Source organism: Perognathus longimembris, chromosome 6, assembly GCF_023159225.1.
Source record: "Perognathus longimembris pacificus isolate PPM17 chromosome 6, ASM2315922v1, whole genome shotgun sequence".
Lineage (NCBI taxonomy): Eukaryota > Metazoa > Chordata > Mammalia > Rodentia > Heteromyidae > Perognathus > Perognathus longimembris.
This window is the reverse complement of record NC_063166.1, coordinates 83,312,103-83,382,061: the sequence shown is the minus strand read 5'-3', so window position 1 is coordinate 83,382,061 and position 69,959 is coordinate 83,312,103. Positions and strand designations below refer to the sequence as shown.

Sequence of the window (69,959 nt, the reverse complement as noted above, 5' to 3'; positions counted from 1 at the left end):
TTCAATAATTGGTTGTGAATTTTTCTTTAAATGTGTGTGGAACTAATCCATGACACCACCAAGGGCCTTTTCATTGCTATTTTGACCTCTTAATGTGGTATTTTTCTCTTTGTGTTTTCTATTTTTCTTAACCAACATGGGTAGCTTGATGGTGATGTACAAAGGGGTTACGATTCCTTAAATCAGGTCATGCGTACAATGCTTCTTGGTCAGTGTCATCTCTTCCTTTGTTCTCCTCCATTTCCCCCCTCCTGTCCCTACCCACAAGTTACATAGTTCATTTTTACATAATATACGTTGAATATAATGACTGCGTTTGCTCATTCCTCCTCCAAAACATGTTCAAGCTGGGTAGCTTTCGTGTTCCCGGGAATTTCTCTATTTCTTCTAGGTTATTCAATTTGTTGGCATATGAGTGTTTACTGTCAGCTTTTGGGTCATTTCCCTTCCTTCTTTCCTCCCTCCCTCCCTCCCTCCCTTCTTTCTTTTCCTTCTTCCTTCCCTTCCTCCCTCCCTCCCTCCTTCCCCCCTCTTTCTTTCTCCTTTCCTCTTGTGATGAGGAATGGCTGGATACTAGAGATTGAACTCAGGGAGTCTTGCTAATTCAGCAAATTCTCTACCAGATCTGTTGTATTTCTGTAGAAATTGTAATATCTTCTCTTTTATTTACCTACGTAATTTTTTTTCTTAGTCATCTTAAAAGTTGAGTGATTCTACTCCTATTCTTATTAAAAAATTTTAAATACAAATTCAACCTCTAATAAAATAGATTAAAAAATTATTTCTTTAGTCTCTATTACATGTCTTTCTGCTCTGATCTTTACTCTTCTTTCCCTCCTACTACCTTTGGGCTTAGTTCCTTCTTTTTCCCATTTCCTTGAGATGTAACATTAGGTTATTTGTAATCTTTCTTTTTAAAAATATGGGCAATTACAGTTATAAAATTCATTCCTGGGGCTGGGGATATGGCCTAGTGGCAAGAGTGCCTGCCTCATATACATGAGGCCCTAGGTTCGATTCCCCAGCACCACATATACAGAAAATGGCCAGAAGTGGCAATGTGGCTCAAGTGGCAGAGTGCTAGCCTTGATCAAAAAAAGAAACCAGGGACAGTGCTCAGGCCCTGAGTTCAAGCCCCAGGACTGCCCCCCCCCCAAAAAAATTCATTCCTTCATTGTTTTTCTTCACTTCTTAGAACTTCTGTGTCTCACAAGATTTGCTATATTGTGCTTCCATTTTCATTAGTCTCAAGGTATTTTTAAATTTCTTCTCTGGCTCATTGATTGTTTAGGGGCAGGCTGTTTAATTTCCACATATTTGTCCATTTTCTAAAATGCCTTCTTTTATCGATTTTCACATTTGTGTCATTATGACTGGAAAACATGTTTGATTTTATTGTGAATCTTCTTAAACTTGTTCAGATCATTTGGTGGCCCAGCATGATCTATCTGGAGAAAGTCATGGGTATGATTGAGAAGAATGTGTTTTGGGGTCCTATTGGATGGGATGTTTGGTGTTTGTCCATTATGTGGGCACTAAGTATTAATATGAATAAACAGTAATAGACTGGAACACATCAAGAATAATAGCATGACAGTAAATAGTCTGAAATTAGTAATGATACCAAGAATACTAATAGAAACAAAATGGGTCACAGTTGAAGGGTGCTCAGGGATCAATATCTTCTATTGAACCCAAGGAAACAGAGAAGAATCAAGTAATGATCCTTTTTTTCCTACATCAAATGTAGATTTTCATACCCAACTAGGAGATGAGAGGGGCCTTCTTAAGGCCATGGGAAAGGAATGCCAACATTAGATGTGACTATTTTTTCAGTGGTCAGATGATGAGTGGACGAAGATTTCACTAACCCTGTGTGTGTCGTGAGCAGCCATTCACGTTACAGGGTTGGAAGCACATAGTACCATGGACACAGTCATCTGGTCAACAAAAGCCAGCTTATGCCTGATGGAGATTCTAGGTTCACTGGCCAGTTGTCACAAAAGGACAGACAAATATGTTAAGCAATACCTCAGGCATTTAATCAGCAAAATATAGCCTGAGACATAAACACCCTAGGCCCTTTACCAACTTCTGTTGAAGTAGAGGAGTGCTTTCATCTGTCCCAGCTTCAGTAACAATATGCCACAGGGTGGATGAGCGATGACCCACAGAAATGCGTGGCCAGAGGCTGCAAGGCCAAGGTCAAGGTGCGGCTGGAGGCGAAAGCCACTGATTCACAGACAGACCCTTCCAGTGGCCCTCACGAAGTGGGAGGGGTGGGGAAGCCTCTGGGACTCTTTCCTAAGGCTGCTAAGCTCATTCATCCTCAAGACCTTGGGAATGAGGATTTTCACGGAGGAGTTTGTGGGTGGGATGGGGACCTAAACACTCCGATCCTAACAGGGTTCGGTTGTTGAATTGCAAACTTCAAAGACCTTATTGAAGGTAGATTAGTCCAAAGGAGAATTACCTGTCTCCCATAATGGGTGGTCAGGAAGCTCTCGACGTACCTAACTGAAGCCAGTCCTCCCGCCCAGGAGTCTGCAGCTGCCTCCTGCCGCTCGCTCTGCTACCCCTTTGCCTCCCGTTCAATTTCCACTCAGCCGTGCCTGCAGTGGACTTCAAAGCCTTCAAAGGCTGCAGTCCTCCGGTATGAACCACCACATTTTGTTTAGCCAATATGCAACGAATATTTTCCCACTTTGAACGATTTCAATATTTCATATGATTCTGTGATGAACGTTCTTGCAAATATGGCCAGTAGCACGGAATTCCAGACATGGAAATACTGACTCAAGGTTTATGGAGTCCGCCCCCACCTCCCCCCTCTAGTCCATGCTGGTTTTCTGTTTTCTCCAGGGCAAGAAAGGCCCCCTCATGTCAAAGACGCCCTTGTTCTCCATGTGTCTCAGGTCCAGGGCACCCTTATCCTCTGCTTACCCGGGCGGTGAACTCTCACTTGAGTGCCTGTAAGTGTGCATCACGCCCACACCCGGGGAGCGCTCAGCAGCCCCCTGAGGGCTAGCACCCCCACAGTCAGCGGCAGCAGGCTGGTCACCTGCCCTCAGACGGGGCCCACGAAGCTTCCTCTCTCCCCTCAGACCTCTGACGTAGCGCTTCCTCTCACTTCAGGAAGCTGTGTGATCGCCTCCTCTTCCTTCCATGTCTGGCATTTTTTAAAATCTCTCCTCAACCCTCTGGCTCCATCTCCCACCTCTCCCACCATCTACGGAGGACGACGGGAACTAGAGACATCACACACGTGCCAAGGACCCCTCCTGGGCGGCGCCCCGCAGGCCTCCCTCCCTCCCTGCTGTGCCCCACGGGAAATCCCTCTCACAGCTCTGCTTAGAGACTCCTTGCCTCCGGGTCGCCCCAACGCTTCAGCTTTCATCTGCAGTCCAACGCCTCCATTCCCTTCACCCTAGACACATACTCAAGTTGGTGCGAGCTTAAGAAAGCAGAGCGAGTTCAAAGACGACCTTCATACCACGGTGCTCCTGGTCATTTGACCACTCCAAAGAATGAGAGGTGTCCAAAGCACAGACAGGCAGAGCAGAATGGCGGTCACCGCGCTGGGCGGAGGGAGGGACGGGGCGTTCTTGTTTTGTGAGTGCGTGGTTTCTGTTTTACAGGATGAATGTTTTGGAGATCGGGTGTGTAGCGGTGAATGTGGTTAACATAATTGCGATGGCAACTTTTATTTTCTATATGTTTTATCATCGTTGTGAGACAGAGGCAGAACAAGGGGAAAAGAAGAGATTATGAGAAAGAGGGGAGAGGGGAAAGGAAGGGGAGATGGAGTTTCAGGGCTGCTGTACAGTTATAGGCCAGCCTTGTAAGTCAGGAAGCCTTGCAGCTCCCATTCTATGTGCACCAGAAAAGCCAAGGTGCCAACAATTCAGGGAGGAAACCCAGCTTCTCTCTGGGGAGAGAAGGTTCTGGAGAAAAGGAGCCTCTGAGCACACCGCAGTGACATCTGAGATGGCTCATCTTCCGCTTTTATTTTCCTAATCCTCACACCTCATTTCTTGCCAGCCTGCCTTTTTCTTTTAAACTACTCCTGTTAAAATCACCAGTGATTTCTCTGTAGGTAAATCAAATCAACTTGTTTTCTTCTTTTTGATGTATGTCTTCTCGAGCAGTGCGTACACATAATCAAGCAGGTGACACAGAGTAATGGACCCCCATCTCTCAACTTCAAGAATTCTGAATGTTTGCGCGTCGGTTTTATTCGTCCTTCTGCCCCTGCAGAATAACTTTTGTTCAAATCCTCGTCCTTCTGGGCCCAGCGGTGCTGGTTTCCCTGGCATAGCTCTCTCGCTGTCCATGGGGACTTAGGGTGTTGGGGGGCCTCAGGGCCTGGCTTTGGCCTTCTTCTCAGCCCAGAGCCTCACTTCTGTCCCTCACTGAAGTCAGGTGACTCCTGGGGGTCGAGACCACTTGACCTTTCTTTTATCTGGCTTCTTTCGGAGCCTTCACTGCTGAAATAAAGGCCACGATTCCTAGTCTTTGCAACTAAGGGTGGAAGCGGTAGCCATTGGGAAGTGAGAGGGGATGACTCTGAGCGGAGCCAGGTGGAGGACCAGGGCCTCCCCGAGCCCCGCCCGTCCTCCAGGACTGGAATGCCGTCAGCCTGACAGCCAGGTGGATCCTGAAGACAAGAGCAGTGCTTCCATGGCAGCAAGGCGCCTTCCCCGGCCTGGCCACCCCGAGCAAGGCTGCCCTGCCTCCGGGGACGTCCTGGTGAAGGACAAATGAGGTAACCCACGGGGCTCAGTCAGTTTATCCCAACAGGCCAAACTTGCATTCTATCCTAGGTGACCAATCCCAGACGGACTTTTCTCCACCTCTTGACGTACTGGAAACCGGAGTTCTTCCCCCCATGCTATGTCACAGTTTCATGTGCTTGGCGGTGTAGGAAAGGATAGAGCGGCTCCCAAGCAATGGCCTGTTAGATAAGATGGAATCGCCTCGCAGCTGCACACGTTGCTTCTCTGCCAGCGTGTCCCCAGACCTCCTCCCCCAGGCCGGACTGGCATTTCTTCTAGTCCATTCCCTTTGCTTCCATTTTAATGAGTCTTCTTTCTAAGTAGTACATTAAAAACAAAAATTATATAGATGGATATATACATGCAGTAACATGACGTTTAAATCGGGTTAAACATACCTATTTAGGCATTTTTCACCCTCTTTAGTGAAGCCTTTCCATATTCTTCCTTCTAGCTTTTTTGAAAGGTTCAGTCCTTTATTGCTGTCTGTAGCCAGCCTGCTGAGCGTGGCGCCCCAGAGCTGGCGCTGCTCCCCGACTCACCCTCTCAGCAGCCCTCCCCTCCCCGTCCGCCCCCGTGGCCAGGGGTGGCCTGGCCCACCACCTCCCCTTGCCTAGGAGAAGGGAGCCGGCCCGGCAGCACTTCAGAGCAGGGAACACCTGGACACTGCCAGAGAGCGCTGAGCCAGGGATCGTGCCAAGAGCTGGACCCCATCACCTGTGAAACCGTGCCAAGAGCTGGACCCCATCACCTGTGAAACTGCTGCGCCTCACGTCTCCACCATTATGAAGAGAGGGATTCTTGAGGACAAAGTCATGTAACATAAATTGCATGTCATTTCAGCTGCAGTACGTAGCTTACATGAACTAACCCACAAGTATTTATCATATATGAGGTAGAATATATAAATAGAAATGTGGAGTGGTATAAATTATGCCATTATAATGCATAACACAGAATATATTTTACAATATTAAAATGTGTAAAACAGTCAATTTAATGCATATTTTACTTTTAATTATACATTTAAAAATATAAAGATTTTATAAAGGTATGTTTTAAAATAATATAAAATTTTTAAATACATAAAATATTGAATTCTTTTTTTTTTTTTTGCTAGTACCAAGGTTTAAACTCTGGACCTTGAACATTTTTCATCCTGTTTTCTCAGCTTCTTGAGCTCTTGGATTACTTTCTTTAATCCATCTGAACTACTTTTCAGAGGATTGTCAGTTTCTTTATTATATATGTATATATTTAGATTTAGATTTAGATATCCTTAAGTAGTCGTACAACTGGGTTTCAATTCAACATGTCCATTTCTAAGTCCAATGTATCAATGGCATCTTTTCCATCATTCTCCCTCCATCTCTTCCAATCCCACCATCCCCTCAAGTTGCCTACTTTCATCCAACTGAAATATATATATATATATTTTTTTTTTAAAGCATAGAGCTTTACTCCTAAGATCTGAAGTAAGATAAGAATGTCTACCTTCACGACTTGTCCTCAACTTCATACCGGGAGTCCTAGCCTGAGAAGCTGGCAATGCATGAAAGGCGTCGGCCTAGGGAAGGAGGAGGACAAACTCTCTGCAGAGAACATAATGTTCCGAGGAGAACCCTTCAAGACTTTCCCCAAGGCCTGTTAGAGCAAATAGACAGCTTCAGGTTTCAGGACACAAAATCAACATGCAAAAACCCATGTCATTTCTACAAACGAGCCCCCTGAAAAAGAGAGCAAGAAAACAACCTCATTTACAGCAGCTCCAAAAAATAAAATAACTAGAAATAAATATATAGAGGAGGTGAAAGATCTCTGTACTGACAGGTACAAACCAACGATTAAAGAAAGTAAAGCCGATGCAATAAATACAAAGATACTTTGTGTTTACAGGTTGGTCAAATGAATAATATTAAAGCGATGTCCAGATTCTTTGCAGTCCTTATGAAAAGAACCCGGGCCGTAGGTACAGAAATAGAAGACGCAATCCTGTCATTCCCAGGAACCACAGAAGACATCAAACCATCTACACAAGGTTGAGGTCGAGGAGCAAAGCTGGGGGCAGCTCACTGCCTGATTTCATTGAGTTAAGGTAAACCAAAACAGCACGGTCCTGGCAGAAAAGCAGACACCTCGATTAATGGCAAAAACAGAAGGCCCAGACACAAATCTACACACCTTACAGATAACTCATTTGACAAATCTCCCAGAAATACAGCGTGGGGGACAACCTGGAAACCTGTGGACAAGGCTGGGTCCCCCGCTTCTCACATAGGCAGGATCAAGTCAAAACCGCGGGGCTTCATGGGGGATATGCAGCCCAACACCGGGCAAGGATGGTTTGTTCTTTAGATATGAACTCCAAGGCATGAACGAAAGCAAAAAATAAGGAAATGGAACTACAGGAAACTAAAAATCTTTGCATCTCTATCAAAATAAATCAATGCACTAGAATGTAGCACACCATCACATGAATCATAGCAACAGTAGTACCATGTCTCTCCTCATGCGCGTATAATTATAAAACATGAACTGAAATACAAATGTGGGAATGGAATGCCAGTAATCTGTAGCTTACGCGGAGCTCCACGGCTGCCATGAAGTAACGCAACACGGAGCACAAGAAACTCTTACGGGCTCTATCTGTGGCCATGTGTTCCTGGTAGTCTCAAGTCAAAAGCACCGACTGGACGGTCGAGGCGAGTGGCTGGACACTCTGACAGAGGTTGGCACAGACGGGGCCCACGTTCAGGGTCACTGCCATGGCAGAGTGCGAGGGGCGGGGCACCTCACCGCGCCTGCCAGAGCCCGTTCCATCAGCGTGCCCTCCCACTACTCAAGACAGACACTGCAGCGCCACTGCGATCCTAAGACGGGGCTGGAGAGGTGGCCTAGCGGTAGAGCGCTCGCCTCGCCTACATGAAGCCCTGGGTTCGATGCCCCAGCACCACGTGAGCAGAAAAAGCCGGAAGTGGCGCTGTGGCTCAAGTGGCAGAGCGTGAGCCTTGAGCAAAAAGAAGCCAGGGGCAGTGCTCAGGCCCCGAGTTCAAGCCCCAGGACTGGCAAATAATAAATAAATAAATCTTAAGACAGTGCTCAATGTGAATGTGAAGAAAAATGTGTATTTTGTTTCTTGAGGTGGGTTCTCATGATGTGGCCCAGGTTGGCCTCAAACTTGTGATCCTCTTGCCTCAGCTTGCAAAGTGCTAGAATTACATGTATGCGCCACCATGCCCGGCAAATGTTGAGTTTTTTATTATAGGAGGTTATTATGGGGGTTTTTCCTAAGCGACCCCATCATGTTATCCGGAACACAATGACATTATTTCTACTTTCCTGTATCTTTAATTCCACTTAAAAAAATCTAATTGTACTAGCCAGCAATTTCTGAACAAGATCAACAGTGATGGAAATAGTAGCTTTTTGTTTTGTCCCTGGCACCAGGAATATTCAGAGTATTTCTGAGCGCTATATGGACACACGTATGCGAAGTGACATTCGGAGAGAACTCTTTCATTAATTTGCTAAGGGCTTTACACGGGCAGGGACCAGGCGCCCCGAGGGGCCTTGGCCCCCTCGCCAAGCTGCCGCGTGACTTCTGGTTTGGCCTATTGGGTCACGGACAGACCCATCGGCAGGTGGCAGGTTGGGCGAGTCGCAGTTGCCCCTCCCACTTGGGTCATGATTCTATTGCACCCTCTCGTTCATTTCTTCCTTGGTGGGTGTCAGGGGCAGACCCAAATGTGAGCTGCATTTTAGGAAGAAGGAACGAGCAGGAAGGAAAACCAAGTTGTTGAACAGCTTTAACAAATCCAGTTCTTCCAGGAAATGCAATAGAAAAGTCGAGAACATTGACAGAAACTGACCCTCAGACCAGGGATGGATTTAATCTCTGACTGTGAAGATTCGCGTGTTTCCGCTGATGCACTAAGTTAGCTCTCAGAAAGCTCCTCTGTGCTCCGTGTGCTGAGTGAATAAACTCTGTCTGACCATCAGAGTCCTCACTGCAATAAATAAATAAATAAATCAGAGGTACGACGGTTCAGCACAACCCTTTCTATACAGAAATACAAGACGCGGAGGTTCGCTCTGGACGTGTACGATGTCTTTGTGGACCCTGGTTTTCTTGAGACTTGAGCATTGTGTACCCATCACGCATTGCCCCAGCACACCCCGGGAACTTCGATGGCTCCCCTCCACTACTACTATTTAATGCAATAGAATCTTGAAGGCAAATAATGAGCTACTATTACAACTTCAGTTTATTACTGTAACTATTATAAGGATATTTGGACCTCTATGGAAAGATAATGGAAGTGTTTACAGTTCTAGATAGAAGCAATTACAGAATTCCATATGGGGTAATTTTTCAATTGGTTGTACAGTGAGCTATAATTTTACGGGTAAAGGTTTAATGATTTATTATCATGTACTGTTGCTTTGAATTGAACCTGTAGTACCTGCTGATGTGGAGATTTTCAGTTAGTAATTAAGGCCAGGCCTTTTCTCTTTTGTAACATCCAGTCATTTCTGCGTTTGACATTTGTTCTTAGAGACAAACAGGGGTCCCAATGCAGTGACTCTCTTCTTCAAGAAGAGGAGGAAGCATCGAGCTTTCCTCCCACATTGCACGTTAGCAGTCTAGTTGTCTCTCCTTCACCTTCCACCTTTTTTCTTTAGTGGCCTCTCTTTCATCCATTGTGGCTTTTTGCTGTTGTGCTGGACCTGGGGCTTGAACCTGAGGGCTTGGGCACTATCTCTGAATTTTCTTCCTCAAGGCTAGTGCTCTACCACTTGAGCCACAGCTCCACATCTGGCTTTTATTTTAGTAGTAGTTTATTGGAGATAAAAGTCTCATGGACTTTTCTGTCCCAGCTGGCTTTGAACCACAGTCCTCAGATCTCAGCCTTCGGAGTAGCTAGGATGACAGGTGTGAGCCCAAGCCCCCAGCTGATAATTGGGTTTTTAAGGTAATACATTAATGTTCTGGTACAAAACAAGTTTCCATCTGAAGTTAAGGAGTGAAAGTTTAGCAGGAAATTAGCCAACGGTAACTAGAGGCAAGTTTCCTCAGACTCTGGAGGGTCACATCTTCTCCATCTGAAGTGACATCGGGAAAATATTCTCATTCTGCACCCTGCCACCAAAGGCTACTTGACAGTTGGGACGAAAAGGCCTTAAAACCAAAGGGAAATGTCCAATGGGCACAGACTTACCAAATGCAGTATAATTTCTTATAGCGTTTCAGTGCTTGCTAAGCACTATCAAGTTAAACAACCCCGAAGACCAGAGCTTCCCATTCCCTCGTTGGCCACTCGCTGCAATTTCCGCAAAGCCTGATCACTAGGTCTGTAAAACTCTACAGTGCCTGCCGGAGAATCAGAGCCTAAGTGATGAGATTGTCGTCGGTTGTGGGGATTGAACTCAGGGCCGCTGTCCTTAGTTCCTCTGCTCAAGGCTAGCGCGCTACCACTTTGAGTCACAGCTCCACTTCCAGTTTTCTGGGGGATCATTGGAGAGAAGAGTCTAAGGAGACTTTCAAGTGTGATCCTCAGGTCTCAGCCTCTTGAGTAGCAAGGATGACAGGCGTACACTAGCACTGGCTCACAAGAGCATTTTCTTTTTTTTTTGGCCAGTCCTGGGGCTTGGACTCAGGGCCTGAGCACTGTCCCTGGCTTCTTTTTGCTCAAGGCTAGCACTCTGCCACCTGAGCCACAGCGCCACTTCTGCCTTTTTCTGCTTATGTGGTGCTGAGGAATCGAACCCAGGGCTTCGTGCATGCCAGGCAAGCGCTCTACCGCTAGGCCACATTCCCAGCCCCCCACAGGAGCATTTTTAACCTTTGCTCCAGAGCTGCTTGGTGATCCCAGCCCTGAATATCATTTCCCATTTCTCCAAGTCCTTCTTCTTTAATGGTGGCTTTCTATTTCTCTTGAGGCACTCCAACCTTGGGAGCAGGGTAACAGCATTTCCTTTAATCATTTATCTCTTCTTGGACCAAGAGTAGAAGTAACTCTTGTCTCTGATCTGTGGATCCTTAGTTTAGGCAGCTTATGTTAATTATTCTCAAACTTGAACTTAATCTGTGGAGCAGCATGGTTCCTGAAGGTGAGGAACTCCATAGAAGATGGAGTGGGGCTGGGAAGGTGGCCTAGCGGTAGAGTGCTCGCCTAGCACGCATGAAGCCCTGGGTTCAGTTCCTCAGTACCACATACACAGAAAAAGCTGGAAGTGGCGCTGTGGCTCAAGTGGCAGAGCGCTAGCCTTGAGCAAAAGAAGCTCAGGGAGAAGCCCAGGCCTGAGTTCAAGCCCCAGGACTGGCCAAAAAAAAAAAAAAAAAGGAGAAGGAGGAGGGGGGAGGAGGAGGAGGAGGAGGAGGAGGAGGAGGAGGAGGAGGGGGAGGAGGAGGAGGAGGGGGAGGAGTCATCTTAGACACCTTTCTAAGGCTCATGTAGACAGCAGTGCCTGCACTCTAGGTGGTCACAACTGCGTTGGTCCTCATTTGTGCTGTCCCCACCTCCACCCATGCCTCACGCCCTCCTAGGGATTCATGAGCCCCAATTTAGGAAAGGGAAGACTGCGATATGCAAGATCTCTAAGCAGTACGCTGCCACCGAGTCCTTCATGCTTCCTACAGCTTGTGACCTGACACTGCCCCCACGCCCCGTCCCAGGCCTTCCCCTCTGCCCACCCTCCGTCTCCCTGGCCACTCGTGTCCACAGAGGTGTGCTCTCCATTGGATCTGCGGGGGATGCCCCTTACCACCTGGGCTTGCTGCACGCAGGTCCGGGGACCCTCAGGCCACCTCGAGGATGTCTGTGGGCGCCACGGTACTCTCAAGTCTCTCTCTAGAACAAGGGAGGATTTCTGCCCCGTTTGCTGATGTCACTCCTACCACCTAGCACAGCACTTGGTAAAAATGTTTGTCTTTAAAATATGGGGAAATTACTCATAACACCTATCTATGCCAAGGAAATGCCAGAGCACTGTGTCTGTAAAAGGCTAGCCCAGAAATCGACACCCATAGCCCCCCTGGCTTCATCGTACCAAACCCTGGGGCAGTGCAAGCCTCACAGGCTAAGGATGACTCCGGCAGAGCAAGAGCACGTCTTGCCCCAGTCACCAGCATCTTATTTAGCTCTGGCCTGTAGGAAGTACTGAGCTAAGTTGTGGCAGGAAGATGAACCTCCTGCACGGTGTATTGTCCGCATTCAAGCATTGTCCCAGCTCACTTCCTGTCTTGCGGTTCTGAGTGTCTCCAAGTCCAGCGTCCTGGGTTAGAGTTTCAACTGTGCCTCTGGAGCCTCGTCTTCCAGGTGTGCCTCCCACCTGTGCCCACCAAGGCTCTGCAAACCCGTCTGCCTTCGCTTTCCTCCTCCGTGAAATGGGGGCTGGGGAAAGCTCAGTGACTCCCGCACTCACGCAGGACAGGCAGGTGGAGACTCAGTGACTAGCACTTCTTGTGGTTCCTGCCATCTTGGTTGTGGATTATGGACGTGATTGTGCTCCATTTCTCTTTGAGATTATCAATATGAACAGTAGAAGTTTAAGCCGGGTGCCAGTGGCCACAGCCTGTAATCCTAGCTACTTGGGAGCCCGAGATCTGAGGATCATGGTTCAAAGCCAGCTTCGACAGGAAAAAAGTCCATGAGTTTATCTCCCGTTAACCAGCAAAGCCACAGTGGATCTGTGGTTTAAGTGGTAGAATACCAGCCTTGAGTAACAAAGCTCAGAGACAGTGCCAAACCCTTGAGTTCAAGCCTCAGGACACACACACACACACACACACACACACACACACACACACACACACACACACACGATAATCTTGAAAACTAATTTTTTTCTTTCCTTTAAGTTTTTTTTTTTCAGTCCTGTGGATTGAATTCAAGGGCTCATGCTTGCTAGGGAAATACTCTACCACTTGAATCATGCCCCCAGCCCTTTTGTTTTGTTTTGTTTTATTTTTTACCAGTCCTGGGCTTGAACTCAGGGCCTGAGCACTGTCCCTGGCTTCTTTCTGGTCAAGGCTAGCACTCTGCCACTTGAGCCACAGCGCCGCTTCTGGCTTTTTCCATGTATGTGGTGCTGAGGAATCGAACCCAGGGCTTCGTGCATGCGAGGCAAGCACTCTACCACTCAGCCACCTGCCCAGTCCCAACCCTTTTGTTTTTGAGATAATGTTCTTGCTAACTGCCTGGGCTGACCTCAAACACATGATACTCCAGCTTCTGCTTGCCGAGACGCTGGGGTTACAAGCGCGCACCACCCCGCTCAGTTCTTGGTTCTGTTTCTTTTGGGGGAAGCAAGGGGCAGTACTGAGATTTAAACTCACGGCTCTCTGCTTGCCAGGCAGGTGCCCTACCCTTTGAGCCACGTCTCCATACCTGTTTGCTTTTGTCATCTTTCACATATGCTCTCACATTTATGCCCAGGCCAGCCTGGACCGTGAGCGTCCAATGTGTGCTCCCTGTGTAGTTGAGGGGGCAGGCACCCAGCACTGCACCCAGCTTTTTATTGATTGAAATGAGGTCTCACTGTATTTATGCCAGCACCCTACCGTCCAGCTCCCAAGCCTACCGCTGTTGGATTGTTTAGGAACATCATGCCACTTCATTGCAGTGGGCACATCTAAAAGATAGGGCACTGAAAAATACCGTGAGGCCTGGATCACACATTTTGAAAGTTGACTTTTGGGGGGGTTGTCAAACATCTCTGTTTTGCAATTGGTTTGTAAAAAATCAGAGTTCCAAATGTGCACCTACTGTGGAGATGCAATTAGCAAAACCCAGAATTTAAAAATCTCCAGAGGACAAATAGTTTTGCTTATTTTTTCCTTGTCCTCTGTCTCTGTCTCTCTTTCCCTCCCTCTCTGTCTCTGTCTCTCTCTGTCTCTCTGTCTCTGTCTCTCTCTGTCTCTCTCTCCTTCCCTCTCTGACTCCGTCTCTGTGTCTCTGTGTCTCTGTGTCTCTGTCTCTCTCTGTCTCTCTCTCTCGTGCCAGTCCTGGGGCTTGAACGCTGGTCCTGGCCATCCCTTAGCTTTCTTATTCAGGTGGGCACTCTACCATTTCCAGATTTGGGGGTAGTTACGTGGGGATGAGAGTCCCACTCACCTTCAAATGTCCAGATCTCAGCTTTCTGAGCCGCTAGCGTTGCAGCGGGAGCCACAGCAACCCAGCGACACAGAGTCTCCTGAACAAGTGGATGGTGAGGCAAAGACCACGCGCTCAGCTGGGCCTGAGCGGCTGCGGGGCTGCAGTCCACACTCCTCATCTGCTACGGCCTGCACCTTTCCCAGGCCGTTTTGCTCGATGAACTTTTAACTTGTCTGCTAAAATCTCTCCTTTCTCAGCGATTATTTTCCTGTGGATTTTTTGGAGGGGGGCGGTAACATTTTATTCGATTATCAAGAAGAAAAGATAATGTTACCTGTGCCTTTCTTTCCAATTCTCAGGCTGCTAATTGCTTGCTTTTGGTTTTTGAGTTGGCTTACCCAGCCGATACAACTAAAACACACACTACAGTAACAGTGTATAATAATTTCACATCATGCAAGGCATTCTTGTCTTTCTCATTTCTTATTTCTGACATTTGTAGAAAAGCTTTTGAGGTTAGTTCTTAATTAAAAACTTTAACTTTGTAGATTTCATATTTCATTATAAATGGACACATGTTATCTACAGAATACATTTATTACGTATAGTAATGCTATTAGGAAATCATCCATTAATTACTATTTTATTGGAATTATAAAATGTAAATCTCACATTTTAGCAACTATCACTATATTTACAAATGCCAAGCCAACCTTGAATTCCTACAATAAATCTTACTTGAATATGATGTGCTCTACTTTCTTTTGTTTCGTTTGTTTCCTTGTTTAGCTAAGTCCTCCCTGAGAAGCCTAGGCTGGTATTGAACTCCGGATCATCTTCACCTCAGCCTCTAAAGTGCTAGGACTCTAGGCATGTACTACCATGCCCAACTTGAAATATTATTCGCTACATACCATATTAGATTCCATTTGCTTACATTTTATGATACTTGCATTGGCATTCCTGAGGAGCTTCCTTTGGATTCAATCTTGAGCATATTTTGGAGTCAATGTTATACTTCATAAAAGTAATCTTAGTGTCTCATTTTATTAAACTCTGGCAAGATTTAAATAGGACTGGGATTCATTTGACCTTTCAGGGCTTAGTAGAATTCCCCTGTAAAACCATCTGGGCCTGGTGCCTTTTAAACTTTTTCTTTATTTAAAAAAAATGTAAAAATCTAATACAGATACTAAAAAGCAGATAAATCATAGGTGTATAGGTCAGTGCAAGTGATCAGCCTTTAGAACAAGAACAGAAGCTTCTTGACACCTCATTGATAACTCTCACTTTTCTTCTGGTCCAACACTTGTCTGGAGCCTATTTGTCATGGAGCTCTCTGACCATGATCTATTTTTCCCCAAATAATTGATTTGCTCAGATTTATGTCCTGCTGTAGTTAACCTTGGAAAGCAACATTTTTCTGGACAATAATCTTTCTCTTTTAAATTGTCTTTTAAATTGTTTATATAGAATTGTGCAAATTCTTCTTTTAGAACTTGCAAGTTTATTGTTTTTGTTTTTACATGTTGCCATCTCTAATCCCAGTACTGTCTGTATTGGATGTTTCCTGAGGCTCCACCAGCAGTGCACATAGCGTGACCTCAGAAGTCCCTCTATGGGATGAGTGTTACGGAATGCACAGTGGGATCTCAGAAGTGTTCCTGAGAGTCTGTCTGTCTAGTTAACTGGGTGGCATTTGAGCCATCTAGGTGTGTATGTGCATTTTACACGGCAGGGAGTGAACGGAAGGACATCTAAGAATGATACAAAAGAGTACTTTGGCTGGGTTGTGTGCTTCCTCTTCCTTCTGTTCTTGGCTATAACACAGCAGTGAGAGAGAAGCGTGTGTGTGTGTGTGTGTGTGTGTGTGTGTGTGAGAGAGAGAGAGAGAGAGAGAGAGAGAGAGAGAGAGAGAGAGAGAGAGAGAAGGCCTCTGCCCTTCTGTTACCAGAATCTCTGGGCAGTGAAAATCGAACTTCTGCCTGTTATTTGCAGCTGAATGCATTCCTAATCCATATACTAAATAAGATCGGAAAGCCCAGAAAATGAATTGTTCACATTATACAAATGTTTAAATGCAAAAAAAAAATTATCCTAGAGACTCAAAGTTCTGTTCCAAAATAGGAACATGGGTAATAATAACTTGCACTAGCTGCTTATTGCAATGCCTTTTGTATAACCCTCATTAACCATATACCTTGGGATCAAAGTATATTAATGCACATATGGAAATAGCAGTGAAACCTAGTCATATGATTAATAAAGTAAAAAATATAGGTTAATAAAGAAAAACAAAAGTATTCTTTGCATAAGTTATAATAAACAGAATTTACCTTTCTTGAGTTTCAGCTCATGTCAACACAGTAGGATAGGGCATGTTGTAAATGATGGTACATCCCTGCAGAGCTCTGAACAGTTGACTAAGAGGCTGGAGGTGTGGCTCAAGTCATAGAGCACTTGCCTTAAAAGCAGGAAAGCCTGAGTTCAAAACCCTATGCTGCCAAAAAAAAAAAAAAAATGAGATCATTTATATCAGAACAGTGTCTGGCCCACAGTGAAGTGCTTCTTTAGAAACATTCATGAATCTGTTTTAATAATGAGCACCTCTAATAGTGATCTTCACCACTAGTACTTGGATGGCTTGCTCTTTTGCTTTCACTTAAAATTGAAAACTGTGCCACTCAGGAGGGCTTCCTTCCCAAACATCTCCCAATCCTCACCGCCCCTCTCCTGCGCATTGATTGCCTCTGAGGCCTTGCTTCCCCGGTCAGTCCCGGGTTATTTATATGATGAGTTGACTCTCCCTTGCTAGAAGAAACCCTCCTGAGGCCTGCACTCCTAATGGCTGGCAAGGCCGCAGATCTGTCCAATGACAAGATGGCTTAAGCCATGGCCCAGAAACCACGTATAAGAAAATGCTGTTAACATCGCAAGCCTACGCAGATGGGGCCCTTGCTTTGGGGATAATTGTGTCCAAATTTGAGTAAAAATATAGGCTCCGAGGGCCCTCCTGGCTTACCGTTATGTCTCATTCTCCAGAAGGCCAATGAATAGTCACTAGTAATACGTGGCTTGCACCTTAACGAACAAATTGTTACCTGCAGAAAAACAGTGTTTTGCTTTGCATTTAAATAGAGATTTACAATTTCCACTTTCACACTTAAAAAAATAATGGGCCTTATAGTCAAAGATTTAGAATTCTTGCTTTCTGAGGTTTCTGTAATTCAGACTTCAAAATAGCTCCTTAAAGTTATGTTTGGTTCTGGGGCAAAGGGAAAATGGAAACAAAAATGTGTAAGTTAGCTGGGTTGGACTCAGACACACTGAATGACCACGGGGTCAATGTGACAAAGCCCGGGCCCTTGGGGGGAGGGGGGCAGAAGCCTGCCTAAGGCTGAGCTCTGAGGGGGGAGGCTCCCGCCCTCCTCCCGGATATGGAATCCCATGATGCCTTGCAGGATTTCCCTTTGGGGTCACAGGTCCTGGCCTCCTGACAACTGGCATCACGGTGAAACTTTTCCTGCCTTCCTGCCTCTTCGAAGACAGCAGCGTTCCGCAGTGGGCAAGCAGCCGGAGGCTTGGGCCCTCTGGGTTGGAAGGAGCCGGCCTTCTCTGCCGGTAGCCATGTTTCCTGGGTCCTCTCTAGGTTTCTGTTACTCCTGGGTGAAACGGCAACAACAGCTGACCCTGTCTCGCTGGGCAGAAAATGAGACACAGGAGGGGAGGTGCCTGCTGCCTGTCAATGTTTTGCCCTTCTTCCAGAAGTTACCCCACTATCTCTACCCGTTTGAGCCACCAAGTGGGCCTACAGACATGGTTGCCTTGGTGTAACTGCCCCATGGTCTGGGAGTTGGTGTTTCTTCATTTGACAAGATATTTGGCTGCGTCTTTGGCAGTCTTATATGTTTTACTCAGAGTTGGTTCCAGAATTATTGTGTACTAGGGGCCAACAGCCACCAAGGAAGATGAGGGTTCAAACTCAGCTTTCTGGTCAACATGGCCTCTAGGTACCGAGCCCTGACCTTGTAATGGCAAGTGATTGGCGCAGGCCAGTTTTTACTTCGTTGTCTTTATTTGGAGGCCATGAAGGATTGTGGGAATCTGTGGGCTGGCCTTCTGGGTGTTTGCCCAGTAAGGCCCCATTTTTACTATTATTGTGTGTTAATGGTATGTGTGTTTGGGGAGGGGGGTTGCTTTGGAGGATCATGGGACTTTGTGGGCTGGCCCTCTGGCCATTTGCATAGCAAGACTCTCCTTGTTGGGATTATATGTTTGTTGGGGTGGATGTGGAGGTGTTGTGGTCTTTGTGGGCTGGCCTCTGGCCATTTGTATAACAATGTCTCATTTTTACTTAGATTAGGTGTATTGGGGGATTTTGATAGGGCTAAGGGTCTTTGGAGGCTGGCCTTCTGGCTATTTGCATAGCAAGGGCTGATTTTTACTGAGACTTCTGTTTGTTGTGGGACTTTCAGAGGATTGTGGGACTGTGGGCTGGCCTGGCTCTGCATAGCAAGGCCACATTTTATTAGGATTGTGTGTTCATTGGGCAGACTATGGGAGGATTGTGGGACTTGGGCTGGCTTGATCGCTATTTGCATAGCAAGACTCTGCTTTCACTGGGATTACATGTGTGCTAGGGAGGTGCTGAGGGGGCTATTGGTCTTGGTGCGCTTGCTGGCCTCCCGGATACCGTAAGGCCCCATTTGCACTGAGATTTGTGTTTACCGGGAGGCCTTCTGGATATTTTCATGGCGAGCCCCAATTTTCTGGGGATTGTTTATTGAGGTATTGGGAGCTTGTGGGCCTTTGTGGGCCATTTGTATACCAAGAATCCTTTATCCCGACTGCATGTCTATTGGTGGGGAGGGTCTTTGGGAGAGTCCTGATATCAGGTCCAAGCCATAGTCCAGTGTGGTCTCTATGGGGCCCAAGCGTGTCCATACCACCCTGCACCCAATGATGAAACTGTATTTGTATCTCTTTGAGAGGTGTGCTGTATCTTCTGGGACATTAGCTGCCTCGCATACTCCATATTTTATACTCTTCCCGTTTTTATGCAGTCCCCCACCTTCGGCCCCCTTGGTTGTGCTTGACAGCAACACTTCATGTTGGTGTGTGGCCTGCCTAATGGAGGGTGGACTTGAAACCGTTTCTTCTCCCCCTCCCCCTCCCCATGGCCATCGCCCCACCCGTTTTTAGTCCATATCCTCTAGCAAACATCTAACACCATGTTGAGCAGGCAGGTACGCAGGAACGCCTGTGACCATGTAGTAAGTACAGGTTGGTAGAATCTTTGGCTAAAACAGGGCAACAATGACTGAAAGGTAGCACTACCTTGGTGCACTGTGGTTGTCAAAGGGGCGGGGAAAACAGGTGATGTTTCCTAAGTGATTACATCGACAGAAACCTACAGCGGTGAGACTTTGTGCCACAGATACCCGAGGAGGGGCGGTCTCCAGGGAGGGGGCCTCCCAAGTCACCGTGAAGGACCAGGACCGACCCTGCCCGTGGACGGGGTGCACCAGCTCGGAGCCGCACATAATGCACAGAGTCTCGTTCTTTGCTCACGTTTAATTTTTATTTTGATTTTTTGAATGCTGCACAACACAATATTTATTTCATTTGTTTCATTTATTTCTTTATTTCTGTTTGCTGCTGTTATTTTACTTACTGAAAGAGAGAGGGAACTTTTGTGGCCTTTTTCTTTTTCTTTTTTATCTGTAGGCCGCCTTAAGCTTTCTAAATTTGGAACATCTAAGCAAGCTGAGGGGAAAAGGGGGTTTCGCGGAATCACTGGGGGGAGAAGGAAAGGTCGCTGGGTTAGTCATGCCCTATGGTGGGTGACTAACTGCGTGTACAATTACGTTTCACTCTTAATGAATTGTGCTTAAGGCTTTCATTAAATTTGGGGTTCCCTTCTTAGAGCAGCTCGTACTGGCGGAGGTGCATGCGCTGGATGATGTCGCGGCAGTCGTTGAACACGCGGCGGATGTTCTCGGTGTCCACAGCGCAGGTGAAGTGAGGATAGCAGTAGTGGCGCCCATCTCCACTGGCAGTGCTGATTCTCTGTGGGCGGACAGGAGCGTCAGGTCAGAGACCGCCGGACCCCCGGGCCCCCCACGGCCAGCCCACCGGGGACCAGAGAGCGAGCGGGACTGGTGAAGGACTAGACAGGCAGCTCGATCCTGGCACTCAGAATGGAGGACCAGCTCTACTCACCAGGAACTCATCTCGGATGAAGTACTTGGCCCGGGTCACGCGTGGGTCCTCTCCGGGCTCGGGAGTCGCTGCAAAGAATGCAAGTATTTTATTCACTGAGACGATTAACAAAGTTCCAGCGGGTCTAGATGCCGATATCACTGTAGCCCCTTGCGTTCTCAGAACTCTGGATTTCTCCTTATGAAAAGGTAGGAAACCGAGCTTGCCTGGCTTCCCCTGAGGATCTTTTCTGGTGTGGCATTGATGGGAGGGGCAGGAGCTTTCAGCCCAACCATTTGCAAAAGGCCCATCGGGCTGAGGAGCCCCTCCCCCCCGCCCCCCAAGCAAGCACTACGTACCATCCTCGGGAGTGGTGTAGCGCGCGAACTCTGGAAAGTAGTCCTCAATCTTGGATTTGCCAGCGAGGACTTTCTCAGCAAGCAGATCTTGCTTGTTGAGGAAGAGAATCACAGAGATGGTGCGCAGCCATCTGACGAGAGAGGAAGAATGGGAGGCGGGTTCAGCGCGGGGAGAGCGCGCGGGCCCCGCCCCGGGGGCGGGCACATCGCACACCTGTTGTTCCAGATGCTCTTGAAGAGGTTCAGAGCCTCCTGCAGGCGGTTGGTCTGGTTGTCCTCCCGAATGACCATGTTGTAGCTGCTGCTGGCCACCACGAAGATGATGGCGGTCACGTCTTAAACACAAGGAAGCAAGCGCAGGGCATGTTAGAGGAAGGCACGGCCACCCCTCGGCACAAGAGCACCTGGGGCTTAGGGAGCGGGAAGCCCGCTGCGCACGCACCATTGAAGCACTGGATCCACTTGCGGCGCTCATCGCGCTGGCCGCCCACGTCGAACATGCTGGAAGAGAGGAACGCCACCTGGTTACTCCCCAGGGTCCACCGCGGGCCCCTCGAGGCTCACCAGGACGCCGCCGTCTCTGGCAACGGGTGATGCATTCACTTACTGGAAGTTGACTTTGTCCACCTGGAACTTGGTCTCAAAGATTCCAGAGGTCAGGACGCGGCAGCGGAGCAGGTCCTACAACAAGAGGCGGGGGTCAGCGGATCTCACCAGAGACACCCGGCACGGCAATGGCGGCGGCCTGGAGGGCTCCGCCTCCTACTATACCTGGTCGCTTGGCACGTAGTCGGCCTGCTTGATCACATCAATCTTGTCCAGGAAGCTGGGAGAAGAGAAGACACAGGGTGGTGTTCAGAGCTCGTGCCAATGGGCCCAAGAGAAATGAGTGTCCCACAGAAAGAATAAACAGCGCGGGCTGCTGGTGGGGCTTTGGCACGGATTCGTGGAAAGGCGGGCACAAAGGCCCTCTGCCCTACCCTCAACCGACAGGAAGCAGACTCCAGCCCTTTAGCACCAAACTTGGGCTTGAAAACATCCCGCCTGTGTTGCTGGACACAGAGTTAGGAAAATTAACTTTTGTAAGAGTGGAAAACTAGCATGAATGTACAAGTTTGGCTTTTTGGGGGGAGGGAGGATGAGGCGGGAGTACATTTTAAAGTTGGGCTTATCAGAGAAGAAAATCACAAAGGGCCAAAAGGCTATTTAAAGAAATCCCCAAGTTTTTGTGCCTCTCCCCCTCCCTCTTTCCCTTTCCTTTCTACCAGTTCCGCATTGGTCTGGCCTGGAGGATGCACTAACTTGCCCAATCAATCTTACATTACAGCACTGGGTCCAGAAATAGCTCCCGGCCACCCTGGTCTCCAGTGTGTTGCCGTGGTAACAGAACCACAGTTCTATAAATAGATCCCCAGCACCAAATCTTGTGAGAAGACATCTGGAGTGGGGCCAGCCAAACTCCAGCTCAACAAATAAAAATAGGCAGCTTAAGAAATGGCCCGGGCACCCACAGGGCCGGCCCATCGAGGCAGCCACCGCGAAGGCAGAGCTGTCCTGCACATCCAGTCCGAGGAAGACATTTTAAAAGTTTCAAAGTTGTGTGGAGCTCCTTACTAAGTTTCCTGAGAACTTCTTCTTTTTTTTTTTTGCCAGTCCTGGGCCTTGAACTCAGGGCCTGAGCACTGTCCCTGGCTTCTCTTTGCTCAAGGCTAGCACTCTGCCACTTGAGCCACAGCGCCACTTCTGGCCGTTTTCTGTATATGTGGTGCTGGGGAACTGAACCCAGGGCCTCATGTATACGAGGCAAGCACTCTTGCCACTAGGCCATATCCCCAGCCCATCCTGAGAACTTCTTAAGTGTGTGAAAATGGTGCCACTTTTAAATAAAGTTTTGGGAGTAATGTTGTACTGCTTTAGGGGGAAAAAAAAACCACCCAAAACACCTCAAAACTTTTTAAATGGGGTGTCCCAAACCAAGTAACTAACCCTACTTAAGTGACTGTTAATTAATCAAACTTTTAGCTGCTAGTTGCAGGGCGGAGCGGGTGGGGGTGGCCAAAAACGCCTAATCTTATACCTGCACTCAGCTCCTGACTTGGATCCAAAACACCAACGCCAAACAATTGCAGGATTTCCATCTGTTTGGCGTTACTATAATTAGCGTTCCAGCTTTTAGTTCAGACTTTTGAGAAAACCAGGGACTTTGTTCAAGGAGGAACAGGGGCTGTTTTTCTGTTCCTTGAGAGAATCCACTCCACTCTGCACGTGCATTTGACTCTAAGGGATTTGTGTAGGTCACACTAAACATCCCTGGGAAAGCAGAGCCAAGGAGAGGGAAACTGAGGCTTTCCCAGCCCCCAGTATCACTGGGATACTGGAGGTAGGCTCTGCTGCCAGCGCCGCCCCCCCCCCCCGGCCCCCCAGACACCCACTTTGGAGTTACTTGGCTGAGTTGCTTTGTGCCCCAGGATGGCATCAGCAAACAATTTTTTTTTAATGGCTTGGACCACCATACGCTTGCTTTATGGGGCACAGGATGAGGAAGGCTGTAAAGTCTTTCAAAGGCAGAGTGATGTCCCTTGAGGGGTCGGGGAAGGGTGTCGGGAATCCCCAGGCAGAGGTGTGCACTAACTCTGCTGTTAGGTTAGAGGCTTCGTGAACTAAAATCTGTTCTTTCAATCTTTTTTTCTTGCCTCCTCGGGTTACGGGGAGTCGTCAGCGAGCTGGCCCACGGGGCGCCCCGCTGGCCCCGGAGAACGGCGTCTCTCTCGTTGGCTCCTGCGAGCCGCACCCCGCCTCCTCCAGACCACTCGCTCCTGTGTGGAAATGCCCCGTCCTACACTCAAGTTGCCTATGTGGGTTTGTTTTTGAATCTCTCCTGCTCTTCTCTGCTAGGTTTTTCAATCCCAGCAGTAAGACAGAATTGTTTTACATTTCCCTCCATCTGAGGACTGCCGGGAGCTCATTCACTGTGAACACGGCTTCGAGCTCATCCGTGATGAGCATCATTTCACGGCTAGTCACAGGTAGGAGCTCCCATCGGAGCATGCCACCGTTCTAAAAAAAAAGTGCAGTTGCGGGTTGTGAAGTCAGTGCAGCAGGTGGGACCCGGGCTAGCTGCGGTTTCCATGCCCACGTCTAGGCCCGGGGGGGGGGGGGGGGGGCGGGAGGGGGGCAGTGGCGACTCACTACTGGGCACAGTCGATCAGCTGGTACTCGTTGGAGCGCTCGTAGCAGGCGCGCACCCCCTCATCCTCCCACAGAGCCTTGGCGTGCTCGTAGAACTCCTGAAAGGGAAACGAGAGAGCAAGTTCAGAGGAAGTTGTGAGCGCACACCCAATCACAAGCACTGTTATTCCAACGCCGGGGTTCCGAGGGATGAGACCATCTGGCAAGTGAGCGCGCCCCGGCTGATTCATTCCCCTCTTCCTCCCGTGGCCAACTACTGGTCTTGGGAAGTTTCTTGTTGTTTGGGGTGTGTGTGGGGGGGGGGGAGGGGTGAACTACTAAGTTATTGTGCAGAACTGTTCATATAGGAAGGATGTCAGTTATTAGGAGAATATGGTGATAAATAATTCAGCCTATGAAAACAAAAGAAACTTTATAGGTCAGAGGTGCTGGGGTAACTTCCCTCCTAGGAAAGTGTGAGTTTTAACTAAAATGACGCACGTGAGTTGCCAGGAGGCGCGTGAAAAGCGCAGGTGTGGCGTGCGGAGGGACCGCAGCGCGGGTGCAAGTGACTACCTGCGTGGGTCTGGAGTGACAGTCTGCCATTTTCTTGTGTCCCATTACGAGTACAGACCGAAAAAGGCAGTGGGCTTGAACCTGTGTTCATTAACTGTTATTTTAGAGAAAAACATATGGACTCAAGACTACTTTCCCTGAGAAGTTTGCAGGCAAGCTTGTTTAAAATGCACACACACAGAATTCCCACGAAAGGCAACAATAACTCATTGTTTTAGCTAGAGACAAGTCTCTTCCTCCTAGGCCTTATAACTGTGTATGTCTTTCCACCCTGCTTCCTGGTTCCCCCTCTTTTAAACCCCTTGTCCCCCATAAAGGGGCCGAGATGCGTATGCTTGGGTTTGAGCAGCTTCGCATTCCTTAAAGACAGCCCTTTATGAAAAGCAGACAGGCCTCTGTCCACTGGCCGTCATGTGCCCCGCCAGAGCGTACAAGGCAGAAAAAGCCTCATTTTCTGTAACACTCGGCTCGGTTTCCAAGTTTACGTTTGATTATACTATAGGTATTCCTTTGGTAATTTTAACAGTGAGAAAAGGTTTTCATTTGTCCTTAAGGAAGGACTGGTTGTAGGAAAACTTTCATAAAGGTTAGGAGGTAAAAGGTGTAAAGCAAGATGGTCTCCCCATGGGTATTGTTTCAAATTTCTCTCCCCACAGTTCCGGGGACTGGACACTCAGCATCTGAGGGCCACGTGCAACAGTCCACATGCTTCATCCTACCCTCTATCAAGTGTAATAATGGCCGTGTGGGGGGTCGGCTAAGACAAGGGGTGACAGAATTCCGACGCTACCCATGGGTTCCTTCACCTACTGAGCACGAGCACCCCTCCTGGGTTAGGCCCGAGGGCTGTGAACGAGGTGCCCATCCAAGGGCGAGGGGAGAGGGGAGAGGCTTACGGGTGGGAAGTCAAAGTCGGGCACGTTCATCACACTCAGAATGTAGTCCACTCGGAACTGGTTCTCGGGGTTGGCCAGCTCCACGGGGGGCACCAGGTTGCTCATGGCGGCCACAATGGTCTGAAATGATTTTGTCAGTTGGTCAGGAGCAGAGCACATGGCGGGGGGATGGGGGGGTGGGGCCAGTACTAAAGGCAGAGAGCAGGGGCTGGGCACATACTTCAATCGCTTCCTTCAGGTTGTTTTTGATGTCCTGCACTTTGGTGGCCTTCTCACTACAGTGGAATTGAAAAGAAAAAAAAATCATATTGCACCCTGTCACCCAAGAATGTCACTGCCATCAAGGTCTGCCGACTAAAAAGCAATAGTATTCTGTTCTCCAAGGAGTTGTGGGTTCAGATCTGCGCAGAGATTGGAGGCACCCGGATAAATGGCAGCCTCCCAAACATGACTTGAGGACATGCCTGATGGGGGCAGATTCACAAATCGGCGCTGAGATCATGACGACTGTACCAGAAGCTGCACCTGGCTCCTTCGCTATCCCTGACGTGACGTCACTGGAGGTGAGGTCCCCTTCTGAGGGGGCTTCTTCCTGACCCTCATCAGCATCCGGGGGGCGGGGGAGGGGCAGGGTTAGGGGTCATAATGCAGTAGGTTAGGTTTGAGACTTTCTAGGTGGTTATGTTGCATACCGAGAGCCAGCCAATGGCAGGGATGGAGTTACAGACTGCAGGGCACTGCACTTTTATGTACTCATTTGTGGCCCACTTATTTATTATTTATTTAAGAGCCTATGTTACAAGGAGATGATGTTCTGGGCACTACAGCTAACAGTGTTTCTACTTTACCATGTTAATGCACACCAATCCTCAATTGGGAAAGGAGTAAAATGAAGGCCCTCCCCCCACACACACTAACGATGGGGGTGGGGTCGGGCCCTTCTAGCAGGCTATAGGTTTTGTTGCTTGTCCCTGGTCCTCGCTGTAGTAGAGCACACAGCAGGGCCTATGTGGGCGTTCTGGAATGACCTGTGTGCAGATGCAGTCACCAGTCCCACAGGTAAAGGCCATGACCTTTGGCCGCTGGGGTCCCTGGACAGAATATTCTCACACCCTAGTGACCCAAATGTTGTAGGACTTTCTCAGCCCGCCTTCATCACAGGCACAGATGCGGTGGGGGGGGGAGCGGGGGGGGGGAACTCTTCGGCTTGCTTTAGGCGTCAGCAAGGCCCCCTCCTATATGGGGTTACAGACCCCCCCGTGTCTTGTCTGGTCTAAGGCGTGTGTGTATGCACAGGTGCAATGTCTTCATTTTCAATGGGGGAAAGGGACCAGCACACAAAACACTGGCTGTGGACCCCAGGACAGGACACGTCCCATGTGGAGGGTTAGCAGGGTTCTAGCCCCACCCCCTGGGTGGGGAAACTGAGGCCCAGTTAGTTACAGAGGCAGAAACTGGGGGAGGACAGGACAGACCCCACAAATGGTGCTTGTTAATAATGGGGCACCTCTGGGGAGGGTTTTCTTAGTATTCACCTGGTTCAGGTAATCACAGCAGGGCAATAACGAATTAATAATGACACCTGCAGGGTAGAGGACCGAAAACTATGGCAGAGGGGATGGGATGCAAGGAGGGATGGGCAGCACCTGCAGGCAGGCAGACCAGGCGGTTACTGCGGGGGGGGGGGGGGGGGGGAGGGGGCCAGGGGGAGGGGGAGGGGAGTACGTGTGCACACCTGCCAACAGGTCTTCCCTCCACCGGCAGTTTAGTCCTTTTGTGTATTTGGGGAGTGGGCCCTTGTTTTCTGAACACTTCATTTCACACACACACCCCTTTTTTTTTAAATGACTGAGCCTTGGGGCTCTCGAGGGGCTCCCGGGACGCCATCTTTCCCGTCAGATAAGGACGTGGCCAAGTTCAGGGGGGCGCTCTCGCCAGCGGCGGGGGGATGAGGGGGTCAGATGTACCAAGAACTCACTCAGGACCGTTTAAAGCACTCTCAGCGAAGGACACGGGGAGGGGGGTGGTGGGCAGGGGGAGGGGTCCCCAGCAGGTAGGACTTGGGCACCCATCTGAAAGGTGTTTGGCCTCCCCTCAGCCTGTGAACTTGTTTTGTAAATGGGCTCAGAACTCTGAGCCCTCTCCCCACCCGGTGGGCTTTCTGCTTGGGGCATGCAGGATGAAACTCATCCCTGGTATGGTGCCATTTCCAGCCCCCGACTGCAACCAGTCACTGAGGTGTTACAACGAAAAGGACACCTATTTTATGGCCCCCGTGTTCAGCCTTGATCTCAGAATTTACCTAGACCCTCCTGGGACAAGCCCACCCGTGGCCAATGAAAAGACCCATGTCCCTGGGACAGGTTCCATAGTAGAAAAAGGAGGTATGACTGGGAATTCAACACCCAGCTCCACATACGGGAGAAAAGTATTTCCAGAAGTGAGATTCTTTCATTCAGCTTGATATTTTGGTCTAAGTAGTAGTATGATAATTGGAAAACTTCCAGTCTTAAAATACGGATATTTTGAGAACGTGTTCAGTATCATCTACGCATGCGGATAGGTGTGGGAGTATATCAAGTATAAAACAGCTAAAATAGAAATCTAAAGTCTAATTCGGGTGTGTCATACTAAAACATAAAACTCTTCCATTGAAGCAATTACTATGTAGATGGAGATGTCTTACTGGGGGCTGGCAGGTTCACCTCCATTGGAACTACAGCTTAATTAATTGAACACTGATTGTGAAATCCAGGGCAAACTCTGTAGATGTCTCTGAACTATTCAACATAGGCAAAATATATGCCAATTGCCAGAATGCTGATGGGCTAGAGTTGGGGGCTGGAGCTGGAAGTGGTTGGGGGTTATTGCTCTCCCTCTTCCCTCCCTCCCTCCTCTGGAATATTAGTGGGATTAATATATGGTCATGCCCTCCCCCCTCCTCAGTTAGTGTCAGGGGAAGGCTGTGTTTATTATACTTTCTGCTCTACACTTGGTCTTTGTGCTCGTGGGGACAGACAGACAAAAGAAGAGAAGACAGAAGACAGACGCAGGATACAGGAATTGCTGAAACATGCAGAGAATTTTTATTTATCACGCTTGTTAATCCTTATTTTTTACTTGTAGAAGAGTCACAGAAAGACGTGCAGGAAAGGTGTTAGTGGGGTCCGAGGTTTTAGCACAACATCTAGTACACAGTAGGTCGCTCAGTCAGTAAGGACTTGCCAGTATTTCACATGCCAGCTTTTGGTACAGTACTTTGCCAATCACTCATCTTTTGTATAGATGCCTTCTGATTTCTGTTCTACTAGACTTTGCCAATCAAGGATCTCATTCTAGTTGTTTTGTGGGTGGGTTTTAGGTTTGGGGTTGTTTTTTAATTTTTTTTTTGTTTTTTTTTTTTCTCTTTTTGAAATTTTTTTTTTGGTTTTTTCACTTTTTGAATTTTTTTTGGTAGTTTTTTTTTGTTTTTTGCTTTTTCACTTATCCTTAAAGGTTGGCATTAGCCAAGGTAAATAGGGTAGGGGCCCATCCCTCCTCCCTCCCCTCCCCCCTTACCCCCCCTCCCTCCCACCCACCCACCCACCCACCCCCAGGGAAACAGAATAGTATTCTTATTAGAAGTTCCTAAAGACCAAACAGTTTCCAGCATGCAAAGTGTGATAGGGCATAGTCGGGAAGATGGGAAGATGAGAAACGGGTAGCCATCATCTAGGGGGAATACATTCTAAAAGAAACAGATCAACAAACATGTGTCAGTAACTTTGTCCCCCATCCCGTGGCCTTTGCCCCTCCCCTCCCTGGCCACAGAAGCCGCCCTAGGCGAAGTCAGAGGCTCTGTGTGTCCTCCTGAGGAATGGCTGCTCCCTCCCTGCATGCTGAGTGTAGCAGCAGAGCCGGAATGGGCGCCCTGGCATGCGTGTGCGTGTGGACACGGGTGCGTGAGATGGGCGTGTGCGTGTGGACACGGGCATGGACATGGAGATGAGCGCATCGAGGAAGCAATGGCAGAGCTTGATGCCGGAGAGCAATGACGTAATGGATCAGTGACGTAAAGTGCTTGCCATCAACGGCCAGAGGCTTCCAGGGGATTCTTAACAGTGACCTAACCCCCAGGTGCCAAGGTCTGCAAGTTAAGAACCCAGTGGCACTGCATACACTAAAGGAGGGGCAGGTAACATGTTCCGAGAGAAGTCTCAAATTCCAAAACGGGACCAACCACTAGGTGGACGAGATTTAGTCGTCTTAAAAACCCAGTAGTTGTCAGACAGAGAACTGGGGGAGCCATGTAGGCAAACATCAGTCCTCAAAATCATTTAAACTGTCCTCTAAAACTGAAAGCTATAACTTTCTCCCCCGGCTGGATCTAATTACACTTTAGGCCCGGCCAAGAAAAAAGAAATTACGTCTAGCACTTTACTCGTTAAGAAACTGTTGATGTGTCGTTTACAAATGCATATAGCAAGGTGGCTGATGGCCCTTCAGTAACTATTTGCTTCCCAAGTCTGTGTCCTGTTTCCCAGTATGATCTTCATGTTTGTTCTGTTTGTTAAAAAAAAAACTTTTCTGTTTTTGGATGTGCCTACCCATCGCTGTTGCTCCTTGCAGCCTGCGGGTCCTCTTCGCCGCCCCTTTTAAAGAGAGATTGAAAGCTCACCTAATCTGCAAGGCACCGCAATTCCACACAAACCCCACACAGCTCGCCACACTCAGCCGAGAGCAAACGCAACGCTTGACGCGCCATCCTCCCGCTGGGTCTCAGGTCACCTCTCTGACTACATCAGAAGGTCCACAGAGACTGCGGGCCATGGGGAAAGGGCTCTCCACCTCTGCGGCGGTATTCACGGAGCCCTCTGGAGACTGGTCGGATACAGGAGGGACGGATAATTGTTTTCTTGTGCTTTCCCTAAATGTACATGCATTAGGGAGGTAAAGCAGTGATTTATCTCACAATTCTTTGGAGAATATGGCTGCACAAGAGGCTCCCAATTCTCCCAGGTCAGAAGCTTCACTGCGCTGTACCAAGCAGAGGCCTAGCTGGGAGCCTTTTGCACAACTTCCTGGTGTAAAATTAATGATGTCCCTTCTCACGTTGAGGGAAACCTACCTAGGCGCTGTTTTTAACTAATAAATGACTCGTCCTCATAAAACTGTCAATTAAAAGTGTCTGGGAGGAGGAAAAAAACCAAAACGTGAACACCCAAACCTGATCTTTGGAATCGGCAGCATGTGCTCCTGTAGGTGGTGGCAGGGCAGGGCCTCGAGCCTGCGTCACCTGTGCTGAGGATGTTGGCCCCTGCCCCTAGCACTAAGTGTGAGGAAGAGCTAGCTCTGAGTGAAGGGGGGAAAAAAAAATCACATTCGACCTCTGTTGTTTCTGAAGGTCAAATGAATAGTATGGTACTCTTAAACATGTAACAGTTGTGGCAGCTTATGGACAGTTAAGGCAAATTTAATTAGCTCAATTAAAAAATAAGAAAATGTGTGACTGGCCGGCAAGATTGGGGGTGTGTGTGTGGGGGGGGGGGCAGGCCCAAAGCCAGAGCAGCCATCTTTTCGAGTCACCATTTCACAGGAATTCCTATCAAGAAGGAACAATACAGCGTGAGGGTTAGGGGAGCTGAGTTGGGCTAGGTAACAGGAAGGACCTAAACGGCTCCCTCCTGGTATGCCATTTTTTTTTTAGGCTAAATTTAATATTCTTAGAGGTGCAAGGAGGCAAACCGGGAACAGACTTTACTCTTTTCAAAGAGAAAATCAGAAAAGAGAAGTCCTGGTTTAGAACCCTCAGTGGCTCATTTAAGAGAAGCCTTTCTTTACAACTGGAGGGCAACACGTAAAGGCGCATTATTTCAAGGATGCCTTTGCCTCTCTCTGACTCAAGCGAAGGGAAACACTGGCTGCTGCATCTTTTAAAAATGCTAGCCGTGTCCAACTGTAATCAAAATATTTATCTAGAGGGTGCATGGTCAAATTACGTGTGCTTGACTAGCCCCATGAAGAAGCACCCCCACAAGTGTTGGGGAGAAAATGTATGCTACGCCTTCCGGTTCTTTTTGCTCAATAAAGAGGATGCCCATGTCTGCTGGCAAGGGCGTGTCAGGAATTAACAAGCGAGGTGACTTACTTAATAGAACACGGTGCATAGTGATAACCTGTAAGTCATTCATAAAATGGGTAGGCTGCCCAACCCTTGCCTGCTGTGTACTAATTAATCTTTCTGAATTTGGGGTTAAAATATTTTTTAAAAAAATACTCAACTAGACCGGCCATTTATGTGGATGATGTCATCTTTTTCAAAGCCCTGAATTCTTGGATCTAACAAATTCTAAAATCTTCTATGAACCGCTGCCGTGACTCCATTTACCCTTTCCAGACTGAAAGGAGCTGCTGAGGGGCAACTTTCCTCCTGGATGGGGTTGTGACCCACTGGTAAGGCCAACCAGGGCCTCCAGGGGCTTGCCCTCTGAGGTTACTCCCTGGGGTAATCAATTCTCGTTTTCTGTTTCACCCATTTCCATACAGGAGAATGGCAAATGGATCTGATCTCCAGGTCTGGGGGCCTGGGGGAGGCAAATTCCCCCACTTACTAAATATACTCCCTTTGCATTCCTCATGGAAAGCAGGGGCCCTGCTCGTGTTACATCCGTGAGGAACACTCGTGTTCTTGCGCTCTGTCTGCAGTACTGCCATACTGTCCTATGCCACGAGGCCTAGAAGGACGTTTCAAAGGCAAAGAAGCCCCTTGAACTAGCCAGGAGTGCCTGAACGCCAATCTTTTTTTGTTGTTGTTGTTATTTCGGCTCTTCCCCTTCATTTCTTTAGGCAGGAGCATTAATTTTTAACTAAGGGAAACAATTCTGCATAATGTGAATTCAAAAGGGGGCCCAAAAAAATGAAAGGGGGGGGGAAAAAGCTGTCCACGAGGACGGCCACTTGCCACTTGAAGTGTGGACATGGCTGCAACCTTTCCCTAGGGTGCAGCTCGGCCGGGCCAGCCATGTCGGAGTCTCACTGCAACAGAAAGCTGGGTTCTGCCGCAGAGGACCTGGACTCCGAGACGCTGCCGCCTGGCCAAGTGCTGGTTAAGTGTCCTCCGTAGCCAGGCACTGTTTCCTGGGGAGAGGAGATCGTTAGTACTGACCAAGCTCCTAACAGGGAGGGGGGGGTGCTCCAAAGAGCTTTCCTAATGTGTAAATTGAGGGGAGGGGGGAGTTCAGTGAAAATGAGCAGCCAGATCCCCCACACCTAGCTATACTCCCTAAAGGTTAGTATCAAGTTTGTCACTCCTACGGGTGTGTGCCCTGGCACAGACTTGACACTTACTCTCCATTAAACCCATTAACATGCAGAATCCTCATCTGCTTCACGATGGTGCTTTTCCCAGACTCTCCAGCACCTAGAAGATGAAGGCAAGGGGGTTAAGAAAACAGGCACCTCGCAGACTTTGGCTGGGAGAGATGTGCGGTCCGTGGCTTCTTTTTGTTTTCTTCCATAGAAGCAACATACAACAACAAACACAAAACAGACTTGCAGGTTCGACGCAGAGAAAACAAATGAAACATTTCCAACTCAGTGTCTACCTGAAAGTATTTTACCATCAGAATAACAAACAAGAATTCAAAGAGGTTTGGCTGGTTTTTGTTTTTAGAGATTTCTTTTTCCTCCTTTGGATGTCACGTTCAATTTTGTGGGGTGTTGGATTTGGGGGGTAAGGAGAAGACATGACGCAATTTTGTCATTCAAGGGGGAGAACTGATTAAAACTGCGAAGTGAAACCTTGAAAGGTGGCATTCAGTAGTGAAACCTACACATCAACGTATAGAGCCCCCTGTCATTCATTGTTTGTCAGATGTTCCGTGGTTAAAATACCCAGGATTCGCAAACAATGCCCAGACACTGCAGTTTTCCCAGCGCTTGGCCATGCAGGCTTGCTTCCCAAACACTTGCACAATGCAGCAGCCGCCCCGCGGGTTGCCCGCCCCTGGGCTACTTAAAATCCACCCCTATATGCATAGGATTACATGTTATACACTTAGTCACCCTCCTGCCCCAGAAAACTGTACATTTCTAAAGATAAATTGTCTCAGGATACAACCACCATGTGGCAGAGGAAAATGGAAGACCATCAATGATCTGTCATCTTAAAAAACAACACAATTTAATGTCAAATAGAGCACTTGAGACCATATTAGCATTAGGTAAAAGCTGTAACAACAATAAGGAATGAGAAGTTTTTAAAATTAAGATAAATATTCCTGAAAACCACCAAAGTTAAAAGACTCTAAGCCCCTCCACACTAAAAGAGTAGGAAGAAACACAGCCTCCGTTTTAATTCACCTTTCATTTGTTAAATAATAACAATAATAATAGCAGCATGTTATGGGGAAAAAAAAAACCAAAACATTTTTCCAGCAAGCTAGAGGGAGGATTGCTACTATTTTGCATTGGGGGGGGGGGTGTAAATGTACTATAAAACAAATAATCCCTATGTGAATAGTTTTTCCTTGCCCTCCACCCCCACGAAAACTGTGGATTTTATTCCCTCTCTTTTCCCCTCAACTTTGAGTTGTATTAATTTTTGTTTTAATGCTCAAATAGCAAAGCATTCCTCCTCTTCCTGCCTTTTCATAGGCCTGTAATCAATATCTGTAAAAGTTAAAATTAGTTTGCATAGAAACATTGATTTCAAAGCAAACACTCCGTCTTAATGAGCCCAACTCTCACAAATTACAATGGAGAAGGCACGATAAAGAGATTCCATAAGAGTATGTGTAATATTGATCAGGATCTTCAATATTCTGCACTCACAAGTATTCAAACGTGCCACATCTGTGTTTTACAGGCACAAATAGGTCCGTGCCTCAGTTTCCACATTTATGGAATTAGACAACTGGGCTGTAAACTAAGGTTTAATTTTCCTTTTTTTTTTTTTTTTTTTTTGCAATTTGGTAATTCAGTTAAATTTCCAGTCATTAAAATAAGATGGGGGAGGAGGATTTGGGCGTTGTTTCCTTTTTTTTTTGGGGGGGGGGAATTCATTATTTGGCGAGCCATCATTAGGAATATAAAATGTTGCCACTGGCCTGGGCTACAGATTCCTGTGCCAGAGGCTATTAATAAATGGCAAGGAGATGCAGCCATAGAGGCTAGGGTACCTGAGAATGCGGAGACCCCTGGCTGGGTTCCGTGTGTTCTGAGCACAAGTCCCAAATTAAGTGGAGCCATAAAAGCTGTTGGCAACTTAAAAGGTATCATTAGCACCTGACTTAAATTTGAATTCGTAAAGCAAGTTAACATTCCCAGGGAAGATTCTAGACTTCTCCAGGTCGCACTTTGAAATCAAATCCAATGCACATTGATATTCACATAGCACAATTCTACCTTCAGAAGTTTTAGACAAGGATCTCCATACATGTACCGTTTAATTAGTGGTAGTGCAAATGCAAAAACACCAAAGAGACTTATTTTCACTTAATTATTAATTTCCTGCATTCATAAATCTGGACCCAGGAGAACAAAGACTTGACCCATCCACAAAGACTAAGCCAAGCACCACTAGAAGGAAAAAACAAGCCTTTTACATTTTTTTTTCTTGATAATTAAGCTAGTTTGTGGAAATGTGATCTTGAACTAGGACTTAACCTAGCAAATTCACGAATTTATTCAGATAGCCAATTACCAAGGAAGTGGAAAACTTCCATTCTAATTAATGTTTGTGTAATTCTTTTGGTAATTTTGGCAATTCTTTATGCTTTTGTTTTTTCCCCAAAGCAGCACCTAGAGGGAAAAAAAAAAAAACAAAAAAAAAAACGAAGTAAAGGCCATCTCCTCTTAGTTAAGGGTTCCCTCCCTCCTCCCCTCCCCTACTTTTTTTTTTTTTTGGCCAAAGAGGAGAAAGAGCAGTGAAAAAAAGAGAAGAAAAACCAAACAACCAAATGTCACTTGACCAACAACTAATTAATGTCTTTTCCTCTGCCCCTTCCCCCCCCCCCCCCCAGTCTTCCCTCAGGAGCTCTCTCCACCGCCCTCCCACCTTGAAAAGGACAAAAATTTTAAAAACGCCATTTCCAGACCAAGAAGCCATTTCCAGACAAAATGTCATTTTCCAGCTCTCTCTGACTTGGGAATGTCTTCTTATTTTATTTATTTATTATTATATTTTTTTTCACAAAGCACACTCTCCATGTGGCACACTAACAGGAAAATGTGTGTGTGTGTGTTAATGGTTTATTGCACGGGTGTGTGTGTGTGCGCGCGCGCGCCCTGCGCGCCCCCGCGCGGGGAGGGGGGAGGGGGGAGGGTCAGCTGCGACCATTAATTCTCTTCTTGGCTTTTTTCAAAAAAAAAAAAAAAAAAAGCCTGCGCGTCTGGAAGGGGAAAAAAGGTCACCCTGTAAAATGACGTGTCACTTGGCTCCGTGGGGCCCACGCGCGCCGGCGCGCGCGCGGGTCGCTCTTCTTCCTCTCTCCTTTCTTTTTATTTTCTGACTTTATTTGATTTGATTCTCCTTCTCTTCCTTCCACGGCCCGGCCCGGCCCCGGCGGCCCGGCCCAGGACACGTCTGCGCCGCGCGCGCACACGCACACAGTCGGTCCTGCCCGCGACGCCCCGCGCGGCGCCCCCCGCCCGCCCCCCCCTCGGCGCCACGACGAGCGAGCGGCCCGCCCCGCCCCCACTGCACCACCTTGACCGCCCCGCGCCGCTCGGGGGGCTGATGTCACGCGCGCCCCCCCTCCCCACCACACACACACACGCTCTGCCGGCCGCTCCCCCCCTCCCCTCCCCTCCCCGCGCGCCGCCGCAGCCTCTCGGGCGAGTCCCCCCCTCCCCACACCCAAATCACACACCCCGCGGAGCCGGGTCCCCCTCCCGCGGCCCGCGCCCCACTTCCTGTCACCCCAAGCCCTCTTTCGGCCGCGGTCTTGGGGTCCCCGCGGGCCTCCCCGCAGCCCCGCCCCTCCCCCACACGCACCCCGAGCCCCTGGCGTCGTGTAGGCCTCGCGAAAAGACCGAGAGCGGCGAGGAGAGAGAGAGAGAGACGGAGGGAGGGAGGGAGGGCGAGGGGGAGACGGAGGCCGCGGGCGGGCGGGCCGGGCCGGTCGGGGAGAGGCCCTCCCCCCACCACACACACACACACCCCGCGCCCCGTTTTTAGCCCCCCGCCCGGCCGAATCTGCGCCCCGGGGTCCCCGCTCCGGCCTCGCCCCCCCCCCCCCCCGCGGACAGAGCCCCCAGCGCGCGAGCGAGCGAGCGAGCGGGCGGCGGGCCGGGAGCGCGCGCCCGGGGCGGGGGGCGGGCTCGGCGCGCGCGGCCTGCGGGGGGCCCCGCGGGGCCCCCGGGCCGGGCCGGGGCCGGCGCCCCCCGCCCCGCCCTTACCCAGCAGCAGCAGGCGGTGCGTGGCCCGGTAGACCTGCTTGTCCTTCTGCAGCTGCTTCTCGATCTTCTTGTTGGCCTCGCGCTGCGCCTTCTCCTCGTTGCGCTGGTCCTCGGTCTTACTGTTTCCGAGGCAGCCCATGGCGGCGGCGGCGGCGGCGGCGGGGCGCGGCCGGGCGGCGGCGGGCGCGGGCGGCCTGACGAGGGCCGGGCGGGCCGGGGCAGCGCCGGGCGGGCGGGCCGGGCGCGGGCTCGGCTCCTCGCGGAGGAGCGCGCGGGGCGGACTGGGGGGCGCGGGCCGCGGAGCGCGCGGGCCGGCGCGGACGGGAGGGTGGCGTCGGAGGGACCGCTCCCCGCCCCTCGAGCCGGAGCCGAGGGGACTGATGGCCGCCGCCGGGCCGAGGCAGACCAGAGCAGGAGCTGCGGGAGCTGCTGCCGCCGCGGCCGCCGCTGCCGCTCTTATTGCCTCGGCCCGGGGCCCGCCGCCGCCCCGAACCAAAAGCGCCGCGGCGGGCGGGGGGAGGCGGGGGGAGGCGGAGGCGACGGCGGCGAGGGGGGAGGAAGAAGGAGGAGGTGGAGGAGGTGGAGGCTGAGGAGCGGCCGCGGCGGCGGCGGCGGCGGCGGCGGCGGGGAGGAGGAGGAGGAGGAGGAGGAGGAGGGCGGGCGCCGGCGGAGGGAGGAGGCGGCCCCCCCGGGTGCCCGGGGAAGGGGGGTCCCCGGGCCGGGACGGGCCGGGGAGCCGTCCCCCCACCCCCCCAGCGCGGGCGCGGGCCCCGGCGGGCCGGGCCGCGGGGGGAGAGGGGGCGGCTCCCCGCCGGTGACGACCCCTCGCACGACGCCCATGCTCCACCCCCGGGCCGGGTGTCACCCCGCGGCCCCGGGGGCCGCCGCTCCCCCTCCTCCCGCGGGCGCCGCCAAGGGGCCGGGGTGGGCGGAAGGGGAGGGAGCGCGAGCCCGAGCCCGGACTTAGGAAAATTTCGAAAAGGAGAGAGAGAGAGATAGAGAGCGAGCCAGAGAGCGGGGCGTGTGGAAAGGCAGCCAGGCCAGCACGAACCCAAGCGCGGAGCAACCGAAAAGGAAAACGTGGCCGCACACACACACGAGTACTAATAAAACTCCACACTGCACAGCGATGGTGGCGTCTGGTGTCTGGGGGCGGACGGGGGGGTGGCGGTGGTGGCGATGGTGGCGATGGTGGCGAGGGGGTGGGGGTGGGGACGGGGGGCCTAGATGAGCCTCTCGCCGCGCCCCCGGCGCCGGGCGCCCGGGCCGGGGCCGCCGCCCCCGAAGGCGCCGTGGGCCCCCCCGGGGCGCCCGCGACCCCGGCGCCGGCCGCGGCCGCTGAGGAAGGAGAAGAAGGCGCAGCCCAGGAACACGCGGAAGCAGCAGGTCGCCCCGAACACGAAGCCGCAGCCGCGGCCCTGCTCCGTGCGCTTCTGCAGCAGGAAGTTGAGCACCCACGAGGGGCTGCGCACCGAGAACACCAGGAACACCACGAGGGGCAGGTGGGCGCTCAGCGCGCCGGCCTTGAGCGGCCCGGGCCGCCACACGATGCCCCCGATCCGCGGGGGCCGCGTAGTAGTCGTCCTCGTCCCCCGAGTCCGTGTCCCACGCCGCCCAGGCCCTACTCGCGCCCCCGCCGGCGGCGCCCTCGCCGACCCCGGCGGCAGCGCCCGTGCCGGCGGCCGTGGCGCCCGTGGCGCCCGTGGCGCCCGTGGCGGCGGCGCCTTCCCCCGCGGCGGCGGCGGCGTCCTCGTCCTCCTCCTCGTCCTCCTCGTCGGCCCCGGGGCCGCGGGCCTCGGCCTGCACCTGCGGCATCTTGGTCCTCTTCTTCAGCATCTTCTCCAACTTCTTCATCTCCTTCTCCCGCTTCTTCTCTTCCTTGCGCCGCTGCTCCAGCCGCTTCTTCTCCAGCTTGCGGCGCTCCTTGTCGCTCAGCGCCCGCTCGGCGGCGGCGGGCGCGTCCCGCGGCGGCGGCGGCGGCGGCGCGGAGGTCTTGGCGGGCTTCGCGGCGGGCTTCGCGGGCGGCTTCGCGGCGGGCTTCGCGGCGCCCGCGCTCCTCCGCGGGCCGGACGCCTCCCTCGGCCCGGCCAGCGCCGCAGCCGCCGCGGCAGCTTCGGCAGCCGCCTCGGCAGCCGCCGCGGCCGTCTTCCTCTCGCCGTCCACCACCCGGGCTTTGATCTTCATGGCCATCCTCAGCATGGTGACCCGGCCGCCGGGACGCGCTGGGCTCGCGCCTGGCCCGGGAGCTCGGCTTGCCCCCGGCCTCGGGCTGTCCGGCCCCGGGGCGCCCCGTGTCGGGCGGGCGCTGGCGGCTGGTCCGGGGGGCTCGGGGCGGCGGGGCGGGGAGAGACGGGGGGTCCGGCGGGCCGGGCCGGCTTGCCTGCGAGTGAGCGTCAAACGGGGGATGGGGGGGATGAGCAAAGGAAAAAGAGGGGCGAGGACGAACTGAAAACCAAGCACCCAGCGACAACGAGGAACCGAAAAGCACCGAGAAATGTCAAACAACTCAAAAAGAAAAGTGCAAAGGCGCGATGGCGCGAGCGTGCGTTACCCTCAGGCGCTCCTGGCTCTAGGTCTTGGGCACGCCAATGGAGAAGAGGAGAGAGAAAAAGAGAGAGAGGGTTGGGGGGCTTGGCCCGGGGGGCTCGGGGCACCCCTGCCCTGGCCCGGCCCCGGGCGAGGCTGCGGCCCGCCCGCCGGCCGGCCGGGGCGACCGGCACTTCCTGCGCTCCCCGACTTACATGTGAGTGGGGCTCACTCACACGCAAGGCAGCGCCCGCCTGCCCGCCTGCCTGCCCGCCGGCCGCCCGCCGCCGCCGCCGCCCCGCGCCGGGCGAGGGAGAGCGAGCGCGCGAGCGGGACCCGGGGTTCGCTCCAGCCGGTGCCGCAGCCCCGAGCCCCGAGCGCGAGGAGCGAGCGAGCCAGCGAGCGCCGCGCCGGGCCAGCCACCTGACGCAGCCCGCTCGGCGGTGCCAAGGCGACTGAGCGTCCCCGCCGCCGGGCACGGCGCTTTCTAGCCGGCCCGATGACGCCCCAGCCTCTTCTGAGGACCGACCCATGGCGCGCGGCCCCTATAAAGCGAAGGGGAAGCCCGAAAAATCGGCCCGCCGCGGACGCGTCCAAACGGGCCGCCGCGGGGCCGGGGGGGTGCGGGCCGGCGTGGGGGCCGCGCCGGGGTGGGCAGGGGGCGCGGGCGGCGGCGGGGCGGGGGGCGCGGGCGCGCCCAACACGGTGGGCGCCCGACCCCGCCTCCCGAACCTGCCTCCCGATTTCCAGCGAGTTGGTGTAGCCCTGGGCGGCGTGCAAAGTGTGCGACGGCGGCGGCGGCGGCGGCGGCGCTTCCCCCGGCCGCGCGCCTCCTTACCTCCGGCCTCCCCGCCGGCGAGCGCACGCGGCCCCGACGCCCACCCCCCTGCCCGCGGCGCGTGCCCGGCGACCACGGCGAGCGAGGGAGCCGCGAGGCCCCGCGCGCGCGCCGGCGGCGTGCGGATCCGCCGGCCAGGAGCGGTGCGGGCCGCGCACGGCCAGTGTTCCTGGGAGCAGGCGCGGCGGCGACAGGTCGGCGAGGCCCGGCGAGGCCCGGCGACGGCCGGCCCGGGGGCCCGTGGCCCCCCGAGCGGTCCAGGGGTGCCCGCGCGCCGTGTCGGCCCCAGGTGGGACGAGGCGGTGGCCCGGCCGGCCGGGGCTCCGAGAGGGGGGAGGTGCTTCTAGGACAAAAGGAAAAGTAGTTTAGTGAACATAAACTTGCTTGAGGAGTGTTCCCAAACTCCATGTCACACACTCCCCCCCCCCCCCAAAAAAAAAGACAACAGAACAACGACCAAAAAACCCGGGTGCCCACACCAGGAAGTGGCAGAGAGCAGTGGATCAGGACAGGGACACTAAGTGTTCGATCACTTTCCCAAGGTGCACTTGCTGCCTCGTGAGTACCTGCTTGGGGATACATCGTTCATTCATTCATTCATTCATTCATTCAATAATTGGTCCCTGCACACCTCTTGCCCAGGTGAGCTGAGGTACTCCGGGGGTCAGGCCAAGACATGGCATCTGCCTTGCAGGGGACACAGGCCCGCCGGGCCCCAATACTCAGAGCTGCAAAGTTGACACCAACTCTTCCAGTGCTAACTTTCACTTCTAAACACACTTCACAAAACTTGGCATGAGGGGGGAATAAAAGAAAGTCAATAGGCATAAATATACCTAACAGCCCCCAAAGCTGCAGGCAGGAGTGGCTGATACTTCTAGAGGCCATGAGCAAATTGGCCCCTCGTAAAAGACAGACAGAGATGTCACGAATTATTTTTCTTCTCTACCCCCATTCTACGAGGCTTTTTTTTTTTTAATGGGTCTAGAAAGAAAACCAAGAGCTATGCAAAGAAACTCAAGAATTCTTGGAAATATGAACAGGAAGCCCAGGCGAGCGGCTGTTTCTCTCAGCAGGCCTTCCCAGCCCTGGCTTAGCTGCCTGTCTCTGACTTTCTCAAAGAACTGAAAACTTGTTGCTTCTCCTCCCAGATGCAGGGCCAAGTTTGTTCCATTCTGATTAAGGCCTCTTTTATTCATAAAAGTATACTTTACAAAGAAAGGAAAGACAGAAAGAAAGGAAAAGGAAAGAGAGAAAGTGAAAGAAAAAGGAAGGAAGAAAAGTAAGGAAAGAAAAAGAAAAAAGGAAAGAAAGAAAAAAAGAAAGAGAAAGAAAAAAGAAAGAAAGAAGGGTAAAAGAACTCCTACAGTTTAGGTCAATACTTTTCACCTAAACAGAGTGAATAAATATACAAATACAACTATCCAAATGTGCTCGTAGGAAAATGTGTCAGCAAGGATTTCACTATCAAGGCTACTTGGACAGATCATGACTCACTTTCATTCCCCAGCTCAATTAGCACCTGCCGGGGAGACAAGGCCTGGCCTTCACATCTTTACATAGTAAACACAAATTTCTAGTTGAAATCCATTCATCTACTGTCATCTTGTTAAAGCTAGGGAAGCCTTAGAAGAGGGAAGAACAGGATTTTTTTTTCTTTGTTACATTCCATTTGTTCAAAAGTCTCTTCCTTCCAGGCTGCTAATGTGGCAAAGCACACATACATTGTATTTAACAAGTAGAAGGTAAATAGTAACCTTGACAGTCAGTAGCTACACAGTATACAATGAAAATAATGAGGAGTCTCCTGATTGGGAAGCCTCAAGTTGAACTACTGCCTCCCCCTTTTAGATAAATATCACATCTGGTCTTTAAAAGGAGTGAAGCTGTCCCGTAGCATACATGGACACGTGTCCTAGAAGGCACAGTTGGGACCACTGTCCTAGAAATGTGTAACTCGAGGTTATCTTTTCCTCCTTTCAACTCCAAACCTAGCAGACCATCCTTCCAAAAAAATTTTTTTTAATGTAAGTTTTGCCTATATTTTATTATGACTAACTACGATGGACAAATACAGCATTTACTTTGTAAATATGTGGCAGCAGGTGGACAGGACGGTTTACGGGTAAGCAAATGACATCCAGAGCTCTGAAACACAAGCTGGGTTGTGACCTGCTCGCTTTTCTGTTTTCACTTGCCACAAAGTGAAAGAAGAGAGTTTATTTAATTGGTACAGTGAGTTGACACCACCTCAATTTTTGGCCTAGCATTTGACCTACCCAGGCTCTAAAAGTTGTTGGAAAGAAAAAAAAAAAGAGCCTTTCAGGTTTGGAGCTTACTGTGTGTGACCTTGTTATATGAATTACTAATTTATTTTAATAGCTATTGCCATTAAAATGCCTAGTACATTTTTTTTAAAAGAAAAGCATAATTCCTGGAACATGCTAGACTGGAGGAGAGTTTTCCAATGGAAGGGGCCTCTCATTTAACTCAAGGCGAGATGGAAGTTAAGGAGACTTGAGCCTCCTGAGAGGGACAAAGGGCCAAAAACCTCGAGTTTGAAATGCTAAGAGTGGGCACCCTGGCTCAAGTGACAGACTTCATTTCCAAACCAGAAAGTTGAGAAAAAAAACACATTCCCAAATGGAAACACAAAGTCGCCTAATGACACAATTTGAGAGGGGGCCACCCGCCTCACAGAAGGCCTAGCAACATTTCTTTCCAATATTCTATTTTGTACGATGTGGGTGTCAGAGGTTGAATTCTGTGGTCTTCTAAGCTTTGTATTTGTGGATGGAGTTGTGTTCGTTGGCTCTTTCTCATCTTCCTTTCTGACTAAGAGTACCTGGACTGCTTTCAGAGGCAACAGAATTGCTACGGCTTAGAATCTTGAAAATATTTATACTGAATGATGTCATCTGGTTTTTGGACAAGAGTGTTCTCGGCCTTTCATTAGTTGGGGGGGGGGGGCGGTCATTACAAGTTCTTTTCTAAGAGTCCATAAAAATATAATTACAATATTATTTTAATACCAAAGAAACAATAGGCCTCTGCTGAAATAGAAACTTTAGCTATAAGGTTTAAATAATAGTATTTAGTGCTTTCTCTGTCTTCAAAGCACGTTCTATACCTTAAGTAATGAGAATAACTGGAACCCTTACTGCAAGTCCACATTATTTGAAGCCAGTGCTATAGTGGAGAAGAAAGCAGGTTGTTTTTTTTTTTTTTAAGTGTTTTCTGGTCCCAGTTAATCTTTCTAAGAAGGTCTGCTACTCAAGTTCTTAAATCTAGTGTAGTGATTGTACCTTAGGCATTTTTTTCTTGTCATATTCACTAGTTAGTCATCTCAAACAAAAGAACCCTAACTAAGCTCCAAACTAAACTTGATAATAAACTTCAGTTTAGAAGGCTCAAGGGCAAACACTGAAGAATTAACTACATTCAGTTTTCATATCTAAGATCCACCAAGGAATCTTCAAACCATGCCTTTAAGTTAGAATATGCTCTCATTCATTGACCTTCCATGACCCTGAAGGGCAGATTCCACCCGACAGGAGAGGGGTCCTGGGGTCTTCACAGGAAGCTCAATTCCAAGACCTTTCTCACAAGCTCCTTGGTGGGGAAGGGAGCGGAAGCGTTAACAAAGCCACTGTCTGCCTTAAAAGGGACAAGACCAAGTATATGAGCTGTCTTCCTTTGGAAACGTCAGCCCTGTATACATTGCACATCAGCTTTGTTTTTGACTCTGCCTGCATGAGACAATGTGGACCCATCAGGAGCGAAAGGGAGAACAGAGCCACAAGCAGAGGCAAAAGGACGATCCCTGCGCAAAAGACAGCCGGAGTCAAGTTCACAGGACAGATCAAGTCAGCACCATGGGCCTATGGTGCTCAATGTCAACGAAGTCAACGGACCCGCTAAAACTGGAGAGCCTATCTGGACCCTATCCTATGAATGGCCTCTACCAATCTATAGCATGGAAGTTAATCTTCCTAAACCAAAAGACTCTCGGCAGCTCTGGGGATGGCAGAGGGGGAAGAGGAATTCGTGAAGGCAGGCCCACCCGCAACCCGGATACGTGGCGACTTCCACAGGTCTCGGTTGACTCCCGGAAAGCATCTAACAGCCAAAGCATCTAACATTTGCAACCAGTCTGGGGTCTCTACAAACAGCTTCCTCAGCCCATTTTCTGGAACCTTCTTTTTTTCTCAGTTGCTTTAAGTCTCTACTACTTTCTCAGATTATGCCTCCTTTTGTGCTAATTACACCAAGAAAGTGTTGAAAGCACATTACGAAGAATGCAAAGCAGACATACTTTAAAAACCTAAATAGAGCCAATTTTTTTTTCAGAAGGCAGATTACTGAGCCTTCTTCAACTTATGTGTGCTACATGGATTAATTACAGGTGGTCAATTGATTTCCGAAGACCCAGGTGACGAAGGTGTGCCTACAGGAAAGGCATATCCAAAGTGTGCGTTGCTTTTAGTGAGGCCTGTGGGTGATGAACTCGTTTTCCACAGCACTTAATTGTGAATTAAGATTTGCTGAGGATGATGGGATGATTTAAATATTGAAAAGTAGAACTTGGAATGATTTAACTTTTTCCTAAGGAACATTAAATAGGGAATGGCTCATGCTGAAATAATGTGACAGCTGTTCTCCCATGGGGTCGAGTTTTGGACACTGGCTCCGGAGACAGGTGTACCAAGCCCAGCTTGGCTGAACTGTGACGCCTAACTCAAAATTTTTCCCGGTTGACGGGTGGCAACTGGAGAGCCAGCCAGGAAAGAAGAGCCTTTTGCCACCGGCCCAGAAGACCATGTGTGCACAGCCGTCAGCAAAAAATGTCAGCCTTGGGGGAAGAATAGAACCATAGTTCCTTGATAAAAGAACCAGAAAATCAAGATGGCCCTGCAGTGTCTAGGAAAGTGGAGGAAACAGAAGATCTAATCAGGAAGCAAACAAGTCTGCCCTACCGTTTGGCTTTTGATGTCAGCCATCGAAGCAAGCCTGGATTCTAGGAAATGTGTCACCAAAATTGGTATTATTAGAGTGAGTGGCACAAAGCTAGCAATGCAAAATCTAACTGTGACATACTAATTATACCTATTTTTATTCCAGGGTTACAATGACCTAACACCAAGAAATACAAGACTGGACAACTATCCCTTCGCTCACCTATGGAAGAAATGAAGACCTCGGGAGGAGAGAGCCCAGGGCGAAGCTTTCAGTGGCTCCCTTGCTCCAATCTAAGGTGAGGAACAAGCAATTATTCATGAAGGGAGTGGACTTCCCAGAGAATGTGGCAACGGGAAAGGAGGGCAGGTAAAGCTCTAGAGCAAACCGTGGGAGTTCTCGTGTGATATCAGCATGCTGGTGAAAGGGCATCTCTGAAATGCCAAAAAATCAGCTTGAGCCAACTGCCCGGGTAAAGAGAAAGCATCAACACAGCCAGGCTAGGTTTGGTTAAGTCAAGAAGCTGCCCTGGGGCTGAGCCATATGAAGGAGCTTGACATGAAACTTAGTTGGGACCAAGATCTCCAAGATAATGGACACTTCACGTACCAGTCACTACCAAAGTCATCCCAAGTCTAAAAACCTACAGGAACTCAGATTCCTTGTCATTTGACTCTGGCCTCTGGGAGGCACTCTAGAACAGGGTAATGTAAAGCACTTCTCAACTGGAACCGGGAAGTGTCGGTACCATCTTCTATTACCTGTGTTTTAAAGCTTAGTGGGAATGTTTTGAAATGTTGGCTTCGTTGACTTAAGTAGGCTTGATATTTTGACTGTGAAGGTATGCAATCCCTTTATATTTCATCTGCCTTGAACAGTCTGAAATGTGTTAAAGACCAGGTCCCTTCTCCAACCTGGTACATTTGCATATCTACTAAGTTGAGTAGAGCACACAGAAAGAAGTAATTTTTGTTTAAAAAGTGAAAAAAGGGCAGTGGCTGATGAATAGAATTCTACAACAAGTATTTTAAGTTTCTAAGATGGTTGTCAAGGAGGGAAAGGGTAGGGGCATAGTTTCTAAGACACGGGAAAAAGCAAAATTCTAAAAAGTATAAAGCAGGGCTAGAGGTGTGGCTCTGGTGGTAGAACATCAGCCAGTGAGCAAACGTGTTAGGTGCTGAGTTTGAGTCCTGGTTTCAAACAACAAAAATGCACAAAGCAAAGCAGAAAATCTGTAGACAGAGAGGGTGGGATACTTAGTAACAACCCCAAAGCTAAGGAAACAAGAAAAAAAAATCACTGTCATTTATAGTGCCTGAAGCTTTGCTTCAGCCTTTTTCCTCCTTCATACTGAAAACTCTGTGAAATCAGCCAGTTGTAATCCTTTTCCCTTCAGAAACACGACATTCATTTGTCTGGCAAAGACCCATTATCATTCTAAGGTCTGTTTAGTGGGACTACTAGTAAATAGAAGTTATCAGTTCTTGACCTCCTCCTAGCCTGAAATCCTTGGTACATGGTAAGCTGCTGAGAATACATTTTCAAGGTTCTGTGACTATTACATAGAAATAAAGAATCAAGGTTGGACTTTGAAGGTCTGATCACATCTGCCTGCACCCCAAAAGGAGAATGAAGAAGATGGGTTAGGAATGGCATGGGAAGAGGGTGATCTCAACACTTGCTAAGGGGCAGGAGACTACAGTAAGAAGGGGGACCTGTCAGGGACCCCACTATCCATTCTTCTGCCTCTCCCCCCCCTGCACCTGCCTGGCTTTTCACCACATTCAGATTGGGGGGGGGTTGCCAGCCACGAACACCTCAATTGGCTATGCCGATGAGGAGAGAGCTCCTGTTCTGCTCTCAGTTTTGATGGTTTTGAATGAGAAATGGAGGGGCTGGTCAGTGTTTTCCAGAGACAAAACCGTGGACATTTGTCTTTTGCTATTACAAGCCACACTTCTTATTTCTTGCTAGCTGAATTGTGCTAGACAGAATCTCACAAAATGAGAGCTGCTTCAGCTTCCTCTAAATTCTAAGATGGCTGCAGGCACTAGACAAACCTGGACTAATAACGCGGCTGCTGAGAGTTTCGCCATGGTGATTTCTGTCCCCACCATGGTCCCTCCACACCTGCCTGCAGGGACCAGCCTACTCCTGCTCCTCCACCCCCCTCTCTGCGGCAGATTTCAGAGGGCTACTGCAGGGAAGGGCACAGAGACACACCAGCGTCTCCCTCCCGCACACGCTCCCTTCCTTGCCCCTCAGCCTGCGCACTGGCTCCCCCAGAATCCTAAGAATCAGTTTACCTACGGCACGGGGGGGCCCTGTGGATTGGGGTGGCCTGGGGGCAGGTGCTTAGCTGAGGTGATCGGCGCAGATATTCCTATAAGCTGGTTGTTCGTGGACAAAAACCAACCAGACTCTTTCTATCATGATTGAGCGTGCAACCAGATTGATTGGTGCACCGGTGTCAAGAAGACAAAAGAAATCAAGTGAGAAAGGTCACCAGAATAGGACGCGTGTGAAGGACAAAAAGCTGTAGGGGCTGGAGAAAGCTTTCCATGTGCCTAGTGATGAAGTCTGTTTTTCGGTTGTGCCAAAGGGCTGACACGTACAGATGTGAGGGTGAGCCTTCTAAAAGTGACACTGTCCCCCTCTCCTTGGCGTGGCAGCTGCCAGGCATGGCGGGGAGCCCCTCTCATTCAAGGCCCTGTAAAATGTAAACGGCCTAAATTAAGAAGCCTTCCAATCTCAGCCAATATGAAATCGGACATGAAAAATGAGACCCATTTTTCAGACACGATTGTGATCTCCACTGCCTCACATTTAACAGATTACCTATAAAAAATATTCTTTATATTTGCCTTACTCAGAGTACCTATGTATGTTTAGAAGAGGAACAAAATCCCCAAGTAGTTACTTAATTCTGACCTGGAAGATGCACAGGTTCCTACCTAGTACACATCTCTATTTGATATGGCTGGGGCTCCCCCTACACCCCCCTCCCCCAGACAAGCATTCTAAAATAAAATATTTAAGCAGCCTGAGCACCATAAACGAAGATGTCACTCTTCCACCCTGTCCTTCCAGCCCGAATTCCCAGCCCCTCCCACTGCTTTCCAGGGGAAAGGGAGCCGAGACGGCTTGGAGCCCGTGTTTTCATCTGATCGGCTCCGGTGGGGAGACTGCCGTTCTTGTCTCTGCAGCAGGCAGCATGGCCGCGCAGGAGGACAGGGGACAAACTGCCGTTGGGCCGTGGCCCAGCCTGGTGTGTGTGGGGTGAGGGGGGGGGACTGCAGTGGTTCTGGGTGAAGCAGACTGCTCTGCATCTCCGCTGCTGTGAGCCTCCCCCCCCCCCCCATCCTGCAGAGGCGGCACTCAGCCTGCGAATCCTCTTCTAAGTGGAGAAAACAAAGTGGTTTTGCTGGCAAATGTCTATAATTCACCTACCACAAAGCCCCAAGTCCCCCCTTCTCTTTTATTACCAGCTGCCTGTTAATAATAATAATAATAATAAATGCACTGATGTGTCTCTAGCCAGTAGCCAGTCAGTTGAGTGAGAGGAATAAAAAAAAAAAAAAAACACCCTGGAAAGGGGGGGGGGGATAATGAATCGTTTAGGGGAGTAACAATGCCTGTGTGGGGGTCAGGGGTGTATCGGGGCCATCAGTGTTCAGCTCAAGGTGGGGGGGTGGGTTTGCTCCATGCAGAGATTTCTAGCGTAGACTCTGTGTATGCAATGCGGCTGCAGAAAGGCAGCCAAGTGGGCTCAGCCTAGCACTGTGCTCAGTGCAAGTCTGTGCCGGGAACTCTCCAAGCAGCCTGCTCATTAGGATACGTGCCCTGCAAGAGCCCCCAAACCCAGGCAGGAAGGGAGGAGTGCAAAACAATGCACCATATAGATAGATATAATTTTCTTTCTATCGGTTCCCTCCATGCCCAGCTGCCCCCAGCCCGGGATGCATTTTGCATTGTTTTTCTTTATGTCTCATCCGGAAGCTAAGGCTCTCTTTCCAGCTCCCAGACGGAGTCAGGGCTCTCTCTTCCATTTCTTTCTAGATACTGCCAACCCAATGGGCTGCGTAAGGCCAGGGCTAGGAAGGGAAAGGGGCCCTTTCCTGACACGTGCCTGAGCTGTTGGTCTCTCAACATCTGGGTCTCCAGCTCCTCCCCCCCCGAATGTGTCCTCTGTCCACAGACACGTCCCTGCCTGGGCCTGCTGGCTGCCCCCCCTCCTCTCTCCAGGGACCCTGCTGGACCTGCACATCAGACCCCCCCACCCACCCACACACCCGACCTGAAAGGAAACATGATTTTTAACAACGGATGCGACCACTTGAAAGATGCCCAGCCTGCTGGGGCTGAGCACCAAGCCGAGAGGCTCGGCCTTCACATGCAAAGCGCATCTCGCCAGCACCTAGCAGGTTGCTCATCTTTGCCTTCAGGGGCTTCCTTGCACAATCACGGGGTGAACCCAGTGAAGGCCTGGCTGGTGGTACCCAGACCGCAGGAAGGCTTGTCTTGCATCCATCAACCATGACGACAGCGGCTCTGCGCCCTGTCCCTCCCAGAGGCCCCCTTCCCCGCCCCCTCCCACAAGCCTCCTCTGTAAAAACCCCAAAGATCTTTCTCTTTCATCATAATTAAAGAGCTGTCAGGGAAATGGCAGGGCTGATTTTTGCTGCTGTTGGAATGACCCTCTTCCTCCCCCCTCTTCCCTTCTCTTATTATTTGCTAAAGTGGTCCTTTCTCCGCCTGAAACCTGACCCTTTGGTGATGGAAATTTTGGCTGGAAGCAGAGTTCCAAGCTGAATCCTAACCTTGGGAGAGGGGAGAAAAATCAATGTTTTGAGCCCGCCCCTGTCCGCTGCCAGGTACCCGTGAGGCCGTTTTCCCCGGCCATGGCTACCTCCGGCTCTGCACACGCTTTCCTAATGACACGGCCCTGTGGGGGGGGGGGGGGGGACACACAATCTGGCGAGACTTTGAGGCCTTTTCCTCCCTGTACAGTTAACTAGGGGACAGGAGGAGGAAGCTATTTAGAAGGAAGTGGAGAAGGCTGATCTGGGAAGATAAAATCCAAACGAGTTCTAACGCTCGGAGGGAACGCGAGGCTGCCTGGGTAATAGCGGTGCTGTCTGCTGCCCGCCAGCCACAAAGCTGTAACTTACACACACAGTGAATCGCCCCGGGCATCAAGGCCTTGACGCCACTGAGGGGTCTTTCTCATCCTGTCGGGTGGCAATGCTATTCAGCCATCCCAGAACTTCCTCAAAGGCAATTTTCAGGGGGGGTGACAGGAAAAGCAACAACAAAAAGTACCCCTCCCCCTGAGCTTCTGTGACACATACGCAACTACGCATTATGGGAGAAACTCATTCATAATAGTTGAGCCTTCAGCTACATACATTTTAAAGAAACTCAAGTTGTCAGGAGCTTTCAAAATTAGCTTAATTCCTCCTTCTTAAAAATCATGCCTGTTGGAAAGTTCACTGGGGAGCTTCCCCAGTAGGCCTCGGGGTTTCTAGAAGGGTATGCTAATATCACAATGGCAATCCAGCCTCCCTCCACGGAATCATTAGTTGTTAATACACCTCTGCGTAACTATGCTACGGTGTGAAATCACTAAACACCTGTTTCTCCTCTGGCTAAATCCATAGGGCAGTCAGAGGGCTGCTTATACAACAGACAAACCACAGGGCCGCTTTGCCACTTGTTTGCTGGCCTGGCCTCCTCCTTCCTTGCTCCTTCCTCCCCAACTCCCCCCACCCCCTGCCTTATACGTCTTCCTTTCCTTATTCTTTTTATTGTGTTTTTAAGAAAGCCTCCTTTATTTACTGACTGTCCTGTGTCCTAAGCATGCACGGACACGGGAGGAACATGGAGAACTGTCATCATCCACCTGAGCTGGGAGACGTCAAAGACCTTAAGGACTGCCACTTCAATGGGGGCAGGGGGCTCTCTGCTGCCAGACATGGAAGGACTGAAGCACCACCCTGCTTCTCAGAACCCGGGGTCCAGGATCACAGAGGAGGAAGGCCCAGCTGCTGGGCAGTCCCAGGGGAATGGAGATGACTGGCAAGCACCCCTAGCCCGTCCCTCCCGAAGCCTCCATTAGAATCCTATTCCTAAGAACCTCATTATTAAAAACGTAACTCTCTCCTCTTTTTGACCTCACACAGCTCTTTATTAAAATGCAAATGTCCCTTAAGAGTAACCCTATAAGCCTTTGCCAGCTAATGGGATTAACTGAACAGAACATAGCCACCTGCCGGGAGGTAAGGCAGCCGGGGGCCAAATCCCCACTTCTCAAATTGCCACCAGCTTCTCCCTGAATGCCAAGAATGGAAAACTCAATTCTGTGTGTTTCATTTCTTTTTTGAAAGATGGCAACTTGAGAAGCCAAAATTTAATAAACCCGAACCTTTATTCATTATGGAACGAAACTCAGCCAGGAGTTCTTTCATTTTAGTCATCCACACAAAATAACTTCCCTTGTTTTATTTCTAACATCTAGATATCTGCACGTTCTAAAGATACAGGGCAAGGCCACAAATCGGGTGCTGAACATTAGGGATCTACACTCAAGATTCAGCGCTCCAAGGCTAACATGTAGATAAGAGGCATTTGTGAAGATAAGACACAAAATTATGGATAGTGAAAGTCTGTCTCTCTTTCCTCAGAAATAATGATAATATTTGAATACAGAATATCTACCCACTTGGGGGAACAGGGAGAGGCCCAAGCCCAGCATCTAAGATGGAGGGCTAGAGCTAAGATGGAGGCCAGCATCTAAGATGGAGGACTGGAGGCAAGATGAACAATGGAAGCTCAGGCCAGAAGACTACAGGCAAGGCGAAAGCACTACTGCAGTACATCAGGACCTCTTGCTGCAAATCACAAACTAGTAATCCTTGACACCTACGATGACAAGTTCAGGTGGAACACAATTTCAGTGCTGCAATGCCCTGAAAGGCATCTAGCTCCAGAGCAGCAGGAAAGAGCAAGGCTGGCCAAAGGCAATTCTCAAGCCACCATGGATCCTTCTAGAAGCATCACCAGTGACCACCTGATCTACACTTCCAAGGGAAACGTCTCTACCTAAACCTGACAGACACACTAGCAACAGCAAGGCCTACCTCATGACTAGACAAGGTTCTTGGCTACTGTGAAAGGACTTAGTGTCAGACTGGCCTGGAAACGGCATGGTTGTGCCTGTCAAACTTCTAGGCATGGTTACAAATGTTTTGACCCAAGCAGGCCTTTCTGATTTTCTACACTCACATCGTTTCACATAAGCTTCATTTGCTTTGCTCAAGTGGAGTGGAGAACTCTGGAAGGTTGTAGCAACTGGGTGTTTTAACAATCTCCCATTGTCTTTTAATTGCCGTATGTCCTGTCTACGTAAACCCCTAGGAGAAATAAACGTTCCACTATGGCTAAGGACCTGGGTTTGTGTTCATTGATAAGATCATCAAGGAGATGGCCATGTCTTAGACCTTTGTCTTCCTGGTAGGGAAGGGCACATATTATGCGATTAGTACGTGCCTACTGCAGGAATGAATGAATGAATGAATGAAAATGCCCAAATGAAGGCAAACTCACCGACCGGCAAGGGACTCGCTCATCTTGAGAGGCGCGGCAGGCAGGGAGCAGCTAGTGCGTGCTTAGAGGTGCTGCTAGGGAAGGAAAGAAGACTACTTGACATAGGAGGTAACCGAAAACGGAGGAGAAGAACTTAACAGTGAAGGGAAATGGGTGCCTGTGGCCCACTGACTGGGCCTTCCATGCTGTTTGCCAAGTGGAACATAACCCAAGTGCGAGATGAACCTCACATCTGCCCATGGTCAAAAAAAAAAAATCTGAAAAATTAATTCGTGACACTGTTTTCATTTGGGAACCATGAGGGAGTAACTCTTATTCTAAATCAGGCATGTCATTTTTTGCTAAATTTCCATGAAAACACTTCCCAACAATCTTTCTTTCTTCCTTCCTGAAGAACTACCATGACCCACCAATCCCCAGTAATTCCCAAATGTCACAGAAGGCCCATTGTATGACCGCACTTGTGGTGTGAACTGCAATTGTGTGGTGCACCTCCCCCTCCCAAGCCCCCTAAAATCAGCCATTTTGCTGCCTCAAAGCAATACAAATTTGGCTCCAATCAATTTGCAACACATTTCTACTCTTAGCACTGGCTGTGGAGGGAAGAAAACTTTTTCTGGCTTGAGGGTGAGAACAAGCCCATTCCCAATTTGGGAGAAAGGAGTCCTAGGTCCTAGAACAATCAATGAGGGCAGGATTTTTATTGTTTGCAGTTGATGAATGAAGTATAGGACACAGTGAGGCAGCTAAGGGAATACCCACCCCCAAGACCAGAAAGCTGAAAGTCTTGCTCACAAGATTTGCTTCTCCCTAGGATGTCTTTCAGGTCCCTGCCCTGACCCCAGCACTACAGAGCCATCAATCATGTCTCCAGTCTCCTGCTAATCCCTCCTTTCTCTTCCCCTCGCCCTTCCTTACTGAATAGAATTGTCTTCCTTCTCTAATGAACTACCCCAAGAGAATAAAACTTGTTTTTCAAAGGGGGTGGGGTAGGGAAAAAAAAGGAAGGAAAGGAAAAAAAAAGGAGTCCACAAGGCTTATATGGAGTCTGGCTGGAGCCAACTTCTCCAAGATATCAGCCTGCAAATTCCTAAGGATTTCCTCAACTTCTGAGATGTATACTTAATGTACAGGGTTTGCTTTTAACTTTAGGCTTCGTTTTGTTTTGTTCTGGATGATTATTGAATGAAAGGCCGCACGTAGGATTTTTTTTTTTTTGTTTTTTGAAGGATGAGAAGGTCCATTGTGTGCCAAATTACTTAAAACAATACTAACCCATTAAGTGGGACAGGCATGTGAAAACACTTGCAAAATCAGGTTTTATGTGAGCGTGTGTGTATGTGTGCGTGCATGTGCGTGTGCGCTGCGCATGTTGGGAGGTGTTCCTAATTTCGAAGTAAAAACAAAAATTGGGAGACATTGGAGAAACAAAGGGAGCACACTATAGATAAGAAGGCAAAGAGGGGAAGGGTGGCCAGAGGTCCCTGGTGGCTACTGGAATCTCGGGGTGGGGGTCCTGGGTGGTGGTCCTTGACTAAAGGCCTTGCCTACCTTCTGGGCCTGCTTTCTCTCCTCTCCCTCGCCAGCTCTGCTGGGCTGGCCCGCAGCTCTCTGGCAGGCTTCCATTCTAGCTAAGTGCAGCTGTAATTACTGGCAACATGATCCTCTTCCAGCTGGAAGTTTCCAGAGGGTAGGGACCCCATCCCGTGTATAGAGCTAAACTTGGCAAGGGCACTTTTTTCTCTTTAATTTCTTCCTTCTCTTTTTCTCCTTCATTTTTATTTCTTCTGTTTCCTTCTCCTTTTGTTCTTTTCCTCCCTCTTTCCTTCTCTCATGTTCTCTTTCTCTCAAAACACAAGGAAGAACTAACTAAAGGGCATAATTGAACTTAGGAGTGGTTCACAAGGACTCTGAGATTTCAAAAGTGCAGAAGGAAAGGAACACAGGAAAGGACTTCAGATTCGTTCCCCGCTTCCCCACCCCGCTGCAAGGACGGAACAAGCTGCAGAACTATGCAGAGGACACGGTCAACGAGGGGCAAGTGGGAAACCGCCGTGCCCTGGGTGGGGGCAGGGTGGAGGGGTTGTTAAAAGAGAATTGTCTGAACACCGTGGTTTATGAATACCCCTTAAAAATATCCATACAGGAGGTGATAAGGAGAAAGAAAAGCGCGGCAGGATGAGGGCAGGGTGGGGGGATTTCCTGGCTGGTTATAATATCATTTTAACAGTAAGTACAACTTCTAGAAGAAAAAGAGCCAGGTCAAGAGTGGGGCAGAGGTTCCAAGTCCTGTGGGAAGCCGGACGGGGCTGGGGCTGCCGGGCCCCACCAGGGAGACCTGACAGGGTGTGGTCCCGCGTGGAGCAGGACTTCTGTGTTTGGGGAGTGCGGGGTGAAGGGGGGGCTGGCAAAGAAACCCATGGAGAAAAAGATCACAGATCCCCGAAAATCTAAGCCCCCCCAGGGACCTAAGACAGAATGAAACCTCAACCAAGGACCCCCTCTCTCGTCAGAAAATGAAAGCTGGTGTGTTTCCCCCTGCATTTGGTCTAGAGAATTCTACAAGCAGGCCCAGCCATTTAGAGCTCTCTGCTGACCTCTGCTGGGAATGAACACCACTGCCCAGTTCCCACCTGCCCGCCTGTGTCCCCTCCCACACCTGGGGCAGGGGCCTGGCCTAGCATAGGGGGCCACAAAGCAGGAGCCTGGGAGCAGGAGAGAAAAAAGAAAAACGCTTCACTGAATCCTCCAGAGACAATGGACAGGTTATCCCCTAGTAGATTGGGGAGGTGTGTGCCTGACTTCCTATCTACCATTCAATCCCTTGGACTTGTCAACGTGAAGCGAGGGAGGGATGGGAAAGGCTAGCAGAGGGTACAGAAGTTCCTACCAGAGGACTCTGTACCCCTGGGAGAAGCCCCCACAACCCCGATCAAAAGGATGACCTCTTGTGAAGACTCAGGGGTTGTTTGCCAGAGGACAAAAGATGGCCCCACCCTGTAATTTCCTATGCAGGCTGCCATTTTGGAATGGGCACATTCAAAAGTTTCAGGCAGGGAGAGCCCTGAGGAGGGATGCCAAACCTCTACTGAAAACGTTCTCTCAGAGAGTTAAACAGTTTCAGAGTAAGAACAGCACCCCTCTCTTTTCTAGAAGAGTTAGACAGGGACCTAAGAGCCAAAGACGTTTTTCCAGAACTGGTTCCTTTCAGAACCAGAGCCCACGGTGAATCTGGAGATGACCCCGGCAGCGTGGAGGTTGTGCCCACGGTGTTTTCCTGCCCCGGGCAAGGTCTACAGAGCCACTGGACAAAGTGAGGATTTGTCCTCTATCAATTGCTTAAGTGAAAGCCTTAAAAAAAAAATACCCCTGGGTCTTAGGGGATAGGGAGGCATCCCTGGGAAGCAAAAGGGGAATTGAGGGAGGGGGCTGCAGTTCTGCCTCAGGCAGCTGCAGGCAGAATTGAGAGCCTGTCTCTCAATTGTAAAGGCCTAGCGCCACCTGCCAGCCAGTTGTGAACAGCTCTGCTCTTTCTTATTGTTCCCACTTGCCAGCCCAAAAGGGTGGTCTTCACACTTACTTCCCTTTAGAAATAAGTAAACATAGGCAAGTTCCTACTTAGAAAGCCCCCTCAAATAAGGATTCTTTTTTTTCTTTTTAATCTCAGGAGATAGAAAAGGGGAAGGGAGGGAGGGAGGGGAGAAGGAATTAAAATGAGAAAGAAGAAAAGCAGGTGAAATTCCTGGGGTGGGGGGAGGCGGCTGATTTCTGTCCTCCTCCCATTTGTAAGTTTGGCAAACTTTGATGACCCCTCCTCTTCCTGCAGACCCAGCTCCCCGCCTGCAGCTACTATAATAGCTGCACTCAGGGGTGAGGGGGCCTGGCCCACCCGCCCATCTGAGCAGGTCTACGTGGCCACCATGGCTGCATTGATCCCGGTTTCTCCCTTGTCTCTCAAGTCCTACCTGTGCCTGCCTCTCCCTACCTGGGGAGTCTGTTTGCCTGTGCATGAAGTCCAACAGAGAAACATGCCTTGGCTTCCTGTGAGATAACCTAGCAAATTTAGCCCCCTCCTCCGACCATGGCAGAACCTCAGAGATGGCAGAATAATCACAAGATTCAACCTTGTCTCATCCACTCTTTGAAGGCAAAGCCTTTTCTCAATGTCACACTTGGCAAAAGCATGGGCTCCTGGAATAAAGTGCTGGTATCGGTCAAGGTCCTAGGAAGGAGACCTCTGTTCACCCACCCCCTCTAAACCACTGCTCTCTCCATTATCCTAGGTCCCATCCCCAAAGTTGGGGCTCCGCCCCCCCCCATTGGTAGAGTCTCCTTCATTGGAGCAACATAGGGAGGAGGCAACACAGAAAAATCATGCTAAGCTTGAAATCTCAAATCAGGATAGGAGATTCACTAAGAGTGTTTAAGAGTGACTAGGACCCATCAGAGACATGTCCAAATATTCCCCAGTGAACACGGGAGGGCTCCCAAGCGTCCATCTTAAATCTTGCCCTAGCCATTTGTATGGCAAAACAAAAATTCTCTTGGGTGACTTCCTTCCTACAGCTAGAAGGCAAGAACTAAAATCACGTTAATGCTTAATTACTAATAGCTAGAAGTTTTCTGGCAAGCTACCTTTTAAAAAAAAAGTCCCCCTAACATCTGGCATTTGTTTTTTTGGGTTCTGCTGAGTCTTCTAAGCATTTCCTTGGAAAGAAGTTGGTCCCAGGCAAAATATCAAAATCAACATTCTGAAAGGTTTTGCCTTGAGTGATTTCTAGGATTGTGCAGTAAGGAGATAGGAGACGGAAGGGCCACTTTGCTTAGGAGCCTGGAGCTGAGCACGCTAGCGTGCTGACAAGTCTTGATTTCCAGTACTTTTTAATTTCACATCTAGGATATAACTTGCCAAACTACTGGTCTGTTTCTACCCCATCACTCTAAAGTAATCCTAGTAGTCAAAGCTAAGTGTTTAAATAGTTTGTGCTTGTTTGGAATGGAGAATAGTTATTGCCTTAGTTTATTTTTATTTCCTGGCCTTTGCAATGAACTTAAGAGGCACAAACTTCAAACTCTCTCATGGGGGAAAAAAGAAAAAAAAAAAGATCTTTGTTTTGAGAAAAATTAGGAGCTGGGAGTATAACTTAGTTGTACAGTGCAGGGGTCCTTGAGGCCCTGGGTTCAATTGCTACAATGGAGGGGGGGCACTGTTTAGAAAAAAATAGAACAAAGGGGCTGTGATTGTGGCCTAGTGGCAAGAGTGCTTGCCTCATATACATGAAGCCCTGGGTTTGATTCCCCAGCACCACATATATAGAAAATGGCCAGAAGGGGCGCTGTGGCTCAAGTGGTAGAGCGCTAGCCTTGAGCAAAAAGAAGCCAAGGACAGTGCTCAGGCCCTGAGTTCAAGGCCCAGGACTGGCCAAAAAAAAAAAATTAGAACAAATGATTTCATTTTCTCTTGATTAAGAGGTATCTATTATAGAATCTACCTTAGAGGGTATAGGAACAATTTATCAAAGACCAAGTACAAGACCTGTGACCTTGCCTGTAAGTGTGTATACACTAATATGTATGTGTAAACATGTGTGCATGTATAAGGGTATGTATGTATATGTAAATATGTGTGTAATGCACGCGTGTAAGAGTATGTGTATGCATAAGTATAAGAGTATATATGCATAAGTGTATGTATAAAAGTGTGTCTAAGGGTATTGTGTAAGTATATGTGTGTATATGTAAGAGTGTATAAGTACATATGTGTAAACGTGTGTATGTGTAAGGGTATTGTGTATGTATGTGTGTATGATGTGTAAGTTTGTGTGCATATGTGTAAGGGTATGTGTATGCATAAGTGTGAGTATATATGTGTAAGTGTGTGAATGTGTATATGTGTAAGGGCAATTGTGTATATGTAAGTTGTATGCAAATGTATATAAAGTGCATATGTACAAGCCTATGTGCATGTGTAAGGATGCGTGTGTGTAAGAGTGTGTGTATGTGTAAGCCTGTGTGCACATGTATGTGTATGTGTGTGCATGTGTGAGAGTTGTGCATGTGTAAGGATGTGTGTAGTGTAAGAATGTGCACATGTAAGGATGTGTATGCATGAGTGTGCACATGTGTAAGTATGTGTATGTATGAGAGTGCACACATAAGGATGTGTGTAGTGTAAGAGTGTGCACATGTGTGAGTGTGCACGTGTAAGGATGTGTGTATGCATGAGTGTGCACATGTGTAAGTATGTGTATGTGTGAGAGTGCACACACAAGGATGTGTGTAGTGTAAGAGTGTGCATGTGTAATTATGTGTGCATGTGTGTAACATCAGGAGGTGAAGGCAGGCAGGACGGCCCCCCCTCCGGGGTGCAATGTCACTGGAGCTACCTGGAGAACCCCATTGTGACCAGAGCCCCTCAAAATGCACCTAAAATCTCACCTCGCAGCTAACAGGGAAACCTCATAGCTTAAAAAAAAAAAAAGCGGGTGTGACGATGGCTTTGGGGGGTGTCTGGGCTCCCTGCAGGCGGGGCCGCAGGGGAGGGAGGGAGGTGGGGACCCCCTCCTGGCTGGCCCGTTCTGTCCCCTCTCCTCTGTACTACAATGGGTGGCACGTTTTCGTGCCTTAGGCTGTCTCACCATCTAGTGGCCACCTGAAATATCAGCTCATCTTCCCCATCCCTGGGCGCTTCTACAAGCAGCCGTTTACACATTGGGGTGGGGGGTGGGTGGGGGGCAGGATGCTCTGAATGACCAACAGGAATTTAATGGTAAGTTAATTAGGCCTCTTCTAGGTCTACTAGAGAGCCAAAGGGGAAAAATACGCGGAATTAACATAGAAGCTTTGGAAGACTTCAAAAGCCCAAATAAATACAGGCTCAAAAAACAATGCTGGCCCCAGGGTCTAACTACAAAGGAGGCCTTCCTTTAAGAAGCTGCAGGCTTCTTTCTGCTCACACCCCATGGACACTTAGGAGCTCCCGTGGGTAACTGCAGAGTAAAGATGGTGCTTGTTAGAAAGGACATGTTTCAGGGGTCCCAACCATCCACAAACCTCCATACTTCCTACCTTAGCATCCTTCAGTGCCTGACATATGTTGCAAGGATTTTTGTTTCTATTTTGTTTTGTGGCAATGGGACCCACTGGCTCCTCTTCAAGCTTTAGAAACTAAGACTTAGACATGGTTACCAGACACCTTGGTGGTGGGCTGCAGATGGACAGCTAAGCTGTCGGACTTCTGCATCCATTTCCTTTTGGCCAAGCCCTGCCAGGACACTTTGCTTGGGTCCTGGACTCTTATCCCAAATGCCTGACTTTGTTTTCATGTGTCCTTGAAAGAATTATTGGGATTGTTGTGTTTTTTTAATAAAATAAATAACCCCCAAAACTCAGTTTCCAACTTACCTGACTGAAGACTCCCTGTAAGAATAGCTTCACAGTAATTCACACATCAGCAATCAGTTTGCTGTGAGGCAAACTGTACAGCACAGGACGAGGAGAGAGGTATGTTGTTTGGATCTGAAGGGGGGTAAGGGCCAGGTAAGCCAGGAGACACAATCTTGTGCCTTCTGCTTGCAGGGAGCTGCACCAGTGCCTCCCCTTCCCATTAGCAACTCGTTAGGGAAAGTTTAAACTCGGCACCACACATAAAATGTGTGTGACAATGTCAGAAACACTGACTGACTCATAATACATGGAAGATTGGTTAACAATTTATAGTATCTTTATACCTCTCTCCTCACCCCAAAGGGAATTCTCAAAAAAAAAGCATTTAGTAGGAGCCTAATAGTCAAGTTCTGTGGGCGGAGCTCTACAAGTCAAAATACGAGTGAATTCTCCTGAGGTGTAGCACCTTACCCCGCAATGCAATTTGGCATTGTACCTCTAAGTGAAGTACGGGGTAGGCCCACTGGCTGGATTTCATTGTTGTGTCACTAATGGCTGGCCTAACCTTCTTCCCTGGTTACAGGCCCCTGTGGTTCCATGTACACAGCTGCTCCCATAGTTCTGACTTGAACGGTATGTGTGTCCTGTCTCCATCAACTGTGAGGAGCAACATTAATTAGAAGGCAAGCGTGAGTTTGGTGTGGGTCCCTACCTTTTTCTCTTCCTTGTCCTCTTCAGTTTTCTCCTGCTGGCTTGCTTCACCATGTAGCTGTTGACTAGGAAACTAAAGACACTTTTTAAAAACAACAACAACAGCAACAACATGTGTAATAACCACAGTTATTACATAATCACATAAGTCACAGTGATTACATTGATTAACAGATAGGAGGTAATAAAAGGAGAAAGGAGAGGAGGGCAGGGAGAAGGGGGCCATAGGTGATATTTTTTTGGGATAAATATACTTGAGGATGACTTCACACTACCACAAATTTGGCAAGGTGTCACGTGTTTACTGCTAGAATTGACCTCTGATTATAAAATGTGTACAAACAGTGCACTCTGAAATGAGGAAACAAAAGCAAACCCCAGGGAGGGTTAAAAAAAAAAACCACAACGGAAAAGAAAACTTCTACAAATACTTAATGTTTGTTGGGGGAGGGGCACCAGACGCTGGGCAGGGAGTGGCCATTGAAAGGTTTATTAAGAGCTTGGGGATGTAACTTCACTTCTAGCATCTGGATCTCTATTTAAGGGAATTGAGGGGGAAAAATATCTCTTCCTCAGTCTTCTGGAACATTCCCTTCCCTTCCTCATTCAAGGGGACATCCTCCAATGCTTGGTGGAAGCCCACTTGTCTTCGTATGGATTGGCAGGGTCTTCAGGAGCACATCCAAACACAGGCTGTGCCCAGACCTCCATCCCATCGTTGGGGTGCGCACGTGTCAGAGGAGGAATGTAGGAACGTGGTGGGAACAGGAGCCCTACACAGTGGAGCTGAGTGGAATCTGTGAAGAGTAGGCTGTTAGGAAGCACCAGTAATGCCCACAATGGTTAATCGGATGGGTCACTGCCTTTGGGTTTTCATGGTGAGGATCCTACAGTGCACCAAATGGCCATGTCCTTTTTAGTTTCTAGCTTCAGTGCTTCCTGAGAAATCTGATTTTAAAATGGGAAAATGGCATGTTAACTCAGCATTCATTAAAACCCTAGATGGAGAAGGGAGGGGCAGGCTGGTTTGGGAGGAACCTCATTTTTGCCACTGGTTAGGAAAAAAAGTAATAAGTTTAGAAACCAGTCTCCACTTGTATGTGTGCATCTTCCAAAAGGTTTTTTATCTGGAGGTAGTTGTTGTTGTTGGGGGCAGGGACTGACTCTACAAAGAAAGGGCATGTTTGGTATTGGGAATGTCAGGTCTAGCTCTATTAAATTATTTTCTCCCAAATGAAATTTATTTTTGCTTAATATAAACTTTCCAGCATAAAAGTTAAAGGTAATCTTCAAGGCCATGCACTGATTCTTGCTAAATAGAAAATGAAAATGAGTCCTGAAGTAAAAGTAAGGATCACTTAAAACCACACATAGACTGAGGAATACTGAGCAGTTTCAACAGTGTCACTAAATCAGGGCCAACATTGTAACTAACACTGCATGTTGCAGGGAGTTCTGCATAAAAGCAACTGTATTTTTATCATTGTTACTACTATTATTATTGGGAACCTGAGGAAGGAGAAAAAAACTGGAAAGTTAAAAAAAAAGTCTGTAAATAAAACACATTTAAAAAGAAAAAGAAAAAAAACCCAACAAATAAACTAAGGTAGCATTGCTGCATTGCTGGCAGAGGGGTTAAAACAAATGTGGGGATTAAATATCACCATAGCAATGACAGGTACCCCAGAAATGGGGAGCTCACATCTGATGTGCACTAGATGGACATTTATAACCAGTGATCTGTCGGTATCGAGCTGCAACTCAGAAAGCAGCAGACGGTTAGACACCTGTCATTTGACAAGGGATTTTAAGAGCACACAGTAAGTCTGTGATAGATAATCATGCACACACTGCCACATCACTTCTTTTTGCCATGCTTTGGGAAAGCATTATCTTATCTTAATGTGAAACCTGAGATCTCTCACTTACCTTGCCTTCTTTGAGCAGCAACAACAACAAACCCTGATATTTAATCTCTAGAGTTTTTGGCTTATGAAATGGATTTGGTCCCATCATGTTTTTATTGCCCAGAACTATTTCAAAGTACAAATGTGAAGTAGATAGGAAGATGTAAGATGCAATGCAAACACGCTGTCATCATTACTGCTCACTAGAAATCGAGAGCAGTAAGATTGACCCTTTCAGGTCAGGAGGGGATAGACAGAAGGGAAATGAGTTTCATTCTCTCTGCTGAATAACAGTTTTTCATGGTTGATGATATGGACAAATGTGGAGAAAATGTTTGCTTGCGTTGTTTTTTTTAAAAAGAGAAATCTAGGGAAAATTATATTTTAAAAGGGTTCTGGGGAATGTGAGCCTTTAACCTAGTATTGGGAAAATAATTAAGGTATTTCTTAATTCTAAAATGTTGTTGGGCCTGATAAGCCATTCTCATGCCGTTGCCCCGAGCAGTTCAGTGGAGGCATTCTGAATGCAGAAAAATGGCTGAAATGGAAATTAAAAAAAAAAGTAAAAGGAAAAAGAACAACACTTTTGCAGGAGCACTTGGTGGTATAAATACCTTGTCCTACAATTAATCATGATTCACTGTGTAAACAATGTCAAAGCATACTGGCCAGTATTTAGTGTTTGCCTGCATTGATTTAATAAATATAGTACATACTAAAATAACTTTCAATTAGTAGCTCTCTTTAGTTCTTAAATGAGGATTCAAAAAATTGTTTTTCTTTTAAAAATCTGTAATGGGCTAAAAGGCACAGGGAAATAGTTGATGACTGGATAGTGTTTAAAAAAAAAAGAAAAAGAAAAAGGCTTTAACTCTAAATATTTTAGAATTTTATTCATGTTATTGTCTAATTGTTATCGGTTTACTAACATTCCTAGCTTTTCATGCTATTCAGTAGTGGGACTGAGATGTCTGGGCAATAAGAACAGTGTGTGTGTATACACACACACACACACACACACACACACTCTTTAAAGCAACAGATGAAGCTTCGTGCCACAAACTGAAAGCCAGATCCTAGCTGGTCTGCATTTGCAGTGCTAAGAATGCATGGACATCTAGCCAGATAGTATAGGTGCTTGGTGGAGGGAGGCCCAGGTGGGATTCCTGTCCTGTCACTTCAGCAAGGCCTGGTTTTACAAGCTGCATTGCTACAGTTTCAGGAAGCAGGTTCCACCGGCGGCCATCTTAGCTCAGGTTTGTGCCAGGGCTTATCAGCCTGCCTTGTAGACAAGCTGTATCCAAGTACGCCTGACTCCCGACACCCAAGGGGTAAAGCTAGGACAGGGGCAAAGGTCCCTATCAAATTTCCTTTTCTTAAAGGAATTCTGCACCACCACCACCCCCCCCCCCCTCCAGCCCTGGAGACAAATCAAGGGGCTGCAAGGAATTCCTCATATCCTTAAATCCTAGCCCCAGATGTGGAGTCTGCCAGTGGATGCAGTGTTGCATAATCAGTGGCATAGCCCTCCACAACACCCCCTTCCTTGGTCATGTATGAGGCCCAAGCCGTGGGCTGGGAAAGCTTCATTTCTCAGAGAAGGCCCCAGCATGGAAAGGTCAACTAGGATCACATATGCGCACCTCCACTTAAGTCTCCTGTTAGTTGTCCCCCTCCCCCCCCCCTTTTGCCTTCCACAGCTAACTCTGGACTATTGAGAGGGTCTCTTATAGCAAAATCAGTTATCTCCAGAGAACCCAGACACTGTCATGTAAGGTTCTGGGGCTTCAGTGTAGTTGAGGCATTTCAAATTAAGAAATCTCCTTTTTTTTTAGGGGGGGGGTAAGTGGTAATGGTAATGTTCACCCCATTTCCACCCCAGGCAGGCATACATAAAATGACCATCACATCTTAAAACTGTCAGTGGTGGGAGGCACTTCACAACAGCAGGGCCATGTCAATCATGTTATTCATAAAAACCACTCGGTATTATGAAATATTTAATAAAAGCAACGCAGCCTTAGAAAGTGTGATCTTGAAATCCCTTGAAATGTCTAGGAGAATAGGCAGACTGGTGTTACCTGCTGCTTTAATTGACTGTGGCAAGGAGAGTTAATGGCAAGGTTTGAGTCTGGAGGGGTGTGTATGTATGGGGGGGGGCTTTGCTGTGGAGTGAGGGGAGGCGCTATGGAGGAGGGGCCCAGGAGAGAGGGGGAAAGGTAGATGGGAGGGGATTAGCATATCATTCATTCAATCTTAATTACAAGATTTTATTATTTATTTATTTATTTATTTATTTATTTATGTGTGTATCCAAAGATCTTACCTTTAGGCCTCTCTGCCACCAGCTAAAGCTGCTTGGAAAAGATTCACATGTAAACACTGGCATATTTCACATTTTGCCTACACTGTCCACATACTTAAGAGAATAGGCATGTAATTTTTATTGCATTTCAATCCTAAAAATGACATGTAACACATAACTCCCATCTTTGTAAACCAAGCCCCTGTTGCTGCATTCTTTGTAAAAGGGTAAATGATTGGCTTACCTCCAGCTCTTCGCTAGGGAAGAAAATCATTTCATGTTTTTTAACACATAGCCACGCCCCCCCTGGGAACCAATCCCGTGTGGCCTTGGGCTCGGGATTGGCAGAAGGTGCTTGTGTTCCCCTCCCCCTCCACCCTCCCTCCAGGTAGGGCCGAGTGTGTGCAGAAGAATACCAAGCCGTGTGTGTGCAGCCCCAAAGCCCCAGATACCTGTGGGTCTGGTTTTTCAACGGAAAAGGCGGGAGGGTTTGGCGAGCGAATGAGAAGTGAGGAAACGCTTAGCGCAAAGGGAAAAAGAGAGAAAGACACACAGGAAAAAGGTTATGGAGGCCCGCGGCAGAGGCCCTCTCCCCCCACCCCCACCCGCCTGCAGCCCAGCCAATTACCCAGGATGCCCCGCCACCTTTCCCTGCGCGTTTTCGCTCTGCTCGCTGCAGAGCGCCCGCGCACAGGTACCGTGGAGTGCGCCAACACCGAAGTTTACCCCCCGCGCCATGGCGCAAATCACAAGACAGCCCATTTCCCAGTACAAGTACACAATCGGCGGGTAGTCTGGGGTGCCAGGGATGACTTGAGCAGATCATGCACAGGCGGACACGATGTGAACACCAACATACACCAACGACAAGCTGTCTGAGTCCAAGCAGCCGTGCTAAGGCGAGGCGGGGGGGCGCGCGTTCCCCAATGGCCCCAGCCCACCGCGGCCCCAGCCAACGTAGCCAGGGGAGCCCCGGGGCCCCTCCCGGCCGTTCCTGGCTCACCTGAAGCCCTCGCCTGTCCAGCTTACGGCGGCTGGCGCTGGCGCTGGCCTCCAGCCGGTAACGACCCTCAGTGTCGCTCGGCACCACTTTTCTCCCTAAAGGGCACACACTTCGCCACCCGAACCTTTCCCAAGGCCCCCTCCCCCACCCGGGGCATACATAGGGGTCCCTCCCTTCCACTTCCAGCAGGCTCTCCCCTCCGTTACCGACCCCCCCCCCCTCCGCCCCAGCCCCGCCAGGCACCCCAGCCACCACCTCCCCGGGCTTCCTGGCGGCTCCTCTGCCGTGGACAGAGGCCGCCCTATTACCTAGAAGCAGCAAGCGGTGCGTACACATATAATCCTTCTCCTCCTGGAGTTGGTCGAAGCGCCGGCCACGCTTGTCTGGGAACCTCTGGGTGCGCATCTCGATGGCTTCTTTGCGCATCTGGCGGAGCCTCTCCTCCACCATGTCATTCTTGGCCTTGCTGGGGCTCCGGCCTGAGTGGTCCGGGTTCTCGCAGCCGCAGAAGCAGGTTCCGAAAGATTGCACGAGGAAGTTGCGGAGCAAGTTACGCTCCGTGAGGGACTTGCGGGGCTTGCTTCGGTGGTGCCACCACTGGAAGCAGCCGAAGGTCTTGTGCTCCGACTCTTCGCTGGAGGAGTCGCTGAGATACTGCTCCAGGTATTTGACCCGGGATCGGCCGCGGTCGGACTTGCTTCTCCAGGCGCTGGCCGCCCGAGTAGGCCGCGGAGTAGGCGGGTCAGCAGCCTGGATCTCGGGGCTGGGGGGCCTAAGGAGGTGGAGGTGACGGGGGCCCCCGGAGGCCGGGGCCGCGAAGGCTGGGCGGACGGCCCGGCAGGATGGGGTGGCGGAGGCTGAGCGGAAGGCAGCCGTCCGGACCACGGGAACAGGCGAGGGAGCAAGCGCGGCCGCCGGGGCGACTCGGGCTCCCCGGGCGCCGGGATTGGCGCCCGGATTGGCGCCCGGATTGGCCGTGGCGACGGGGGCTGCCCTGGCCGCCGGAGGCTGGGCTGCGGCTGGGGCTGCCCCGGCGCCTTCAGGCTCGGCTCGGGCGGCAGGGGCGCCCTGAGCACGGAGATCGGCTCGAGCGGCAGGGGCTGCCCGCTGGCCAGGATCTGCGGGCTCTGCCGGGCCTCCGCGGGCTCCGGCAGCCACCCGGGCGGCAGGGGCTCCTCGGGCGGCTCGGGCTCCCTGGGCTTCGGGCTCGGCTGCGGCGGCGGCGGCAGCAGGGGCTCCGGCGCTGGCTTCGGGCTCGGCCGGGGTGGCTGGCTCGGCCGGGGCGGCTGGGGCGGCTGGGGCGACTGGCTCGGCCGGGGCTGCTCCCGCATCGGGCTCGGCTGGGGCGGCTGGGGCTGCTCCCGCGTCATCGGGCTCGGCTTCGGCTGCAGGGGCGGCCTCGACTTCGGCGTCGGCTGGGGCTCCTCCGGCGCCGGGAGGGGATCCGTCTCCCGGAGGGGGGACTTCTCCTTCCTCCGCAGCGGCGGAGGCTGCGCGTCCTTCCATCTCCGCCGCTTCTCCCTCAACTGGGGGTCTCTGCGCTCGCGCTCTCTTATCTGGGGCTCCCGAGACTTCAGGGGGCGGGCCGTCATCTGCGATTGGGGGGCTGTCCATGTTGACAGGAGCGTCGTCGACCCCAACGGGGGCGCTGCCAATCTCGAGCGGGGGTCCAGTGATCTCAATCGGGGGGCTGGCGCGCTGGTCGCTGGGAGGAAATCTGACTGCCTCGCGGGATGGGCTGCCGATGGCGCCCCGGATCCCGAGCGGAGGCGCGTTTGCGGCGGGAGGGAAGCAGATCGCCTCCTGGACCGCGACGGCCTGGAAGTGGCTGCCACCACCGACTTGCGGGAGCATTCGGGGGAGCCCGGGCGGTGGGCTGTCGCTTCCAGACCCTTCTCCGCCGAGCTCGAATGGCATAGCCTCCTCGGGGGGAGGGCTGTAGTCTCCCCCGGAGGCAGCGCTCGCGGGCCCGAGGACTTGGGGCTCCGCGGGAGGAGCTCCAGGGACCCCTGGCCCGCCGGGGGCAAGGTCGGCGACCTGCAAGAGGGGCTGGCCACCGCTTCCCGGGGCAAGCTGGTCAAACTCGAACGGCATAGCTTCTTCGGGTGGAGGGCTGTATCCTCCCAGGCCTGGCTGCGCCTCAACCAAGGCTCCGGGCTCCACGAATGGGGGGCTGAGGGCCTGGAGGCCTGCTCCAGCCCCAGGGGATCCAGACTCTTCCAGTGCGGGCCAGAAGCCTCCCACGGTGGGCTGGTCGACCTCGAAGGGCATGGCTTCCTCAGGAGGGGGGCTGTAGCCCCCGCTGGCTCCAGCTTCCTCGAAGGTCGGGCTGAGGCCCTGGTAGGGGTCCCCGGAGACATCAGGGGGTCCACTGGCCTCGCCATTGATCTGGATGGAGACGGGCTCATTGGGAGGCGATTGGGCGTCCATCTCTTCGGCTGGGCCAGGCCCAGCACCGGGGGCAGCTGCCCCTGGGGCTTCCAAAGGTTCCTGCTCGGGCTGCTCGCCGTCCTCAGGGGGGATATCGTGTTGTCCTGACATATTATTGCCGTGGAGGCAGTTGCGCATGCCCATAACAGGGTGGCGGTTTTTAAAATAAGTTTGGGGCCCCGTGAGACGGGGCACCCAGCCAAACTAGGGTGAAAAAAATTATTTAAAAAATAATCAAAGTATCAGCTGGGCAGTTCCTCAGCTTCCCTTTCCCACCTTGGCGAAGTTGAGAGGCTCTCAGGACCTGGAACCCAAGACCATGAAGAAAGTAACTCAGTTCGCGCTGGTGGAGCCTTGGTTCACTTCCAGTTCGTTCTTGGTCACTTTTTCTTCTCGGGGGCGGCTCCCTGGAGAGTCAGGCAGTGACTTGGTGTTGTTTCTTCTTCTCTCTGCTTCAAGCCGGCACTCTGTTTGGCTGTGAAGAGCGTGCCGATTCGTCCCGAAAATCGCTAGTAGCGCTGTCTGTCTGCCACCAGAGGACGCCGGTCCCGGTGCCGAGGTGGCTCCGGCTCCGGCTCCGGCTCCAGGAGCCGGATCCGGGCGGCCGGGCAGCCCGGGACTTTGGGTATGGGGGCTGATGAGCGCAGGCCTCGCAGGAACGGTTTGGCTCCTTCCTCTCCTCTCCCAGACTGATTTGGAGTCTTTCTCCTCGCTTCTCCCCTGGCCAGAGAGAGAGCTCTCCTGCGTGGTGGACACGTGACGCAAGACGTGGGCATCGGGATGCTGGAGAGCCGGAGCTAAAACCCTCCCTCCCCAGATTCTCCTCAGGGGAGGGGGGACTGCGGGAGGGCTTTTTATCATCCCAGATACCCTAAACCTCCTAGCTCTGGCCCCCAGCCCCTGGAAGCTCTCATTTTAGAGCTCCAAGTCCCAAGAATAAAAGCTTGAGATGCCCGGGAAGGGGAATCCGGCAGGGCGCGGGGATGCGACAGGTGGTCGCGAACCCCCCGGAGGGGCGGAGAGGGGGTGACGCGGGGGGGGGGGGGCGCTGTCAAGGGCGAGCGCAAAACCTGTTTTTCAAACGCTCGAGGGGATTTTTTTTTTTTTTTTTTTTGTAAATCCTGCCGCTTTTGTTCGCCGTCCGCGGAGGATGGCTGCGGTTAAATCTCCTCCGTGGCCCCATCCCCATTATATTTTGGGGGTCTTAGCGGTGGCCTAGCGTGGCGCAGCTCGTGTTCGCTTTGGTTTATGTGGACGGTGACGCAGGAGAATTAGAGGGTCGGAAATAAAAGGGTCTCCGGCCCGCGCGCGTGCGCGGCGCAGAAGAAAGCGAAGCCCCCCGGGCGGTCGCCGCGGCGGCGGCGGCGGCGGCGCGCGGCCCGAGGAGGGGGAGGGGGCGCACAGGAAGACCCTCCCTAGCCCGGGCCTCGGACTTCCGCTCCTCGCCAAGGGCTAAAGGAGGGGTTTGGGCTGGGATGTACGGCCGGTTTAGGGTGGTCTCAGAGACTGGATGTCCGTGTGCTCAGCCTCCAGAATAAAATAAAATACAATAGGAAATGTGCCGCGCCGGCCACAGCCCGCAAGGTGCGCGGCTTCCAGCCCCGGGCGCCGGCGGCAGAGCGGGTCCATCAGCCCCCCCAGACCCTCTCGGCTCCCCCGTTAGCCCCCCGCTTTGGGGAACAAGTATCCCCGGGCATCGTGCTTTTACTTTCCCAGGGCTTACAGTTCTCAGAGGCGGCACTAAGCGCGGCCACCAGCCCGCGATCGCCCACCGCGAGCCGCGCCGCGCCGCGCGCCCCCTTTGCCGCGGTGCCGCGGTGGGCTCCGAGCCGCCTCGCTG

General features: G+C 50.3%; 2 protein-coding genes across 8 annotated transcripts; both read right to left on the bottom strand.

The window, feature by feature from the left end:
* Positions 1-19,435: 19,435 nt before the first annotated feature.
* Positions 19,436-68,278, bottom strand: LOC125353923 (guanine nucleotide-binding protein G(s) subunit alpha). Of its 7 annotated transcripts, XM_048349673.1 has the most exons (15): positions 66,848-68,278; positions 66,727-66,757; positions 65,998-66,510; positions 32,400-32,472; positions 29,660-29,704; positions 25,294-25,348; positions 25,074-25,193; positions 23,623-23,720; positions 21,205-21,259; positions 21,041-21,114; positions 20,876-20,934; positions 20,648-20,768; positions 20,434-20,564; positions 20,096-20,163; positions 19,436-19,942 (listed from the first exon to the last, which is right to left on the bottom strand). In XM_048349673.1, the coding sequence occupies exons 1-15, from the start codon at positions 68,261-68,263 to the stop codon at positions 19,796-19,798; spliced, it is 3,006 nt and encodes a 1,001-aa protein (XP_048205630.1). In that variant the 5' UTR covers positions 68,264-68,278; the 3' UTR covers positions 19,436-19,795. The 7 variants fall into 7 exon arrangements, with proteins under 7 accessions (XP_048205630.1, XP_048205631.1, XP_048205628.1 ...); XM_048349674.1 differs by lacking the exon at positions 29,660-29,704; XM_048349671.1 differs by having other exon boundaries at positions 65,998-66,733; positions 66,926-68,278.
* On the bottom strand, positions 37,274-38,822 carry LOC125353924 (myristoylated alanine-rich C-kinase substrate-like). Its single transcript, XM_048349679.1, has 2 exons — positions 38,168-38,822; positions 37,274-38,110 (listed from the first exon to the last, which is right to left on the bottom strand). Exons 1-2 carry the CDS (start codon positions 38,649-38,651, stop codon positions 37,416-37,418), a joined length of 1,179 nt encoding a protein of 392 aa, XP_048205636.1. The 5' UTR covers positions 38,652-38,822; the 3' UTR covers positions 37,274-37,415.
* Positions 68,279-69,959: the final 1,681 nt, after the last annotated feature.

Coding starts and splice junctions, on each gene's coding strand:
- LOC125353924 (XM_048349679.1), bottom strand. CDS start 38,651: ATGCTGAGGATGGCCATGAAGATCAAAGCCCGGGTGGTGGACGGCGAG. Junction 38,111..38,167: donor CGCGGGGGAAGGCGCCGCCG/CCACGGGCGCCA, acceptor GCGCTGCCGCCG/GGGTCGGCGAGGGCGCCGCC.
- LOC125353923 (XM_048349671.1), bottom strand. CDS start 68,263: ATGGGCATGCGCAACTGCCTCCACGGCAATAATATGTCAGGACAACAC. Junction 21,260..23,622: donor CTGATCGACTGTGCCCAGTA/GTGAGTCGCCAC, acceptor CTCTTCTCCCAG/CTTCCTGGACAAGATTGATG. Junction 20,935..21,040: donor GTGGACAAAGTCAACTTCCA/GTAAGTGAATGC, acceptor CCTCTCTTCCAG/CATGTTCGACGTGGGCGGCC.